The 72,089-nt window shown below is 35.5% G+C and overlaps 2 protein-coding genes across 5 annotated transcripts; one reads left to right on the top strand and one right to left on the bottom strand.

Moving 5' to 3' along the window:
- The first annotated feature begins 12,495 nt into the window (after window positions 1-12,495).
- On the top strand, window positions 12,496-19,712 carry LOC112732316 (xylose isomerase). 4 transcript variants are annotated; one of them, XM_025780986.3, is made up of 21 exons: window positions 12,496-12,722; window positions 13,698-13,780; window positions 13,878-13,979; window positions 14,563-14,637; window positions 14,738-14,867; window positions 14,956-15,047; window positions 15,314-15,370; window positions 15,814-15,887; window positions 15,963-16,017; window positions 16,095-16,196; window positions 16,463-16,514; window positions 16,591-16,636; window positions 16,713-16,768; window positions 17,489-17,540; window positions 17,670-17,749; window positions 17,852-17,922; window positions 18,016-18,056; window positions 18,749-18,848; window positions 18,979-19,050; window positions 19,143-19,220; window positions 19,319-19,712. In XM_025780986.3, exons 2-21 carry the CDS (start codon window positions 13,721-13,723, stop codon window positions 19,352-19,354), a joined length of 1,431 nt encoding a protein of 476 aa, XP_025636771.1. In that variant the 5' UTR covers window positions 12,496-12,722; window positions 13,698-13,720; the 3' UTR covers window positions 19,355-19,712. The 4 variants fall into 4 exon arrangements, with proteins under 4 accessions (XP_025636771.1, XP_025636772.1, XP_025636773.1 ...); XM_025780987.3 differs by having other exon boundaries at window positions 12,500-12,722; window positions 13,695-13,780; XM_025780988.1 differs by lacking the exon at window positions 12,496-12,722 and adding an exon at window positions 12,912-12,965.
- A 4,354-nt stretch (window positions 19,713-24,066) lies between these two features.
- Window positions 24,067-26,396, bottom strand: LOC112732314 (peptidyl-prolyl cis-trans isomerase CYP28, chloroplastic). Its single transcript, XM_025780985.3, has 2 exons — window positions 25,548-26,396; window positions 24,067-24,379 (listed from the first exon to the last, which is right to left on the bottom strand). The coding sequence occupies exons 1-2, from the start codon at window positions 26,227-26,229 to the stop codon at window positions 24,171-24,173; spliced, it is 891 nt and encodes a 296-aa protein (XP_025636770.1). The 5' UTR covers window positions 26,230-26,396; the 3' UTR covers window positions 24,067-24,170.
- Between the last annotated feature and the right edge of the window lie 45,693 nt (window positions 26,397-72,089).

Below are 72,089 nucleotides of genomic sequence, written 5' to 3'. Positions count from 1 at the left end.
ACAGACTCTGGTGGTTTTTATGTAAGACCCCAAATTTTTAGAAAATAAATAACGAATTATTTATGTTTATATATAAGATTTTATTTTTAGAAAAGTTATGAGACTTCGAGTTTTAAATTAATTCGGTTTTATATAAATTTCAATTATAATTAGATATTTTTGATTTACTGAAATTAATGGTTCTTGCTTAATTAAAATTCAAAGTTTTAGTAATTGGAGATAAAAGAGAGTTTTGTATATAATTTAAATTGAAATAATTTAAAGTTTTGATTAATATTGTGAAATAAAAAAAATTTATTTATCTATATTTTTAAATTAAAGTGTTTAATTACAAATAATTTGTAATTTGAAAAATAAAATAGTATTCTCAAAATTAATTATATTAATTAAATTTGGTTTTAAATTAAAACTCTACTCAAATCCTGAATTCCCAAATCTAAACCCTAATCCCTAATTCACTAATCCTAACCCCAATCTCTACAATATACACGCGTATACCCCCTAACCTGTCAACTCTGAATTCTCAAATCTAAACCCTAATCCCTAATTCACTAATCCTAACCCCAATCTCTACAATATACACGCGTATACCCCCTAACCTGTCAACTCCTCGGTGAGCCAGGCTTACCCTCCTTTCATTACTCACTCACCCACCGCCAGCCCCTCTCCCCCATATACACACAACACAACTTCAGCAAACCAAAAAAAAAAGAAAAGAAAAGAAAATGAGGAAAAAGGGAGAAAGAGAGATCCGAGTGAGGGAGCCAGAGTCGTGGAAGGAGAAAGAAGGGAGGGGGAGGCTCCGCCGCGATGCTAGCTTGCCGCGCACCGCCGTCGCTCGTGAAGCCGAAGGGGTTGTCACCGTCGCAGAGGACAGAAAGAGAGAAAGAGTAGCACGCGAAAGAGCGAAGACGCAAGAGAGAAGGAGAATGTAGCGGCCAGAGAGGGAGGCAGCGCTGCTGCTGTCGCGCAACACCACCTTTGCCGTCGCTAGGGTTACCGCCGCCGCTAAACCCTAGCCATCACTATTGCCACTGCACGCAAGAAGAAGGGGATGGCACTGCTGCTGTTGTCGAGTTGGAGCTGTCACAAACACGGTAGTTTCTATGTCTAGTCTTCCTTTTTTCGATTGTTCGAGTTATTGTGAATTGGAGCCACTAACGGGGTGTTGCTGCTGCTGGAACCACCGCAGAGAATTGTTAGGAATCGTTGCTGCCCTGTTCCCGTTCCAATTAGGTTCAACATCCCCTATGCTGGGTTAGCTTTTTCCCTTATTTTTGCTCCAGTTACACGCCCTATTCTGCCGATATCTTATTAATCTGCTTGTTCTTATTTTAATTCAACTTTGGTCTGTGCTCTATTTTAAAATTTTCAAAGCCGTTTCTGCTTTTGATTCTATTGAATTCGAAATCTTCGTTTCAAAACAACCACGATCACTGTTGTGGGAGCCAACGCCACTGCTAAAGGATTTTATTTTAAAATTAATCGTTTTAATCTATGAATGCCATTGAAGTTTAGTGACTAAGTGAAAATAATTCATAAATGTCCCGTGTGACTAGTTTTGTTGTTGGGAGTGGCTAATTGATGAAATTGAATTACGACTGGTTGAATTGAGGTTGTGACTGATGTTGGTTTTCTGATTTTGATGGAATTGTTTAAGATTCTGATTTATGTGATTATACTGAATTGGTTGGTTGTAGCTGTATTCTAATTATTGAGAATAAGTGTTTGATGTTGATTTTAGTTATTTGATGTATCGGAGTGGCCGTGGAACTGACTTGCGACTTGTTGGATTTAGTTTTAGTGGTTGTTAATGTTGATTCAAGAATAATTAGAATTAAGTCTGAGAACTGTTAAAAGATTGAAGTTTAATTATTGAATTATTTTCTTGAAATCTGACTTTTAAAACAAAATAGTAACTTTGCTAAAGAGTAAATGACTTTAAAATAACTAGAACTACGAAAGGCTTATTTTTGGGATTACTAGTTGATTGAGTTGAACTTTGGAAAGGATTCTATGATATTCGAAAAGTAATTATGAATTGATGAGATTGGAGTTGGATTGATGGATTACATAGAAATTGTGGAGTATGATTGATTTGTTAAATTGTGAATGTCTGATTGATTGGGAAATGTCTGTTTGATAATTGTTGAGAAAGAGAGAATCCGTAAGGGTGGCTAAGCCCAAATTTTAGGCGAAGTGCTGCCGAAATTTTTATAAGATTTGGGACTTTATTTGAAATGCTATTTTAAAAGATTTGGTTTTGGAAAGTTAATCTATTTGAGATTTATTTAGTTAAGAGAAGATTTATTCTATTTTGAATTCGATTTATTAAGAAAAGTATAATGATTTAAATCCAATCTTTTAAGGAGAGATTTTGTTTTAAGTTACAATATGATTTCGGTTTGTTGAGAAAAAGAAAGAAAGAGAAAAGACAACACGGCATGTGTGATTATGACATGATTAAAGGGTCACAAAAGGGTGACGAAAAGTAAATGGTTAAGGTGCTGATGTAAAAATGTTAAGCTGTGGACTTTATGTGTGAATGATTGTATGTGGATGCCCGTGTGAATGAAATGGCTTCCAGGAGAAAGGGGCACATGCTTCAGCTGGAGAATCAACGCCTGCAAGTACTTGCAGAGGTCATGTTCTGCATACTTTACCTGGAGAATCTGCACCTGCAAGAAGTAGAAACTTGCAGAGGTTATGCCACTGGAATGCCTTATCTGACTTGCGAGTCAGATTGCGTCGGGTGCGGGTCGAAACCGACAAATGAGCTCATTACCTGTGATAGGACTAGACATGCATTATTCTTGTTTCCGTATTTGCATTTGATTATGTTTGCTTATCTTGTTTTTCTGTTATTGTGCTGTTTGTCTTATTGCTATTTGTTTGTGTGTTGATTTGTTTCTAGTGCTATTAGTTTGTGTATTGAGGTGACTAAGAAATGAGGTTGTGATTAAAATTTGTTTTAAGTTCGGAAATTTGAAGAGGGTAATTAGTTATATAAAGTAAAATTAAAAAGTATTTCCAAAGGTTTAATAAAATAATTTTATTGAGTAAGTTAATTATTTGCATTATATTCATTACTTTTATGGCATTCTCATTCCCTACTAAGAATGTATGGTTTGTTCTCACCCCAAAATCTTCCACCCTTTCAGTGACACAGGTTCAAAGACTCAGTATGAAACTGCAGACGATTAGTAGATTTACTTATGATTCTTGTCACTTTTATAGAGTTCCCTCACTCTTGTTGCTTTAGTTTCTTTTTTATCCAGAGGGATAGGTATTGTATTCGAGTTTTATATTGAATTTATTTGTATAGCACTTATTATTATTAGTAATTATGTGATTATTATTATTTGAAGATCTTTTTATGTGATTTTAATTAATAAAAACAAGATTTTCTGGTATTTTTCTTAAACTGAAACGCGATATCGAATTAAAGACTCAATATTAAATAGTTAATAAAGGAAATCCAGTCAATAACGCCTTACCTTTGGTTCGATCATGACGTACTAGAAGTCGGGTCGTTACATTTTACTTCGTTTATGGGCATAGTGGGTGTGGTAAGACATTTATTTGGAATGAACTTTCTTCTGCTATTCGGTCTAGAGGAAAAATTGTTTTAAATGTCGCATACAGTGAAATTGCGTCTTTACTCCTACCTGGTGGCAGAACAGCTCATTCTAGATTTTCAGTACCCATTACAATCTTTTCGGGAATGGAAAAAGAGTATTTGAGTTCTGACACAACATGTCAAGCTGATGAGAATGAAGATGTACAACAAGAGTGGTTCACACCAGAGTTCCTAAATGACATCAAATGTTTGAGACTACCCAATTACAAGTTGACTTTAAAGCCATAAGTCGCTGTAATGCTACTGCGAAACATAGACCAGACTTCAGGTTTATGCAACGGGACAAGATTAATAGTTAACGAACTTGGCAGCAACATAATTGGAGTGACGGTAGTGACCGCTAGAAATATTGGAGATAAAGTTACATTCCAAGAATGAACTTGATCCCTTTAGATTCAAGATTGCCATTTAAGTTTGAACGGAGACAATTTTCATTAACAGTATACTTTGCAATGACCATTAACAAGAGTCCGGGTCAATCGTTATCACATGTAGGACTTTACTTGCCAAAATCAATGTTCACCCATGGACAACTTTATGTTGCTTTGTCAAGAGTTAAGAGTCGCAGTGGCCTCAGGGTTTTAATTCTAAACGAAGACGACAATCCAAAGTCATAAACAACAAATGTTGTGTTCAAAGATGTTTTTAATAATATTTAGGTAAGAATAATATTATTTTCATTTTAATATCATGTTATGATTTACACTTTTGTATAAATATTTACTGTAGATATAACTAATTTATCTACAACTCTGTTTTCAGATTTGAGATAAAATGTGTAACTAGGAGCACAACATCATATGCCAATTGCTTTTCTAATGAAGTTAGTAAGATACTAGGTTGTCGATAAATTTTTATTAACCTTTTGATATAAAATTTATTGTAAAATTGACATGCTATTATTACAGTTATATATGTTCTTATTTTTTTCATGTCTCCCTCCTTATGGTTCAAGAATATTATAGACTTCAAACTCTTCTATTTGTTTTTACTTTGAATAAAGATAAAACAACATATTCAATACATTTATTATATAATGATGATGATCGTGTTATACTAAACTCAAAAAATTTATGATTATAAAATATTATTTTTAATTTAACATGTCAAATTTAAATATAAACCCCTGCATCGTACGGGTTTAACACTAGTGGCCACGATTTTCTCAAGATCGTCATCATCTTTAAAGATGATATTTTGCTCTCCATGCAAATGAAAGGTTAATCTCATCACCAAAGGCCACCTCTGATGAATATCATAAGTTAAAGTTCTATACACAGCGTCACATGCAGACTTATCTGCAATCATAAAATTATTTTATCTCATCAATAACCTGAGCATCCTCTTCATTGGAAGCTTCCTTTGTCACTCCAACTGCTACCCTGTCTGGACCTTTATCACGTACTTGAACAAATATTTGATAGCATTTGACTTGTTGCAATATTCTACATTAACATGCGTTTGATAAGATATCAGCAGATATGCATTGTATGAAACCACATTCCTATTATCCATATGGACTCCCTTTTTCTCAGTAACCACTCTTGTGTCTAGTCTTCTATATGATGGGTATTCACTATCATCGATAATTGTGGTGCTATTGATGAAAATTTATAAATGTGACAAATAAAAAAATTTAAATTTAAAAATTAAAACGGTTAAGAAGTCACTTAATTAGGAATTAGTATTAGAATTTCAAATTTCAAATTTTTAAATAGAGTTTCCTAATTAGCTAGTGCAAATTTTAAATTTTTAAATAAAATTTTCTAATTAAACATTGGTTGCTCATTAGGAATATAGGAATTTGTTAAGTTCAAATTTTTTTTAGTTTCGTCATAAATAGTATCAATCCTATTATTTGTCGAGAAAAATAAATAAAATTAAATGCAATCTAAAAATTAATAACCTTATAAATTACGTAAATTTAAAAAAAACATATTTAAAAAGACCGAAAAAGATGAAAGTACTTCTATTATTATGCAGAGATAATCTAAAAGATAACAATGTAAATTGAATAAAGAAAAAAAATTATAAATGTGGCAAGTAAAAAAATTTAAATTTAAAAATTAAAATGGTTAAGAAGTCACTTAATTAAGAATTAGTATTAGAATTTCAAATTTCAAATTTTTAAATAGAATTTCCTAATTACAAATTTTAAATTTTTAAATAAATTTTTTTAATTGAACGTTGGTTGTCCATTAGAAATATATGACTTTAGTTTCATCATAAATAGCATCAATCTTATTATTTGCTGATAAAAATAAATAAAATTAAATACAATATAAAAATTAATAACCTTATAAATTACGTAAATTTAGAAAAAAATATTTAATTTTTTAAAATACTAAATTAATTCAATTTTGTCGAAACAACATTAGAAACAGAATTAAGTATAGAGGAATGTCAAATTAAAATTTTATTTTAAATAGTATAAATAACCTCACATTTTAATAAGATTGGTAATTCTATTTACTTTAATATAATCTTTTGTAATTAGCATATTTGTTTATAAATTATATAAATTTTTAAAAAATATTCTCAAACCCAATTGCTTACTTAAAAATTAAAAAAAAATATTTGAATTTAAATTAAAAATTTTAAACATAATACTTTAATTAAAAATTAGAATTAGATTTCTTTTAAAATAAGTACACATTAAAAATTAATAACTAACTTAATTGTATCAACAGTAATTCATATGAGAAATTTATAACTTTATGACATTAAATACTAAAATAGAAATTAACAAAATATCAACGGTGTGAATCGAATTGAAAATAAAACTACAAGTAATAACCAAATAACTTCAATTTATATATAAAAAAATTCTAAATTTCAAACATAAAAATCGAAAAGAACCAAAAGAAAAATAACAATTCAAGAAAAGACAACTCCCAAATAAACTCCTAAATTTAATAATTTATTTTTTGAATAACTACCTTTGTACCTTCTATTTTCTCTTCTTCAATGATTGAGGATATCTTTGAAGTTAGAAGCAAACTACCGGTGTAGTCAACCTCCTGAAATTATAATTAATTATTAATTATTTCATATAAATTAGATACTACCAATAACCAAAGAATTAAAAAGTTAATTGATTTTTAATAAAAATTATAATTATAACTGCACTTCGAATTTGAATAGGGTGAACCTCTCTAAATTTATTTATGAGATCTACATCATCAGTCATCTTCTTAACTTTATAAGAAGGTAAAAAATGTGGATTATCCTATATTTGGACTTCAACGATAAAAAAAAAAGAGAAAAATCTTGTCAATTAGGTTGAACAAAAGTGTAGGTGTATTCGATAAATCTCCTTTCTATAAGGTATCATTTAACATATTAATAATGAAAAAAATATAAAAATTGTCATTAAAAATGCCTCCAGTAATGTTTCTAGAAATAAATATATATTGGTTAAAACCTAGTCACCTACCAAAAGAAGTAGATCAAGTATCTCAACAAAGTTCTTTTTCAATACTTGTTTTGCTTTCTTATCAAAGACTACAAAATATGCACTGATAATGCACAATCATAGTAATCAACAACACCAATATTGATTCGGTACTTGCTTGATAAAACAAATTAAATATGAATATATTCAATATTTAATCCACTATTATTAAACTTTAACTTAAAAAAATAAATAAAAAATTTTGGAGTTACCGATAAAAGAAGATGGCCACAACTTGAACACTTGAAAGTTTTTGTAAGAGCATAAGTAGATTTATTGCATTCACATTACCCGTATGACTAGTTCGGAGTATCCATAATATAATCTATGATAGCCAAGATAACACAAATAGCACTGTAAAAAAAATTATTAATTTAAAATATGGATAGAAAGAATAAATACGTGAAAAGATAAAATATAATATGATAGTAAAAATAAAATTTAAGTATAATTTGAATTAAAAAAATAAAGTTTGATTTGAATATAAAAAACAAACAAAATTTCTAATTCAATGGATTTATAAATCTAAAAAATAAACTGAAATAATTAAGGTGAATAAATAAAAATAATCTATGTGTAATGAATTGAATTTTTTTATGTTTTTTTTTTCAGCTAAAAAAATTATCGTATCTAATTCTTTTAACTGCTCAATGATTTTGTCTTGATATATTTTTAAAAATGTAGCCTCATTTAAAATTCTGTCGATATTGCCTCTAGGTCCTTCAGATCTTACAAAGCTAAATAAATAAAAGAAAAAAAATTACATTAGATAACACACAAATAGTCTTAAGCTAAAGAATAAAAAAAATATACACATCTATTTTTAAATTGAATTACACTTTCATCTTCTAGATTGAAGAACATCTTTGTGCCATAAATAAAATTTTGTAAAACAATTTTTCCTAAAAAATTTAATTTATTACACAAAGAGTAAAAATTCATAAAAAAGAACATATTTTGAGAAAGTTGTGAATGAATATTACCGTTAAATAACTTTACTTTAGCAAATTTTAGGATGACGACAACTCCATCCTTATTGCCAGAACCCAAAAAAACATTTAACTCTTGTTCATAGTTACCAAAAAGTGCACACTCAATTATTTTTTTTTATGTCAAATACAATGTTAAATATTAAAACTTAGTTTGGTAAAATTTTTACTTTTCAAAAGTAGCTTATAAAAAAAGGATATGTCTAAAATCAGCTCAACTATTTTGTGTGCATTAGATGCACCATTAGATTTTATTAAATAAAAATTAAAGGATGTTATGAAAGGGAAATATTGATAGACTTTATAAATATAGAATATATTAGTACATACATACATAAATACATTTTAATACAGATTATTTTAAAAATGCAAGTATAATTTTTTACTTTAAAATAAATATAAAATATATAAATACATATAAAAATATTTTTTATTTATTAAAATTAATTATTATACAGTACTATTTTTAATTACATAATATAAAAAATAAATTATTTTATATTACTTGAAAATAATTAAATTATTTTATATTATTAAAAAATAATTAAATTATTTATTAAAAAATATTTATTAATAGTTAACTTTATTAAAAATATATTATTATATAATATAAATTTTTATTCAAATATTTGTAACCATACATTTTATTTAAAATAGTATATATAATATTATTTTAACAAAATTAATTATTATATAATATTTAAAAAAACGTGTAATATTTTCATGTGCAATGAAAGGTAGCTGCTTGAAGGAGTAACCTTTAAAGCTAAGTTATTTTGTTGGGTTAGCCATTTTTTATATGCATGCAAGGAAATTTTTTTTAGTGATCATGAAATACATAAAAAGAATTTTATTTATGGTAATTTAATAGGAATATCATTTTTCACTCTCTCAGTGTTTATATAATGTCGTAATTGGCAAATTTTGTCATAATATAAATAAATAAAAAATATTTAAAAAAAATATGACAATTTTATTAATAAAAAAATTATTTATCTTTTTATAAGAAGAAAAGTCAAATAAGACCAGTACAAATTTGATTTTAATTTGGATTAGACTCTATTTATACAATTTTTTTTTATTTTTATTGTTTCTAAAATATATATTTAAATAATATATATTAGTAGTAATTTTCTTATAATGTCATATATGAATTTTTCTATTATATGTTAGCATAATTTGTAAAAAATAAGAAAATAGAAGTGACAATATACTTTTTAATTTAATTTTTAATAATTTAACACGTAAAAATTTATTAAAAAATAATTTAATAATTGTCCTTTAAAAAAAAATATCATCAATCATAATTATTTAAAAATTTTTATCCAGATTATATGTATCAATTTTTCTTGATCCTTCCGTCTTCTATCTTTTTTTATTATTATTTTAATCTTAATATTTAGGCTAAATTTTAATTTAATCTCTAATATTTTAAATATTTTATTTTAGTTCAAAAAAATTTTAAACGAGTTTAATATTATTTCACTCTTAAATTTGATACAAATTCAGCGTATTAAAAAAGCATAATAACTAAAATTTTTTTGTAATACTTTTTTTTTCTGTACAAAATCTCTCAAACAACTAACAATTAATCATCAATACTCTAAAATAAACTAAATTATGAATACAAAATTTGTCAGATATAAAAGTATACTTCAAAAAATATTTTTTATTTATTTGTACAATTATTATATTTAAAAAATAGATAAGTGTACTTTTTTTTCAATATTTTTATTTAGTCACAAATTATTCTAATATTATTTTGTGTTAAATTTGTATTTAGCCGTTTAATTATATTTCAATGGGTTAATTACGTTAATACACTTGTACAATGATGGACACTTTCGTCATTTCATAATTCACTATAAGACAAAAGCACTCTGAACAATTTGATAGTATCATAGAATATCATGTTCTACTTTTTGTCAGAAAATACATACTTGATAATTTTTCAAATATATAATGTGATAGACATGTATTTAAAATTATATTATTTATTCTATTTTTTTAAAAAGAATTAAAAAAAAATGAAAAAGTAAATATTTTTATGTATTATATATAATATTTTAAATAAATTATATTTTTAAAATATTTTAATAAAAAATTATATTATATAATAATATCTTTAACAAAAGTAGTTAATTAATAAATTTTGAATATAATAATCTAATTATTTGTCAAATAATATAAAATAAAATTTTAATTATTTTATATTTTTATATTACAGTTTAAAATATTATTTTAATATAATTTTTGATATTATAAAAATTTTTTGTATAATAATTAATCATAATGAATAAAAAATACTCATATATTTTATATTTATGTATTTAAAAATAAAAGATTGTGTTGCTATTTAAAATATTGTGTATTAAAGTTTTGTCATTTAAAGCATTTAATTATGTACTAGAATATTCTGCATTTATTAGAGTCTATCAATGCTCTTCTTTTATATTAACCTTTGATTTCTATCTAACATAATCTAATGGTCTATATAAATGTGGCATATCCAATAAGCACATAATTGTTGTGCTCATTTTAGACATATTCAAGTTATATTAGATTTTTAAATTTTAAAAAGCACAAACCAACTTTGAAAAGCTCTACTTAGGTGCTTTCAAAAGTACCCAAATCTTTTAAAAGCTGCAAGCATAAGCACATAGTGTTTTTGATTTACCAAATACAAAATAAAGAACTTGGGCTTTTAAAAAGTACAAGCACCTCTTCAAAAAGGTTTACCAAACTAAGCCTAAGTATACTTTCTTAATTAGCAATTATATAAGATATAAAACAAATATTTGTTTTAAAATATAAAACTCATTTAATCTAATCACAAAATAGAAGAAATATTAATAATATAAATTTAATATTGTTTAAAAAATGGTAGAAAACTCACATTTTTATCTAGCCAAACTATCTCAATTGGGTATGAAAATGGAGAATTTTTGTAACTTGGTAGTATTCATAACCTTATCACTCGTATACGTACACACAAATTATCAACTGTAGGATTAATCTTAACAATTTTGTGAATACGAACCTCCATTAAAAAAAATACAAAAATTTTAAAAGGAGTAATTAATTGTACTAAGTAAGAGAAATGTAATACTATGCATCTCTAATTTATACTTTTATAATTCAATCATAGCTAGAATTTTCTTAAACCTAATTAATTTTTATTTGAATTTAAAATATAAATCTTAACAACTAACTAAAAGATAATATAATACAAACTAAATTATTATTGTTACACGAAAACTAATTGACTAATTATTATTATTATTATTATTATTATTATTATTATTATTATTATTATTATTATTATTATTATTATTATTATTATTATTATTATTATTATTATTATTATTATTATTATTACTACGTTAAAACTAATTCGCACTTAGTTACAAATCCTAAGTGATAAAACTAATTCTTTCTTAGTTAAAAAAAATGATAAAAGTATTTTTTTATTTAGTTATTTAAATAGAATTATTATTATTATTACGTGAACGGACTCTCTTATCTTTCTATCTAGTTTATTTAAATAGAACTTAGTTTTTTCAAAAATCACAATAATTAGTAAACTTATTAATTTAGGAATAAATTTAAATTAAAGTAAATTTAGATTAGTTTTTTCAAAATTTTAATTTATTAGCTTAGAAATATGAGGTAACTATAATAATCAATAATTACATGAACTTATTTAAGATAATTTAAACAAATAACTTAAATTTTTAAAAAATAACAATCTAAGCAAAACAACCTTCCAAAGCAAATAACTTAAAATTAAAAAACTAACAACTTAATTAAATAATAATTTATAATTTATAAATAAAATTTTAAAAAATTCTAATAAACAAACCTAAGCAAATAATAATTTATAATTTTTAAAAATTTATTGTAACGACATCTAAATAAATAATTAATTCAACAATATTAAAAATTAAATACCTAACAATCTAAGAAAGCGTATTTAAAAATTTAAAATGTAACAACCTAAGTAAATAATAAGTTATAATTTATAAATAAAAATTTAAAAGTTTATATTAACAACGTCTAAGCAAATAAACTCCCAAATTTAATATATGAGTACCATGTCAGCAAAAAGTCTTTCCATTTGTATTGCTATAAATAAATAAATAAACAATAAGTTATAATTTATAAATAAAAATTAAAAAATTTATAATAACAACACATAAGTAAATAAACTTTTAAACTTAATCTATGAGTGTCATGTCAGTCAAAAATCTTTTTATTTGTATTACTTTAAAGATTAAAGATAAAGATGAGCGATATCACAGCAAAAAGTCTTTCCATTTGTATTACTATAAAAATGAAGATAAAAATAAAAATAAAAATAAAAATTTATAATTTTATTTAGTTTAATATAATATTTTGTAGTTAGCTTATTTGTTTATTTGTTTATAAATTATATAAATTTTTAGGATTTGGTTTGGCTTGTGTATCGGTACTCGAGAACCCTAACGTGTTTCCAATCTCCCATCTCCTTTTGCCAATTTGCCTCCTCGCAGTTCAGTTCTCTCTTGCTCCCTTTCGCAGCTGAGTCCTCACTCGCTTTCTCTCCCGCTCAGAGGCCTCCTTGCTTGCTGCATCATCCTGTTCGCTGTCTTCCTGCAAGGTAAGCCATGTGTTTCTTTTATTTTTGATTCTAAATAGAATATATTAATATATGATATATACTCTGGTGATATTTGTATTCGAATAAAATCAAATAAGGACTGACTATCATAATTTTAATGCATCTTTTAGACAATGACCTCTTTCTGTGCATATATATTCTGATGGAGATGGTTATTATTATTATTCAAAAGACGCATAGCTTAATGCAATAGATATGTTGGTTACTGCCTACTAGTGTTCAGTAATGTTTAATTATTTGTGCAGTTTATGCTTATGCATTTAAAATATTGTTCTTTATTGTTCTTTAAAATCCCGAGTTAATTGAAACTGCTTATATCATTGATACTCTGTTCCGCCTTGGGAACAAAGAATGAAATCTGCTCACGAACAAGGCACACATGTGCTACTTGAAAATTTGGATCCATCTTTAACATCAGAGCAGGAACCATTCCAGCTTTCTATATTTTTTTAAGATATAGCTTGATACAGGATGAATTGACGATGATGATTTACTTGCATTTATGCAAATTTTTTTTTGGATTTGGGAGTTTCTGAATAAATTTGAACATATGAATTCATGTTTCAAGATTTTTTTTCATTCCAGTATGAATGATGTAGGATTATTTTCTATTTTTTGGAAATTTCTCCTTTCTCTCTCTCTCTCATATTTGTTGCATGTTTTTATTTATATAGCCTACATACATCCTTTGGATGCGGCCTTTTTCCGAACTCTACGTTAACGCGGATGTTTATGCACCAGGCTGTCTTTGTTATATAAATATAAAAATTCAATATATTATTTTATTATAATCCGCCTAATCCAGTTGAACCCCAGCCTTTCATGTCTGGTCCATTTTTAAGAACCCTGTTTTTGTCAAAATCTTGCTCAGTTGCTCCTTTTTCACCTTTTTTTTGGAACAATATTTTGTTACTCTGATATCTTCTTGGTGTTAAATTGACATCCTTGTAGCAGGTATTTGCTTGAAATCCATCAAAATGAAAGCGTGGGGAATATTTCTGCTCCTTCTTTGCTTACAAGCCATCACTTATGCAGTGGTAAAAGCAGTTAATTTCTTGTTTTAAATAATCTTAAATCGGTTTTTGTATGAGACGTGACATATGGAAATTGATTCTGTTGTTTGACTGGAATTAGATTGGTGAATCTCAAACTTGCCCTGCTGAAAATGTCGGTAAATGTGACGATTCAGATTGGGAGGGTGAATTCTTTCCTGGCATTAACAAAATCAAATATGAGGTAGACGTATTATTTATTCCTGGTTTCTGTTTCTTGTTTCTTTTTTTTTATTTTCTGAACAAAAGTAGCTTTTTTTTCGTATTTATCATAGAGGTGAAATATTATTTATGAAAAAATGTCACTTGACTGATGAGTTTTGTTTCCTATGAAGCATGGGCACAAATATGAAATACGGATATGATATGATACTGAAACGTGGATACAACAATTTTAAAAATTGTAATATAGCAATATACAATATGGCTAGAGTATAAAAAGAGTGAAATATTGCTTTTATATTCGTATTAAGTAGTATAAATGCACTAAAATCCACTTTTCATATTGTTAATTGATTATTAATTATGATTATTATGGACTTTCTGTTTTTATGTATATATAAGTTAGAAAAACTTAAACAAAATTTTATAAAATTTAATTAAAAGTATCTAAAGGAATCTGCAAAGCATCTTGTAGGATGCGTATCGAATATGGATGCGGCAGCTACTTTGAGTCTCATGCTGCACAGCTTGTTTCTTTATGTTAGTTTGGTTTGTCATAATTAATTAGCATGTGTTATTTGTTGATGCATATATTGATCTTTCAGGGTCCCTCTAGCAAGAATCCGCTTTCATTTAAATGGTATAACGCAGAAGAAGAAATTCTTGGGAAGAAAATGAAGGTTGGTTTATTATTTTTATTTATTCCAAGACTTGTGCAACATTTGTTTATATTTTTATCATTCGATTTGCATATGGGTGTGATTCATTCTGTAAATGCAGGATTGGTTCAGATTTAGTGTTGCATTTTGGCATACATTCCGTGGAACAGGTGCAGACCCGTTTGGTGCACCTACCAAGTACTGGCCGTGGGAAGATGGTACCAATTCTTTGAAAATGGCTAAAAGAAGAAGTATGATAATCAATGACTCTTTCCAATTTGATACGTATAATGGTAGATTTGTATTTGGCATGAGATAATCTTCTGTTCGGTGATACAGTGCGAGCAAACTTTGAGTTTATAAACAAACTTGGAGTTGATTGGTGGTGCTTCCACGACCGTGATATAGCCCCTGATGGAGAAACTCTGGAGGTGAGTTTAAGTTTTAGACAGCAGTTATGTGTAATTAGTAGATTAATAGTGGCAATGAATTATGGGAGGCTATGTAATATAATGTCCTCATCCATAGCATTCGGAATTTCTCTTCTAGATTATGAAAAATTCTTCTCATATATTTAATTCAGAATTTCCTTTCTCATTTATACCTCCATGTCAAACTGAGCCTTAAAGGTCTGCTATCTGTATTATGAATTGCATGTGCTTTTTGAGCTATAGGATTACACTTTTGTTTATCACAGGAAGCTAATGCAAACTTGGATGAAGTAGTTGCCCTTGCCAAAGAGCTTCAGATGCAGGTAATTTTAGATGAATAGACAGGTCGTTATTTATTAAATTTGATATACATTATACATTATTTCAAGCATTATAGCAGAATGAGCAAGGATTAATTTTTCATTCCATTTCTAATATCTATCTGTATAATTTGGAGCTAGGCAGAAATTAATTAATTGCTAATTATATCTTATGCTTTATGGTGCATATTCTGTTTTCATTGTGTTATCTTAGAATGAAAATTGATAATTCATTAAATTATGTGTCATTGTTGTTTGAAATTAAGATGATTTTAGAAGGATATCATTAAAAGACAAAACACAAACATGTTTTTTCTTATTATGTTCCTAGTTCTAGTCAAATATGCAAAGTTTTTGTCACTGAATTAGTCCAAATAGGCCTACATTTTACAGTTTGGGTAAAGAACTACTGGCATGTAATAACTTCTTATTTTGTTTGACTTCAGAGTAAAAAAAAGGTTCTATGGGGAACTGCTCAATTGTTTATGCATCCTCGTTACATGCATGGTGCTGCTACTAGGTATGCCATCAGACCCGTACATGATTTTCTCATTCTGATTGGATTCATGTCTCACAAAATCAACTGGTTTTACAGCTCTGAATTAGGTGTATATGCATATGCTGCTGCCCAAGTGAAGAAAGCCTTGGAGGTATATTTCCTATGTACACGTCAACAAAGCTCATCAAATTTGAATTCTTGCCATTTCTTAATTCAAATGTGTTGCAGGTCACACATTATTTGGAGGGAGAAAATTATGTTTTCTGGGGTGGCCGTGAGGGTTATCAATCCCTATTGAACACGGATATGGAACGAGAACTTAATCATTTGGTTCGTAATCGTTTTATCTTTGATTTGAATGTTTGTTTAGTCTTTCCTGTATAAGTAAACGATTTGTAAGAAATGACCTTTAAAATGAAGAAGTGTAAAGATAGTTGGGTAAAAAAGGTACCCTGGAGCATGAAGCCTTGTAGGAAACTTGATTATTTTTGCTTTACAATGGTGTTTGTTGCATATTTGCACCAAGAGCGTCACCAGTTTTGGTAAATAATATATCAATGGTGTTTGGCTTTTAGCTATTTTCATCTGATATGCAGGCTAGGTTCTTTGAAGCTGCTGTTGCATACAAGAAGAAGATTGGATTCAATGGTAAGATGCTGAAATTCCTCGCAAACACGATTTTCTGATTGTATTATGCAATTCATTTTTGGTAATTTGATTTCAGGGACACTGCTGATTGAACCCAAGCCACAAGAACCTACAAAACACCAGTGCGCTTCTTACTTGTCTATTCAGTCTGTAAACTTTGCACATACATTACTCTTTATTCAAACTTCTTTTGTCCAGGTATGACTGGGATGCTGCAACCACCGCTAATTTCTTGCGCAAGTATGGACTTATAGGTAATATTTATATCTGGCTTCCAAAAGAACCCGTGAACCACATGAAACTGGTGTCTTTCAACCACAAATTTGATCTTGACAAACAATACTAGTTTTTCAAAATGTGTATTCTCATTAAAATAAGGAGCTTCAATGTTATTTCACTGTTTACTAATTTATTGATTGCCTTTGCTCTAAATACTTCCCTGCAAGTACTCCACTTTCTCTTTGAAGCTGGAAAGCATTTTGATATCCTTGTGAGAAGCACACCCCGAAGGCCCTTTAAACTTTGGCACTAGAATTACCTAATTCCAATGTTGGGATCAAGTTCCACACCTTGCTATTAGATACCGAATCCCACCATGCTCTGCAGCCTGCAGTCACACCTAGCTGTGTTGGCTGTGACCTTTCTCTAGCATGATTTCAGTTAATGCTTGAGTGCCAATTTTAATAACTCTGGAAAAGTTCAGAAAAAACTATTCATACGCCAAACATTCTTGACACCTGTACTAATTAATTGTGTATTTAAATTATTTTTTAATTAACAAAATAAAGAGAACACGTGTTTGGTTGTTAAGAAAATACTGGTGTCAAAACAGTGTTTATTATAAATAGAGTGTAGATGTAGCTGGATTGAAAGTTCATTAATCATTATAAAACTTTAAAGTATTGTCAGTAATATCTTTCATTCTAAACTTTTTATAATACATCATAACATATTTTCACAACTTTGCTCTTTAGGGGAATTCAAACTCAACATTGAGTGCAACCATGCCACCTTATCGGGACATAGGTGAGCCTTACTTTATATTGTGATTATGTTAGAGTTTGTTGTCTGTATTCTGACTTTTAAATTTATTAATTATTTTTATAAATGAAATTATGGGGTTGTTCCTCGTTTTTTATTGCCTATATGTGGTAGTTGTCACCATGAACTTGAAACTGCAAGGATTAATGGACTATTGGGTAATATTGATGCAAACACTGGTGATCCTCAAGTTGGTATGTGTGAATTCATTTCTTTTATTTAAGAACAGCATATAAATATAAAAAGTTGTGTCTGCTGATAAAAAGCTGGAATGGACTCAAACCTTGTTACTGCAGGTTGGGACACAGATCAGTTTCTTGTGGATATTCAAGAAGCAACAATGATTATGCTCAGTGTGATTAGAAATGTATGCTAGTGCCTGCTCCTTAGCTTACATCATGAAATGTTGCTTTGTTGTAGAATTGTAATATCATTTGATTTATTTATTTTCATTTGTCAGGGTGGAATTGCACCAGGCGGATTCAACTTTGACGCCAAATTGTGAGTATTACACCATATTTTCTGTTTCATATTATACTATACCATCGTCAAGTAACTTTTTATGCGCGATGAATTTCGTCAATCTAACCGATGAATTCCAACATCTCATTATAGATCAATCTGATAAAATTTGGAATTATTTTGAACTGTCCTCTTAATATTTTATTTTTATGTATATTTTAATTTTAAAAATATACGACTATTAGTTTACATATCTATTATTGTCCGAATTTTCTACGATAATCTGATTTGATTCAACAATTATTCGATGGTGCAAGTCAATAAGACTAACTCCTGTAGTAAATGGATCCTTTCTCTCTTGCTCTCTCTCTCTCTCTCTCTATATATATATATATATATATATATAAGGCATACTTTGCCCTTTGCACATTAGCTTACACTCAGAAATTTTTTTCTTTCACAAAAGCATTCAAGGGAATATGAGCAACTGGTCAACAATTGTATGCTAAAATCAATTGTGCATGTTCCACATTTCAATTTCGAAGTGCTATTTTGCCCGAGAGGGCACAATAAGTGATTTAAAGCGATTCTTAGGTCATCAACTGCTTAAGCATTTAGCATAATTGATCTTTTGCATCTGTTAAATTAACTTGTTATAGACTAATTTTCTATAAATCTGATACTGTTATCATGTAACATTTTCTCTTCTCAACTTTCCCACAATGTGATAGGCGGAGAGAGAGCACAGATGTTGAAGACTTATTCATTGCCCACATCATCGGTATGGATACAATGGCCCGCGGCCTCAGGAATGCTGCTACGCTAATTGAGGTGATTCCTTTTAACTTCCTTCTATATTTGGTTCTCTTATAATGCACAAAGTTGGAAAATCTATTTAAAAGCTTCCTTTTAATATCTCCTAAAAATCAAACGAAATACTTTTCGATATGGTGTCCTGAAGGACGGTACTCTAGCTGAGCTTGTTCGGAAGAGATACCAGAGTTTTGACACTGAAATCGGTGCTCAAATAGAGGTAATGCAATATAATATTCTTCCTCAATTTGGTCATATACTCTCTACTCAATGCTTTTGGTGGTGAACTAATTAACTGAATCCTTATTAAAGGCTGGTAAAGCTGATTTTGACTTTTTGGAGAAGAAAGCTAAGGAATGGGGAGAACCCAAGGTTGCTTCAGCCAAACAGGTAACTCCAAATCTACTCGTTGTATTACTTGCTAGCAAGTGTATCCGGCACGAGTAACAATGTTAGTTTTATCATCGTCTTCTTTTTTTTATTTGCAGGAGCTAGCTGAGATGATTCTCCAGTCTGCGTTGTGAGAAAGTAGAAAGCATCGTGTGTGAATAAAATCAGTTAATTATGGAAAATAAAATCGTTAGCATCCTCCTCGGTTGGCAAGACCTGCTAGTTTCCGCAGGAGACGACTGACGAGACGTTGAGTTAACGAATTTATGTGAATCCTAGTCGGCTTGTCTTAGACTCCTAGTAATAATTAAGTCAACTAGGTAGCTGTTTTATTTTATATCTTTTAAATATTATCTATTGTGCATATATAAGGAGGACAACCCTTTCTGTGTCCAATTCTCACAGCTCTCTTCCTTCCGCAACTGTCATCTTATATTTTTTTGGTGTCTAACTGTCATTTTATATAATAAATTAAATTAAATTATTATGATATATTATGTTTTGTTATTAAGACTTAATCCTAATATCCGTATTTATTATATTGAACAATTTTTTCATTTGTTACGTATTGTTTACGCATCGAATGCAAAAGAGACGATCAAGGTGACTATTAGTCCATTCTAAAATGCATTATCAATATTAGAGATTAACTATTAAACCAAAGTATGTGTTTTTTATACGAGGTTTATATACACATTTTTTTAATTGAAATTTAATTACTAAAATAATCAGATTTTTTAAAAGCAGAATAATCAAAAGTCTTGAATATAAAAATTGGCAACAACAACAACAAAGTCTTGTCCCACTAGGTGGGGTTGGCTACATGAATCAAATAATGCCATTGTATTCTGTCATGTATCATGTCTATAGAGAGGCCGTTTATATGTAGATTTCCCTTGGTGACTCAATGTTTTATTCTATTTTTGTTAACTCTATAGATTAAATTATGATGAGTGATGGTTAAAAAATATAAATATAAATATAATTTAATTCTATCTAAAATATATATTGTTTCGAGGGTTATCTGAAACAGATGAATTTGGGTTTAAACCAAAGTTGTGAGAACCGGACCGGTCAATGAACCGGTGAGGCGACTGGTTCACTGATTCAGTGGTTCGACCGGAGTTCAACCGGGGTTCAATCGGTTTAATTAAATATTAAATAAAATTATTAAAAATTTAAAATATAATTTTATATATTTAAATTCATTAAAATTCATGAATTTTTAAGTAAAAAAATTTTAAAAGAATTTAAGATATAAAAAAAATTAAAAATGAAAAGTTCATTGATAATATTCAGATTGAGTTAAATTTATTGATAACTTTAAAACAACTAACTGAGGCAGAATTTCCACTCAAGCTGCAAAAAATTAAAGATCTTGCAGGCAACATTGTCAAGCCAAGGCTAATTATTCAACATCAATTCTCTTATACAATTCAATTATCTCTTTTTGGGCTGGCAATATACAATTCAATTGAATAACACATTGATGAAATTTCTTATTGTGCAACAAGCCTCTTATAACTAACCAAACCCTAACTAGATTCAACAAATTCAATGCTTTTCAACAAAAAAAACTCAGAATACAGAGTTACAGACAACTCAACCTCCAAATCCAGAAACAGAAAAACTAAGTGAAACAATTCAAATTAAATTCAGACTCACATTAAGGAACAACCCAACTCAAAACACAATCCCAATTCAGAATCTTAGAAATCAAAACTAAAGAAGCAGCGGCTTACTGGAGACACGGCGAGGGAGGAATGACGGTGGTGACAGTGAGCTCAGAAGAGGATCATCAGTTTCTTTTTTTTATTTTAATTAAAGTTTCAAAACCAGATCAATTTCAGTACTGCACCATTCAAACAAAACAAATCAAATTCAAAACAACACAATTTACACAAAAATGTATACATATACACAAAGTTGAATCAGAGAAAACAGATCTAGAGAGAAAAACAGAGAAACCGAATGAAGCCATTATGGACGAGGAAGTTGAAGGTGTGGTTGTCGCAGTTGTAGGTGAACTTGTTGGAGGAAAAAATATTCATCATGATCATGATACTGTTTGTATATGCATGAATATATTGATGACACAGAAGATTATGTCAACATACAGGTATATATGAGCTTCATTTGGTCATGTATATGAAAGATAAATTTTGCTGCCTAGATAATTGACACTGTTCATAATATATGTAATTTGTTCATGCAGCTTGACAGTCACAGAAATCAACTGATTCAGGTAAAATAAAAATTTAAAATTATTTCCATTCAGAAGCAACAAAAATATTCATGAAGCAGCAAACCGAAACAGCAAACAGAACAGGCAGCATAGAAAATCAAAAACAAAAATCAAGATCAGAACATATTCATGAAGCAGCAAAAACAGATTGAAGATTCATGAAGCAGCAAAAAAAGAGAATCAAAAACAGATTCATGCAGCAGCAAACAGAAGCAACAAAACTGGATTGAAAAACTGGTTCGAGACTCAACACGACTTGAAAAACAGATTGAACCTGAAGCATATTTAACTGGATTCATATGTTATTTTTTTTTAACTCAGATGCCCTATTATTTTTTTTTTCAAACAGAACAGGCGAGCTCACAATCAGTGGGAAGCATGTTCAAAATCAAGAAGACAAGAAAATCAGTCTTACCGGCGAATGAGAGGCGGGCTCAACGCGGTGGTGGTCGCGGCTGCTGTGCAGTGGTTTGGGTGGCGAATGAGGAGCGCTTCTGGGTGGCGAATGAGGAGCGCTGCTGGGTGGCGACTGGCGAATGAGGAGCGCTCTGGAATCTGGAGCTTGGTGGGCGACTGGGCGGTGGCAATGGTGGCCTTGGTGAATGGTGGGTGAGGGGGGAAGAAAGGGGAGGCTGGGAGCTTGGGTGATTGGTGGCTGATTAGTGATTAGGGTTAGGTTAACGCGTACGCTAGTTTCTTTCTTTATTTTTTTTTTAATAGCCAAAACGACGTCGTTTGGCTTCTGAATTTCCAAACCACTGAACCGCCAAAAAATCGGACGGTTCTTTCGGTTCGCCGGTTAACTGTCGGTTCGACCGATTTTTTCACCGGTTCTTTGTCATTTGGTTTTTTAGATTATCTGAACCGGTTAGGTAACCGGTTCCCAATTTTTTCGATTGAACCGGCCGGTCCGGTCCGGTTTTCAAAACCATGGTTTAAACATGAGATCCAAACTTTTTTGGGGTAGCATCCGACGTCTTCTGGTATCGAGGTGCTGCTGTTCGAGTTCCTTTTGAGGAGGTGAGAGGTGGTACCTACAAGTGACTCTGATACTTAAGTTAGCAAGGGTTTTAGGCAAATTTTTAGTAGATTGGATTCAAATTATACCGAAAGGTGTCAAGGTATTTATAAGTATAGATGTAGAGTCGATAATCGTCTTTTAAAGTCGTTCTACCTTTGATGGTGGGTAGTCGTTCCCTTTTGTTTAGGGAGGTTGTTAAGATCTCTTTCTTAGATGAGAGAGATTGTAGGGATTGGTTACTTTTTCGGATAAATAATGCCGAATTTGACGTCGATACAACTGACTAGCATATTGTCTGTAGATTGGGTTTATTCACTTTGGGCCTGATTATGTATTGGACCAGGGGTATATACACACTTACTGATTTAGAAATTGAAGTTTTATGTTTATAGGTACTTTTACAAAGTGATTTGAATTTAGTGTCAAATTATAAATTCTTTTGAGTATTAGATTTTGGATGTTCATTTGGATGGTTTAGAAACTTTTGGATGTCTATTAGGTTGCATTTGTTTTTTTGGACCGAGAGATTGAAATTGAGTATTGTGTTTGATGACTAGAGAATTAAATTAAAATTTTAGTCTTGAAAAACAAAATTTCAGTTTATTTAGTACCTCTAAAAGAAGAAAACACAAGAAATTGAAATTTTTGAGAACATAGTGAATTTTTAATAATTTTTTCTCAAAAAACTGAGACTAAGTTCTAAGGAGTAAAGGGTGTCGTTTGTGACTGTGGGAAGAGAGGTGAAGCTGAGTTCTCAAAACGTGAGTCTGACTCTAATGATAGTGATGACGATGAAGAGAAATTAGAGTTTATTTTGTTTTTTTTTTTCTAATTAACAAAGGTATTTAAATAATTTTATTTGTTTTAATTTCTATATTTATCTTAAACCAAATAAGATATATACATTTCATATAAAACATAATACAAAAATTTAATTTCTATTTTTCAATTTGTCTCCGTTTCTGTAATTCTCTCTTCCAAATGTAGTCTTAGATTTTAAATTTTTTAATTGGAATGTTTAATCTAATTTTAGTTTGTTAAATTTTTTGGCAAGTGACCACTAAAGTGTGGCTGCTAGCAAGATGGCACCAGAGAGTGCTCGGCAAAGGTGGCCGACGAAGGACAGCTGATGGGGAGAGGTAAGGTTGTGATGCTGGTGGTGATGAGTGATGTGAGGAAGAAGAGGGGTAAAAAGAGAGCGTCAATGTAAGGATAAAAAAGAAACTAAAAAAAAGGTTGAAATTAGTGTATGCAGAGCCCAATCTAGTGTATGCAAGGACAATGTGGTAACAACAAAATAGTCAAGTGGCGTATAAATGTTGCCAATTGCGTTTTGACAATTAGGCAAGTGATCTAAATAAAGAAAATATAGATTTCACAACACACTTCAACAAAGCCAGGGAATAAATCTGTGGAAATCAGAATAAAATTTATGCTTAAAGTTAAGAAAGTCTCATCAGTAAACCCGCATGAGATTCTCTTCTAAAGAACACAAACCCTCCTCAGACACATCAGGTAATGTTAAAAACAAGAAAATGGAGAGAATATAATTTTTAAAATTAAAAATAAAAAAGAGAATCTTTTAAATAAAAAATAGTGTTATTACCTTGAAAAGAATTCGAGTATGATTTTACATGCAACAGTTCTATGAAGTCATCTGAAATTATATATACATGAAAAGAAATTATGGAAGAGATGGTGAGAGGGGAGGATGTGTAACTTTTAGCTCTCCACAGTCACTAATGTAGACAGTTGTAAGTGGCCTGTTCCATGTGGCACGAGCATTCTGAGCCCTTTCATCTCCAAAAAACTCAGCCAAGTCATTAAACTGGCGAATTCGTTCAGATGGTTGGTAAGTCGGAATGGAAGCTATCGCTGTGACAACGTCCAAACCTGCGATTAGATTCAAACACAAACTGAGCACTTGGTAAGGGCGACCGAAAATGGTACTCATGTAACTTAGCATCCAGACTATATAACGATCAAATACTACAAGACTTCAATTCATATCGTGACATCAGATTAATACATTCATTCACTGTATAGAACTATGGACAACAAAAGGTCAAATCTTAATTTTTTTAAAGCTAAAGAACAAGGATTTTGTGAAGCAGAAAGAATTCACAGTTTCTTAAAGTAAACACAACCAACCAATTTAGAGTTGTTCAATTCGACTCGTCAGTAAAAATTAACCACAACCAGTAAACCCAACGTAATAGTATTGAGTCCAGGACTATAAACAATTTCTTTTTCCATGTACAAGTACACAAATTATAAGGAAAAACCACGGGAAAGTTGAATGTGTTATGCCAAAACCCCCATTCTGATAATTCCTCTTTCTCATTTATTCTTCTCTATCCTTACACTTCCTAAATATCTTTCAGGCTGACATATGAAACATTGTAACCGGTGTAGTCGACTTCACATATTTAGATTGTATACCATTTAATTTCCTTCTGGTAGGCATGCTTTTATTTTGCTATACCAAATTAACATCCTATAGCATACTCAACTGCTGATAACTATAGTTATAGCATTTTTTTATTAGAACCAGAGAAAAGCAATCCTGTTCAAGCATTTAACACACTACACAGTCTACACTTAGCATACTGAAATACTTATTTACTAACACTTAGCATTTGACTACCTAAGAAGAACCATTAAAGTAGGGATTTGATTTCACTCATTATGAGTCAAAAAGATATATGAAGCAAGTTTCACTCTGTATCAAAGTTAGGATACCAGGGAATACATGAGTTTCATAAATGATGTGTACACCGAATATTTGTATACAAATATATTTGTTGTTTAATTTATTTTTAATATATCTTTTGTATTTCAATATGTATTTTATATTAGTTACTGATTTTAAAATACATCTTAGTATAATTGAGGAGGTTTTATTGAACTTCTTACCAGTACTACTAATCAGCCTTATCATTTTCATTTTCATTTTTTGTAATTGTATTTCCTTCTCCCCCCTCCCTTTTCTCTCTGTTCAATTTGATACTATAACAAACTAACATTCCAACAAATTCCATAGCATGGAAAATTGATTTACCTTCTAGCACGGTTCCAAAGACAATGTTCTTATAATCAAGGTCAGGACAAGGGCCAGGTCCAGTGGTGATCAGGAACTCAACGTTGCGGTAACCAGGGTCAAGCTTGATCTCGTCATCGTCGTCGTTCTCGGAAAGCGAGAGCGAAACGACGCCGGGCCGTGAGTGCATCAGGGAGAAGGCCTTAGAGTCGACAGTCTCGGTATTACGGGCGAGGTCATGGGGTGGGCGGACCTCGCCCTTGTCAGGCCTGCCCTGCCGGCCGGCAAGGAAGTAGCGTCCAGGAAAGATCTTGTGGACGAGAGTGTTCTTGTAGGAGGAAGCGGTGGAGTTGGAGCCGAGGCACATGGACTTGAAATTTGAGACGGTTAGGGGGAGGAGGTTGCCGTAGAGGCCCAGGACGATGCGCCCCAGTGGGGTGGAGTCGGAGCAGAGGGTGGAGAGGTTGTCACCGAGGGTGCGGTTGGGGAGGAAGTAGTTGGGACAGAGGCTGAAGTCCATGAAGATGCGGTCGGTGATGGTGGGGTTGGGAGGCTGGGGTGGTGTGGTGGTGGTGGCGGAGAGGGTAGGGGCGAGAGGGACGGAGAGGGTGGTGGTAGTGGTGGCGAGGAAGAGGAGGGAGCGGCGGGTGAGGTTGGGGTGGTGGAGGAGACAGGTAGGGGTTGGTGTTAGAGAGAAGCCCATGGACGCAACCAAGTGAACATGGTTCGGGTTCGGACGTTCAGTTATGCGGCGGAGAAAACTAGAGGATGACAGTGGGGTCTACCTCTGAGACTCAGTTATACTGTGCTTCATAAAATTATCCGTTCTTGAAATTGGATTTGTTTATAAATAATAGAGTAATCATGTTATCCATTTTCACAAAGAGGCAGATGTTTTTTATTTAAAAAAAAAAAATTCCCCGTTGTTAATATTTTTATTTTAGAATAATACGAAGAAATCTATTAAATAGTAATAAAAATTAATTTTGTGGGAGTTTTATTTATAAGTTGTGGGAGTTTTAAATTCTTACAAATTTTTTTTAACAATATAATTATGGCAACTAACTATGACAACTAGTACTACCACTTTTTTCATCCTCATCATTATCATTTTTATTTTTACTATTTTTATTGTGTAACTATACTTTATCACCATCGTTATCTCCTCTATTGTAATTATCACTAATACAAATATCATCAACATTAATGTTATCTTATTTCATTTTTTATTCGATATTATTTTTTTTTAAAAGTTTTTTGTACTGCAATTATTTTTTTTTCTGTGACATTATTTTTAGCAATGGTCTTTCTCTATTTTATCACCACCGGTGAAAGAATTTTTTAAAAATAAACTTATTAATAGTTTGTGGGAGTTTAAAATCCTTACAAATTACAAAAAAAATCTCCACAAAACTAATTATTATTATTATTTAACAGATTTTTTAACAGAAGAATCATATTATCCTAAAATAAAAATATTGAGGGCAGAAATGCCCCATTTTTTTAATCAAGGAGTGCCTTATCTTTCGTGAAAATGAACAAGAGCTGGATTGATTCTTTAAATAATAATTCTGGGTTAATGCTCAAATTAATCCATAAAAAATGATTATTTTTAAATTTGTTTTCTAAAAAATTTATCAATTCAATTAGTCCGTTAAAAATTATAAATTAATTACATTGTCTTTATGTCACTCAACTAATAGTTTTCTTTAATAATTGATGTGAAACATTAACTAGCAGCATCCATAAAACTTGGCGTGTTCAATTAAATGCTAATTTTATGAAAATCTATCAATTTAGTCATAAGTTATATTGAGATTAGAGTTTATGTAATTGATAAAAAAACTAAATTGATAGATTTTTATACATACATTTAGGACTTGTTTGTGTGAGCTTCTAAGAAAAGATCTTTTTTCGAGTTATCTTTTTTAAAAGATCTTATAGAAAAGTAAAAGTAATTTTATGTTTGGATATCTCATGCAAAAAGATCTTTTTATCTATCAATTATGTTTGGATATAACAATATAAAAGTACTTTTTTGTTTATTTATTACATGAAAAACATCTTTTTTAAGGAAAAAGATCTTTTAAAAAAGATGTAAATTACAGCTTCTCAAAAAAGATGTTTTTCTGATTTTTTCAGTGCTTTTACTTTTATTACTCGAAATTTGCCAAACACATTAAAAAATAAAAAAGATCTTTTTTCATTGAAAAATATCTTTTTTTATCAAAATAATGGCGCCCAAACAAGCACTTAGTTAGCATCTAAAACTCTAAATATATCAGGTATCATATTTGCTGTCAATTAACATTTCAAATTATCCATGTTTAATGAAAATTATTAATGTAGTGACAGAAGGACAAATATAATTAATTTATAATATTTGAAGAATTAATTTGATTGATAAAAATTTGTAAAGATAAATTTGAAGAACGATCCATCCTAAAAGAATTAATTTGATAATTAATCTTAATAATTATTAGTTTTAAAAAATATTTCAGTTGTATTATACATACAAGTATTTTTGGCAACCATGCCAACCAAGTTGGTCTAGGCCCAACAAAAAATATCTTCATTAAATAGAGTGTGTAAACACGTGCTCCACTCACTCCATTCACGTAAACGAAACGTTTCACTTTGCACTCTCTAATATGAAAAATGCTTGCTATCTTTTTCTCAAATATGCAACACAATTATTTCAAACTACTGTTAAAAGCTCTTAAAAATTTGTCAAAATCTCTGCGAAAACTAAGGGAAATCTCGGTGAGATTCTAATAAATCCATATTTTACGATTATTTTTTGCTTAAAAAGAGTGGATTCTATTAACATACCTTGCATTTATTTCTTGAAATTGCATGTTTTTGTGAATCTCTTTCTAATTCTGCTTAATTGTGAAAAACATGTTTTTTATACTTAGAATTGCCAATTTTAATTTACTTTTCTCCCATTCGATGCCTTGATATGTCTGTTTGAGCGATTTAAGTTTTGAAGGCAAGAATGACTTGAAGAAATAGATAAAAAGCATGCAAAGTGGAAGAATTCATGAAGAAATTAAGGATTTGCAAAGCTGTCAATCCTGACCTCTTCATGCTAAATTGATCATAACTTGAGATATAGAGGTCCAAATGAAGTGGTTTCAATGGTATTGGAAAGCTAACATTCGGGGCTTCAAAATGATGTGCATATGTCTAAAGTGGATGTAACACCCTATTTACCCTAAGCCTTACCTCATGCCATAAAGCAAAGGTTAATTAAATGTTATGACAATTTCTAAGCTTATACATTAATATATATAGAAGGAAACAATAATTCTAGAAGTCCGATGAAAAAATAAGCTCAAAAACAGAGTTTCAAAAGCGCAAAACGTTCACACAAAGTTACAAACTTAAGGCACAAGATAAAGATACAAGATAACAATAGTCATAAGGAACTAGCCTCAGCCTGCGGAGTTTAGGCTGACTAGTTATATTCAGACATACAGGGTTTTGAAAGTTAAAACAGAATATACAGAATATCTCTCTCAAAGTAAGCCTCTAAGGCAAATATAAATACAAAAGTGAGAGAATTCAAAACAAAAGTAATCAAAAGACTCCAAAATGGGATAAAGGTCCTTCGCTCTGTCACCATCACGTAACTCACTGAGGTAGGTTACGACTTGCATCTGAAAAACAACAACAAAGTATGGAATGAGAACCGGAGGTTCTTAGTATGGTAATAGTGCCCAATAATATAAGATATAAGACTCCGGGATGCTAGAGGCAATCCTAGAGCTTCATATCCATCATGAGATTCAAGCTTAAAACATAAGTAAAATTAAAATCGTAATGAAATGGAAAATTCTATCTTAAGGGATTTCTAAACTAACAGATATACCGCTGTCCCACAGTCTTCGCCAGCCTAACTGCTATGCGATCCCATTGCCACCACCTTCCAAACCTCCTCAATCCCAGTAGGAAACACAAGTAATAACAATGCAAGTAAAGCACAAGTATAAACATGTATATCAAGAAATTCAAGAAGCAAATAATCATGTTATACAATTAACCAAACAATTCAGGACAGCAAAGTAAGCAAACAGGTAGAAGATGCAGATGATGAATGCTTGTCCTATTTGGCTGTGATATCACATTGTCGGTTCAACTTCCAACCCGACACACCCTAACTACCAAAGTTAACGCTTCCGGCTGCGCGACTCTGATAGTTCGGACATTACGACGACTTTTATACTATTTAATACTAAAATATGAGTCTGTTTAAAACTTTAAACCGCAATACCGCTCCCAAAAATACATCCGTTCGATAACATACATCCATAAATACCATACAACTTACAACAACTCATAAAGAGTACATCCATATATATACATACATACATACATACATACATACATACATACATATATATATATATATATATATATATATATATATATATATATATATATATATATATATATATATATATATATATATATATATATATAATATTACAAACATAATCCAATACAATTCCTATCCCTCTTACAGATTATATCAAGATAATGGCGAGGGTCCAATAAACCATAACTAAAACAATATAGAGCATCACAACAACAATAAAATAAGCTCTTCGTAACTTCTGTGCCCACATCCTGAAAGGGAAAAAATGTAGGGGGGGGTGAGAACATCATCCTCGAAAGGATTCTCAGTAGAGGGTTTTTGGGAATTACTGTAATAGGATACGTGAAGATAAACCGTACTAGTGATTAATAACCGTATTATGCCTCCTTTTCAAAAACAACGGTTTACAGTAAAAATAAAGTCTAAGAATCTTTTTTGAAGGAAGAACCGTTCAATTCTCAAAAACTCAAAAGCCTTTCAAAACAGTTTATCTATGCTGAACCAAAACAGCCTTTCATATTTTATTCCAAACCAGAAACACAAAACCGAAATCAACCATCGATTCATCTCATTTCAACCACGGCCCTAGGCCCAAGCAATCCAACTATCAACCAATCACCACAGTCCAACAGAGTCCCAGTAGCAAACACAAATAGGAAGTTGCAAGTACAAACAAACAGTTATTGCAAGTAGAACAATTAGCAATTAATCACATAGGCACACCAAGTATAATATGCACACCCAAACAATGTCACATAGATGCATATGATGCATGCCTGTCCCTAGTGGCTGATGATATCATCTGTCGGTTATAGAGCCAACCCGACAAGTCCTGGTAGCTAACCATTGGACTGTCCCTCTGTCGCGCATCCCCAACTTGAGTTATACTCAATATAAACTTGATCATAATCATGATCCATATCCAACACCCTCACTGGTGTATATTCATGGGGGCGAGCTCATCCGGGCCTTTCACAGTGCCCGGCCACACTTACGACATATGGTCACAAGAGCTTCGAGTCTCAACCTGGAGCACGTGGTGGCTAGCCACTGCTTCCTCCCAGGGAAACCCTCATCTCCGATGGTGGAAGTGTAACATTCACATTTATCAATGATTCAGCATAAACATGCGTTCAATCTCATCCATGGATCAACATCCATCTCAGCCATCCCGCACACGGTTCAGTCCAGAACCAGCCAATATTCATATCATACACAGCCATTCTGGCTCACGGTTCAATCCAGAACCAATCAATATGTATAATCATACACAGCCATTCCGGCTCTCAACAAAACAGCACTTCCACATTCAAAATCACCAAATTCATGAAATCGGCATTTAAGCCATAAATCATTTTCTCAATTCATTTCACTTTGAAATCAAGTTTCAACTCTTTTCAGCCTTGGCTTTAAAGATCTCATTTCTCAAATCATCTTAGGCTCATAAGCCACTTTTACTCAAGGTAAATTCCCCTTTTAAAACCATGCCACTCTCGGCATCCTCTTTTCAAAACCTCCATAACCATGGAAAGTTAAAGATTCATTTTGAAACATTCAAAATCATTCATCCAACAATGGGATTTTATAACAAAGTTTCTCAGCAGAGTCCCAAGTCTTTAGGGGAGAATAACATAACTCACTTCACCAAATTCATTTAAAATCATTAAAACATTGGCTTTCCGATTTGAGTAGGAAAATAGGATCTAAGCCAAACCGAGTCATGTAATCATTTACTTCTTTCAAAGCCGTTTCCTTTACTTAGGCAAAAACCAACTTCAACCCCCATGATAAATTCTAGAACGTTTCAACTGTTCAAAATTGTTTTAGTCTTGCAAGAATTCAGAATTCAAAGAGGACTTAAAACCTTTCTCAAAACATTTCAAAATGAAACTTATCAATAGACATTCAGGTCCTTTCAAAATCATTGAAAATCCTCTAATTGAAACCCTCAAGTCAAATTCAAAGACATTGCCCTTGTCACATTTAAAACAGCTTTAAAACATAAGTTTTATCTAAATAACTTTCTCCTGAAAGAGATACAACCTTTCTTAAGAAGCAAGACTAAATCACAATTTCCTCTTTAATAATTCATTTCAAAAGCATGAATCATCCTTTTCTTGATAATTCAAATAAAATAGTAGAAGTCTTTAACTCTTCATTTTTCCAAACAACATTTTAATAAAGACTCAGATTTTATAGAAATTCCGGTAGCATCTCCCCTAAAACTTGGACTTTGCCACCCGGTTCGGGTCCCAACAAAACCATTCCACAATCCTTTTCCAACAGCCCGAATTCCAAAATCAGTTCAAGGCAAGCCAAATCCAACAGTCATCTCAATTCCATATTTCAAGGAAACCTTTTCAAGAATCAAATCTTTATCAGCCGAATAAACTCATTTCTAAAATTTCAAAGAAACAGTTTAGCAACAATCGTTTATCAAAAACCAGATCATTTAAAGCTAGCCAGGCTGAAATCAAGAGTGGATTCTATTTTTCACATTCTCAATAAAAATTAACTCAAATCAATTCTCAACGGGTTAAACTCGATCTCAAAGCTTTAAAAGAATCAATTTGAAAAGCATTTCGTTTCACAAAACCACACAACAATTCAACCAACAGACGTTCATAACCAACCAAGGCAAATCAAGCCATACATAAGGCCGATACAATCACCAAATACAGATTCACTCACATCAGTATCCATATGTAATAATTTCAATATATAAAATATAGTTTTTGGAAAGCGCCCCTACCTCAAAACGCAATTCCATAACCCAAACGCCTCATCAAGTCCTTTCCGCCTCAACCCGAACTGACGGCAACCAAAACCTCAGCTCCCAGTCACGTTCGCAATAACCATAGCAACACTAATCGCAACATACAATAATCAGGGCTTGACTCCACGTTATCAAAACTCATATTCATTAACCAAACACAACCGAAAACTAACGCGAAGCTTCTTGAAACATAATTTCTTACCGGAATAACAACACGAAGCAGCTGCGACTTTGAACCGGCCCCGACAACAGCTCCAGCGGTAGCCAGAATCTCCGATGGATTAACTATAAAAACTACGCAGTATTAAAAACCTTCTTCAAATCTAAAATGGCAGAAACCTCAATAAAACCTTTACCGGCAATTTCTCCGGCGACGACAGAAGTAGCCAAAAGCTCCGGCGGTGGTTCCGACGGGCACAACAACTTCTCCGGCAGCCATACACGACAGGAGACAACTTTTGCAGCCGCTGGTTAGGCGACGGCAGCTTTCGACGGCAGTGCTCCTCACGTGAGGCAGTCCGGCGGCGCCAAGACCTTTCTCAGCGGACCGAAGCAGCAGACACGGAGGGGGTTTCATCTCACTTCTTCCTCGCTATTGGTAAGGACGACTACCCAGCTCCGGCGACGGCGAACTCGCAGAAGCAACGGCGGTATTCAGGTGTGACGGCGGTGCGCAAGACAGTCTCGAGCAGCGCGGCGGGGATGCGACGGTGGCAGTGCGGCCTCTCTCTTCCTTCAACTCGGACCTGACGGCAGACTCCAAGGCGGCGCGACGCGGTGAGCTCGCAGCAGTCACGATGGATTGTGGCGGCGGCACGCTCTTCTCCTTCTTCGGTTAGACGACGACATGGTGGTGGTGCAACCCAGTACACCGGCGCGACTTCTTCCCCTTCCCTTCCCCTTCTCCGCGACCAACAGTGCTTCGTGGGTGTGTGTGTTGTGTTTTTCTGATTTCCCCCTTCCTGATTCCCGTTCTTCTTTTCCCTCTGGTTCAAAGAACCTTGCGTGTGTGCTTAGTTAGGGTAGGGCTGCGCAGCAAAGACAGTGAAGAAGATGGTTTGAGGCTGCGCAGCATGAAGAGAGAATAGAGGGAAGGGTATGCCAAATTAGAGTAAGGGGCAATATAGTAATTTTGCATAAAATTGGGGATAATATAGTAATTGAAACCCAAATTAAATCCAACACTAATTGTATATAGAAAATACAATTTGTTCATCAATTTTACAAATTATTTTCAATAAAATGCTCAAGTCAAATAATTAGAAATAATATACTTAATTTCTTCATTTTCCAAAATAGCAGTATTAATATTTAAAATATTACTTATCTAATCTAAATCATATAAAATCCTTATTATTTTATAACTATCAACTTTATAATTCAAATATAGAAAATAATCCAATAATTGTAAAATTGGATAATAATCATAACTCGTCTCAAATTCAATAAATCAAAACTTGCTTTAATTTTCTTTAATAGAGAAATTTCCGAAATTAAAGCTACAGAAATACTGAATTTGAAATTAGCTAATGATAGCCATTTTTCAAAGGTTTTGGGTCTTACATTCTACCCACCTTATAAAAATTTTCGCTTTCGAAAATTGATGCAAAACGAAAGAAATTTCATAACAGTTCACCCTTGAACACATTTAAGGAAGAAGTAAAAATATCTCATCATATAAACATATATACGATTTTCAAATACTTTGATTGTCATATGCATAAGGGTGCAAAGGTAGGAGTGTGATTGCAAAGCAAACGTTACAAGGTAGGCTCAATGCAAAAGATAACATGGGTCAATCATGCGATAGTAGGGCAAAGCATCAAGGCTATAAAACAGGATGGGGTTAAAATGACGTGCTTAACATCCGCATACTAATCTCATATCAACCTCAAAGTTTCAACTTTCCAACTCCATCAAGCACTTTACAATCCCCATACTCGATCACAAGCCTGACAACCGCAAACCCATTCGCAAGGAACAAAACACCCACAACTCATACGTTGCACACCTACCGCTTCAACTTCCGTATACACATATCACGTCTTAAAGAACTAACGCATCGCGTTACTACGTCTACAAGTCGCACGTGATATCAAAATAATTCTCAAGTCTACTCAGAAGGATACAAGACTTTAGAAAGGAGAGTTAAATGTCAAGGATAGTACTCAAAGATTTGGGAGAATGTATCCAGATCCAGATAAACAAGGACACTCAAGCAATGAAGTTTGCTAGACTCAATTCAATTGACAACTTCAAAGATGACCCTTGGATCGAAGAAGTTCAATAGGATCAATAAGGAGAAAATCATTGCATCAGTTTGAACAAATTCAAGCTGAGTCGAAGAAGTATGAGGTTCACAAAAGAGAATATCTCAAACCCAAGGCAAAGCTCACAAAAATCAAGAGCATGATTAAAAATACTTCTGAATACATTGTTCTTAAAAGAATCGAAAACTTGCAAGAAAATCACCTCGCAGTCTAAAAGAAAAGTTAAGCAACAAATATCCTTCAAGAGAGTAACAAAAGCATAAATGTGGCTTTACTTCAATACAATTTCATGTTGAAGTAGATTTTGTAGAGTTCCAAAAACAAATGCACACAACTTTGGCTAAGAGCTAAATATTTCCTCAAATATTTTAGAAAGATAATTAGATGCACAACTTAACCAAAAGCAGTTCATAAAAACTCGGAAGTAATCAAATGCTTGTTCAAAATTCTCAAAATTTCATATTCAAACAAGCATGTATAACATTTATAGCAAGTACGAAAGAGGAAGTTAAACTCTTTTTAGAAAAGAAACTTCGAAGTAAAAATTTGCTTACAATTTGGTAAAGGAAATAAGTGGTGCGTTACAAACGAACCGGTTTCCACTAAACAAGGAAGCTTTTCAAAACTTCATTTAAAATAGTGTATGCCAACTTTAAATTAACTTCGCCAAAATTGAACAATGGTTTCAATCTCAATCAAACAACAGAAAATAAATTCCGTTTAAAACTTCTTACAAGAGAATTCAAAACTTCTTTAAAAAGTTCAAAACAAGACTCCAAAAGTGTTCTTGAAATCACCATCTCAGAAGAACATTCAAGAAGTTTAAGATGTACTAAATAGGAGTCAAGTCATACTAGAAAGGATCTTAAATCAAAGTAGTTCAAACAAGATTCACTAGGCATGAGTCATCAAACAAGCTTTCAATTGATCCAAAAGAATACAAAATTTATAGAAAAAGACAACTCAATCATTAGTAATCTCTCAAGGATAAGTCTTTGACTAAAAACTCTAGTAGAGACAATGAGAGGATAAATGATGCACTATTTTGAAATGAATCAAACTTACTCATATAAGAATGAGATTCACAAAAAGGAAAAACTAAGATCAATGGCAATATTCACAAGATGTAAAAGATCAGTTAAAAATAAGGTCAAGCATGACATTCATGGAGATGGAAGGCTTAAGGAAGACTTTAGTCCGTTCGTAAGAAGAAAGCTATGAGTCCAACATTTTCAAAAGAACAATAATGGCATAAACCATATAGCATGCTAAATCAAACTCAATTCAAAATAAGTTAAGTAAAGCTTATCAAACGAAACTCAACACGAGACAAAAGTGGTAAATCCTTTCTTTTCAAAATTTTGAAAAATATTCAAATACATAATCAAATGAAGATGTGCATTGGAACTATAGTAAAATTACTAGAAAGTCAAATTGTAGTTCAAAGTAAATGCAGTTCCGTAACCAGTAAAAATACAGGCGAGGTATTAGAAATAAATAGTTGTTAAGCTGTATAAGAAATCTCAAAGTTTTATATATACAGATAAGTATATATAATCAACAGCAATTTTTATAAAAATCTCGAAATTGGCTGTGATCACTGTCAAATAAGAGAAAAACTGAATCAACAATTTTCCAAAGAATGGACTCGGAATCCGGAGTTAAAAGCACAGCACATTAAGACAAGTGCAAAGCTATAGCAAGGAATACGTGAATCAAGAAGAACTCAAACAGAGGAAGATAGATGCAACAAGGATTCTAAACGAGCAGATGCATTTAAGATCAAACAAGAATACATATGAATAGAGGAATAGAGTTGAAAAATCAAACTACTTTTCAAGAGGAGTAGCAAACAAGAACTTCAACTTAGGCTATGAAAGAACAAGTCGACTCGAACAAAATTCAAGACACACAACTGAATAGTCTCGAGAAATAATTTTCAACGATCCCAAAACCCGCGACTTCACTTTACTCAAAACTCGTGGATCATCTATGATAACCCATTAGTGCTATCATATACATAATTCACTAGTATTAAGCCGGCCAAACTTAATACCAAGAATCATGCAATGCAAGACTAACAACGTTAATTAATAGACCGTCATGTGCATAAAGCTCTAATCCTCGTCATTCGACAAGACTTAGTACATGACAAACGCTCAGAGTATGCAACCAAAGCATAGTCGATCTATTCCTCAGGCTCTACAGGAAGGACTGCTCTGATACCATAATGTAACACCCTAACTACCAAAGTTAACGCTTCTGGCTGCGCGACTCTGATAGTTCGAACATTACGAGGACTTTTATACTATTTAATACTAAAATATGAGCCTGTTTAAAACTTTAAACCGCAATACCACTCACAAAAATACATCCGTTCGATAACGTACATCCATAAATACCATACAACTTACAACAACTCATAAAGAGTACATCCATATATATATATATATATATATATATATATATATATATATATATATATATATAATATTACAAACATAATCCAATACAATTCCTATCCCTCTTACAGATTATATCAAGATAATGGTGAGGGTCCAATAAACCATAACTAAAACAATATAGAGCATCACAACAACAATTAAATAAGCTCTTCGTAACTTCTGCGCCCATATCCTGAAAGGGGAAAAATGTAGGGGGGGTGAGAACATCATCCTCGAAAGGGTTCTCAGTAGAGGGTTTTTGGGAATTACTGTAATAGGATACATGAAGATAAACCGTACTAGTGATTAGTAACCGTCTTATGCCTCCTTTTCAAAAACAACGGTTTACAGTAAAAGTAAAGTCTAAAAATCTTTTCTGAAGGAAGAACCGTTCAATTCTCAAAAACTCAAAAGCCTTTCAAAACAGTTTATCTATGCTGAACCAAAACAGCCTTTCATATTTTATTCCAAACCAGAAACACAAAACCGAAATCAACCATCGATTCATCTCATTTCAACCACGGCCCTAGACCCAAACAATCCAACCATCAACCAATCATCACAGTCCAACAGAGTCACAGTAGCAAACACAAATAGGAAGATACAAGTACAAACAAACAGTTATTACAAGTAGAACAATTAGCAATTAATCACATAGGCACACCAAGTATAATATGCACACCCAAAAAATGTCACATAGATGCATATGATACATGCCTGTCCCTAGTGGCTGATGATATCATCTGTCGGTTATAGAGCCAACCCGACAAGTCCTGGTAGCTAACCAATGGACTGTCCCTTTGTCGCGCATCCCCAACTCGAGTTATACTCAATATAAACTTGATCATAATCATGATCCATATCCAACACCCTCACTGGTGTATATTCACGGGGGCGAGCTCATCCAGGCCTTTCACAGTGCCCGACCACACTTACGACATAGGGTCACAAGAGCTTCGAGTCTCAACCTGGAGCACGTGGTGGCTAGCCACTGCTTCCTCCCAGGGAAACCCTCATCTCCGATGGTGGAAGTACAACATTCACATTTATCAATGATTCAGCATAAACATGCGTTCAATCTCATCCATGGATCAACATCCATCTCAGCCATCCGGCTCACGGTTCAGTCCAAAACTAGCCAATATTCATATCATACACAGCCATTCCGGCTCACGGTTCAATCCAGAACCAATCAATATGTATAATCATACACAGCCATTCTGGCTCTCAACAAAACTGCACTTCCACATTCAAAATCATCAAATTCATGAAATCGGCATTTAAGCCATAAATCATTTTCTCAATTCATTTCACTTTGAAATCAAGTTTCAACTCTTTTCAGCCTTGGCTTTAAAGATCTCATTTCTCAAATCATCTCAGGCTCATAAGCCACTTTTACTCAAGGTAAATTCCCCTTTTAAAACCATGCCACTCTCGGCATCCTCTTTTCAAAACCTCCATAACCATTGAAAGTTAAAGATTCATTTTGAAACATTCAAAATCATCCATCCAACAATGGGATTTTATAACAAAGTTTCTCGGCAGAGTCCCAAGTCTTTAGGGGAGAATAACATAACTCACTTCACCAAATTCATTTAAAATCATTAAAACATTGGCTTTCCGATTTGAGTAGGAAAATAGGATCTAAGCCAAACCGAGTCATGTAATCATTTACTTCTTTCAAAGCCGTTTCCTTTACTTAGGCAAAAACCAACTTCAACCCCTATGATAAATTCTAGAACGTTTCAACTGTTCAAAATTGTTTTAGTCTTGCAAGAATTCAGAATTCAAAGAGTACTTAAAACCTTTCTCAAAACATTTTAAAATGAAACTTATCAATAGACATTCAAGTCCTTTCAAAATCATTGAAACTCCTCTAATTGAAACCCTCAAGTCAAATTCAAAGGCATTGCCCTTGTCACATTTAAAATAGCTTTAAAACATAAGTTTCATCTAAATAACTTTCTCCTAAAAGAGATACAACCTTTCTTAAGAAGCAAGACTAAATCACAATTTCCTCTTTAATAATTCATTTCAAAAGCATGAATCATCCTTTTCTTGATAATTCAAATATAATAGTAGAAGTCTTTAACTCATCATTTTTCCAAACAACATTTTAATAAAGACTCAGATTTTATAGAAATTCCGGCAGCATCTCCCCTAAAACTTGGACTTTGCCACCCGGTTCGGGTCCCAACAAAACCATTCCACAATCCTTTTCCAACAGCCCGAATTCCAAAATCAGTTCAAGGCAAGCCAAATCCAACAGTCATCTCAATTCCATATTTCAAGGAAACCTTTTCAAGAATCAAATCTTTATCAGCCAAATAAACTCATTTCTAAAATTTCAAAGAAACGGTTCAGCAACAATCGTTTATCAAAAACAGATCATTTAAAGCTAGCCAGGCTGAAATCAAGAGTGGATTCTATTTTTCACATTCTCAATAAAAATTAACTCAAATCAATTCTCAACGGGTTAAACTCGATCTCAAAGCTTTAAAAGAACCAACTTGAAAAGCATTTCGTTTCACAAAACCACACAACAATTCAACCAACAGACGTTCATAACCAACCAAGGCAAATCAAGCCATACATAAGGCCGATACAATCACCAAATACACATTCAATCACATCAGTATCCATATGTAATAATTCCAATATATAAAGTATAGTTTTTGGAAAGCGCCCCTACCTCAAAACGCAATTCCATAACCCAAACGCCTCATCAAGTCCTTTCCGCCTCAACCCGAACTGACGGCAACCAAAACCTCAGCTCCCAGTCACGTTCGCAATAACCATAGCAACACTAATCGCAACATACAATAATCAGGACTCGACCCCACGTTATCAAAACTCATATTCATTAACCAAACACAACTGAAAACTAACGCGAGGCTTCTTGAAACATAATTTCTTACCGAAATAACAACACGAAGCAGCTGCGACTTCGAACTGGCCCCGGCAACAGCTCCGGCGGCGGCCAGAATCTCCGATGGATCAACTAAAAAAACCACGCAGTATTAAAAACCTTCTTCAAATCCAAAATGGCAGAAACCTCAATAAAACCCTTACCGGCAATTTCTCCAGCGACGACAGAAGTAGCCAGAAGCTCCGGCGGTGGTTCCGGCAGCCACAACAACTTCTCTGGCAGCCATACACGACAGGAGACAACTTCTGCAGCCGTTGGTTAGGCGACGGCAGCTTTCGACGGCGGTGCTACTCACGTGAGGCAGTCCGGCGGCGCCAAGACCTTTCTCAGCGGACCGAAGCAGCAGACACAGAGGGGGGTTTCATCTCACTTCTTCCTCGCTGCTGGTATGGACGACTACCCAGCTCCGGCGACGGCGAACTCGCAGAAGCAACGACGGTATTCAGGTGCGACGGCGGCGCGCAAGACAGCGCCCCTCTCTGCGCGACGCCTCCCTCTAGGTCTCCCGCTCCCCTCTAGTCGCGATACGAACGGCGGCGGCACGGAGGGTTCGACGGTCCCGAGCAATGCGGCGGGGATGCGACGGTGGCAGTGCGGCCTCTCTCTTCCTTCGACTCGGACCTGACAGCAGACTCCAAGGCGGCACGACGCGGTGAGCTCGCAGCAGTCATGATGGATTGTGGCGGCGGCACGCTCTTCTCCCTCTTCGGTCAGACGGCGACATGGTGGTGGTGCAACCCAGTACACCGGCGCGACTTCTTCCCCTTCCCTTCCCCTTCTCCGCGACCAACAGTGCTTCGTGGGTGTGTGTGTTGTGTTTTTCTGATTTCCCCCTTCCTGATTCCCGTTCTTCTTTTCCCTCTGGTTCAAAGAACCTTGCGTGTGTGCTTAGTTAGGGTAGGGCTGCGCAGCAAAGACAGTGAAGAAGAGGGTTTGAGGCTGCGCAGCATGAAGAGAGAATAGAGGGAAGGGTATGCCAAATTAGGGTAAGGGGCAATATAGTAATTTCGCATAAAATTGGGGATAATATAGTAATTAAAACCCAAATTAAATCCAACACTAATTGTATATAGAAAATACAATTTGTTCATCAATTTTACAAATTATTTTCAATAAAATGCTCAAGTCAAATAATTAGAAATAATATACTTAATTTCTTCATTTTTCAAAATAGCAGTATTAATATTTAAAATATTACTTATCCAATCGAAATCATATAAAATCCTTATTATTTTATAACTATCAACTTTATAATTCAAATATAGAAAATAATCCAATAATTGTAAAATTGGATATTAATCATAACTCGTCTCAAATTCAATAAATCAAAACTTGCTTTAATTTTCTTTAATAGAGAAATTTCCGAAATTAAAGCTACAGAAATACTGAATTTGAAATTAGCTAATGATAGCCATTTTTCAAAGGTTTTGGGTCTTACACGACACATCTCCATAGAGATGTCGCCTTTCGTTCATGAATAAAAAGGGGTACCCTCCCCAAGGATATAGTGCTCGGCTCACTTTCCCAGAGATATAGTGCTCAGCCCACTCTTGTGACTCAAAAGGATTCGAGCGGGATACTTAGCCACAGACCTCACATCTCAACGTAAGCGTGATTAACCACCGTCCTCACCAGGAGCATAGCGTCTCAACAATATCAGTAATTTTTCATAATTCATTCTCAGTACTCATTAAAGTCATCATTTAATCCCGAGTCCTAGACTCGTCTCAAATGTCATCAAAGCGTAATTCCACAACTCATCACATTAATCATAATTACAATACCCCGCAATCTCACTCAACTAAACCATTTTTAGTACCCTAGAAACCTAAGTCTCCATCTTCTAAATTCATAAAGAAATTCATGGTTACTAACTCATCTCTAGAAATATTAGGACCTAAGTACTATGTAGTATTCTTAAACGACATTTAACGAATGTTTAAAAAGCATGAGAACCTTTAAAAATGAATAAAAGTAATTTTTCAGCAAAATTGGGGTCTCGCAAACGCAAGCCCCTGTCTCGTGTACCCAACCCCTACTCGCGTACGCGAGATGTTCAACTCGAATGGGTTGCTCGCGTACGCATACAGTGCCTCGCGTACGCGAGATGCCCAACCCGAATAGTTTGGTTACGTCGCGTGCACTGTTTCGCGTACGCATGCAGTACCTCGTGTACGCGAGATAACCCGAATGGGTTGGTCGCGTCGCGTGCACCATGTCGTGTACGCGACCCTTACCAGGCTAGGAGAATTTCAAAGTTGCAGAATTCAGTTTTTAGATACCACACTTTAAACAGTCATAACTTCCTCTATAAAAATCTATTTTTCTCAAACTTTATATCAATTTAAAGCTCTCAAAGCAACCTTTAATTCAAAACAAAGTTCATTCACTTTCACGCTTTGAGGCTCAAGTTATGATCCGTCAAAGTTCAGTAAAACAAGGTTTTTACAAAAATCAGCAAGGTTCTCAAATTTTCCAAACTCCTTAATCAAAACAATTTCAAAAACATTCTATTGCACATCAATTCTTACCATTCATGTCCATAATCACAACCATATATCTCCCAACTTACCAAATTGACTTCCTCCATCAATTCAACCCTATTTCATTCAATTTTTCCAACAAAATTCAACAAAAACTCTACAAGTTCTAAATCAAGATTTTAACCTACCCAATCTTACACAATTTAACTCTTCACCAACATAATTCATCATATCTCATCATATTTCACATAGTTATCATCATTCCTTATAACATCAACAATTATCATCATAATTCATCAAAATCATCTCAAGCATCAATAAACATAATCCACTATCAACCATTCAAACCTATCCTATGGTCCACTAGCCTAAGTGTCCAGAAATATTATATATTATATAGAGAAAACCTTAACCATACCTTGGCCAATTTCCAATATGTGCTATACACCAAATTTGAACCCAAACAAGCTTTCAACCACCAAAAAATCACCAACTCAAATCCAAATGCTCTCAATATCACAAAAATCAAGATATACACAATTCATTCATAAAATCAATACTTAGGTTTCTATATATACATAAAATCACAAGTAATTTGGGGATTTTTACCTTGCCTAATATGGATTGGGATAATACCCACTAATTACCCAGTGCTAGGTTGTACCTAAATAATCAAAATCACAAGAGCCACTCATTCACCATAGCCAAAATTCAAATCTGTTATAGAAGGAAGAAATGATCAGGAATTTTCAAGAAACTTACCACAATACCTAGCTTGAAGTGACAGACTTGGCGAGAGTTTCACGTAGCCGCTGACGGCACGCGAATCGGAGCACCGTTGCTCGAGTTATAAGTGAAAGAGTGAGGAAGTAAATAGTGTTTGTGGAACCCTTGCTCACTTCTCTCTTAATTCACGTTGCTTTAGCCTTCTAGTGCTGAAAGTGAGTGAATTTGTCACTTAAGTGACTTTTTATATGTTGGGTTCGGGCCCAACTTGGGTCCGGTCCAACCCGTTAGTGTTTTTGGCCCAACTTTGGGCCAAACCTTTAAAATTTGTGCCCGGTTTTCAATTCTAATTATTTTCTTAAGCTTTTATACTGTTTTTATCATTCTTGCACAGTACCGAACAGATTTAAGCCGGTACTACTGGTTAATTTACCGGTACGGGTTTTTATGCGGTTTTTCACAGAAAATTACATTTTTCAACTCAGAAAAATCTAATGAATCCAAAATTCATGTATAAATTTTCTAATTAACATTATAAATTTTTGGATCCTATTTTGGGCAATTTAATTATTTAATTAACCAGTTAATTTGTCGCAGTTCTTACTTTCTCCCCATCAAATAAGAAATTTTGTCTCCAAAATTTAGTGATTACCTGAGAATAGCTCGGGATAATCCTTCCGCATCTCGGACTCCAATTCCCAAGTATGCTCTTCCACTCCTGCTCTTTTCCAAGCAACTTTGACCAACTGAACTTCCTTTCCTCGCAGTTTCTTCACACTAGTATTGTCAATCCGCACCGGTGTTACTTGAAACGTCAAGTTCTCCTTTAGCTGAACCGACTCAGGCTCTAAGACATGAGCCACATCCGACGTGTACTTACGGAGTTGTGACACGTGGAATGCATGATGTAAGTTAGACAAATGCGGCGGCAATGCTACTTGATATGCCATCGGCACGAATCGTCTCAAAATCTGAAATGGTCCTATGAATCTCGGATTCAACTTCTTCGTCTTAATCTCTCTTCCAATCCTAGTTTTAGGAGTAACCTTTAGAAATACATGCTCGCCCACTTCAAATTCCAATAGTTTCCTTATCTGATTTGCATAGCTCTTCTGTCGGCTCTGTGCAGTCAAAATCCTAACTCGAATCCTTTTAATCTTCTCAGTGGTCTCTACTACCAAATCAGGACCCAACACACTTGATTCACCGGCTTCATACCAACAAAGTGGAAATTGGCACTTCCGTCCATACAAAGCCTCATATGGAGCCATCCCAATGCTCGCATGAAAGCTGTTGTTGTATGCAAACTCCACCAATTGCATGTAACGGTCCCAACTTCCCGGTTAATCCAAAACACACCCTTAGCATATCTTCTAATGTCTAAATAGTCCTTTCCGACTGTGACATAGTCTCCTTTCGAAAGCGCTTTGGAAAGCTCCCCAAAACCTTGAGGTGAATCGGGGATCACAGTCTGACACTATGATCGATGGTACACCGTGCAACCTCACAATCTCCTTGATGTATAACCTTGCCAATTCCTCCATTGAGTAGTTCATTTGAATAGGTAGAAAATGAGCAGATTTAGTTAAGCGATCCACGATCACCCAAACCGCATCAAATTCTGACCTAGTCCTCGGTAAACCGGTCACAAAATCCATTGCAATTCCTTCCTACTTCCACTGAGGAATCTCAAGTGGCTGTAACATTCCCGACGGTCGCTGATCTTTACCTTCTGACACGTCAAACACTTTAATACAACTATAGCTACATAATTCTTCATCCTGGGCCACCAGAATATCTTCTTTACATCATAGTACATCTTTATACTTCCTAGATGAATAGAAAACCCGCTGTTATGAGCTTCTGACAACAACTCTTGTCTCAGACTTCCAACATCCGGCACACAAATTCTCCCTTTATACCTCCACAACCCTTCATCATACTTAGTAAACCCTACATACCTCTTCTTGCCAATCGGTTAAAATAGTCGCTGAAGTTCTTGTTCGTCTTGCTGAGCCCTCAAAATTTCTAACTTAAATGTACTCAAAATGCACAATTGGTTCAAACAGGCTTGTCCGTCAACCTCACCAATATCCAGCTTGAGATCTGCAAACTTATCTACTAATTCCTCTTCTTTAATCCTCATCCAAGCAACAGTCAAAGATTTTCTACTCAAAGCCTCTGCTACCACATTAGCCTTCCCGGGGTGATAACTCAATTCAAAATCATAATCTTTCAGAAGCTCCATCCACCTCCTTTGATGCATATTGAGATCTTTCTGATCAAAGATGTACTTGAGACTCTTGTGATTAGAGAAGACTCTAAACCTCATTCCGTACAAGTGGTGTCTCCAAATCTTCAATGCAAACACAATCGCCACCAATTCCAAGTCATGAGTTAGATAATTCACCTCATGTGGTCTCAGCTAACGCGATGCGTAAGCCACTACGTTCCGGTGTTTCATTAACACGCAACCCAAACCCTTCAAAGAAGCATCAAAGTACACTTCGAATGGTTCATGTGGTTCAGGTAAAATTAAAACTGGCGCTGAAGTTAACTTTTGTTTCAAAGTCTGAAAACTCTCCTCACACTCCGACGTCCACACAAACAGTACCTCGTTTCGGGTTAACTTAGCCATCGGTAGTGCAATTTGAGAAAATCCCTCGATGAATCTTCAGTAATATCCGGCCAAACCCAAGAAACTCCTAACCTCTGTCACCATAGTCGGTCTCTCCCATTCCATCACTGCCTCCACTTTCGAAGGATCCACCGCAATTCCGTTCTTACTCACTACGTGACCTAAGAACGTCACTTCTTCTTTCCAAAACTCTCACCGCGACAACTTGGCATACAATTTCCGCTCCTTCAGGATTTGCAACACAATCCTTAGGTGCTCTTTATGTTCTTCTGCCGTCTTTGAGTAAACTAAAATGTCGCCTATGAATACCACCACAAATTTGTCTAAAAAGGAACAAAACACTCTATTCATGTAATCCATGAACACAGCAGGTGCATTTGTCAACCCAAAGGACATCACCGCAAACTCGTAGTGTCCATAGCGCGTCCTAAATGCAATTTTCGGAATGTCATCCTCCTTCACTCTTATTTGATGGTAACCGGATCGCAGATCAATCTTGGAAAACACCCCAGGTCCTTGCAACTGATCCATCAAGTCATCTATTCTTGATAACGGATACTTATTCTTCACAGTCACTTTATTTAGCTGTCGGTAATCCACACAAAGTCGTATTCCTCCATCCTTCTTCATTACCAATAAAAATGGAACTCCCCATGGAGAGACACTCGGTCGAATGAACCTCTTGTTCAGAAGCTCTTCCAACTGATTCTTTAATTCTGCCAGCTTTATCGGAGCCATTCGATACAGTACAATCGACACTGGTTCGGCTCCCGGCGCCAAGTCAATAGCAAACTCAATTTCCGTTTGAGGTAGAAATTTAGGAATATCTTCCAGGAACACTTCAGGAAACTCCCTAACTACCAGAATTTGATCTAATTTCTGTTCGTCACCTAAAGTATTCGTAGCCAACAATATATTGCCCTGGCACTCTTCTCCACTACAGTTCACCATCACAGAGTTCAGGTAATAACCCTCAGCTACCATTGCTCCTCCTTCTCCTTTCGACATAAACCGAATTGATCGCTCAAAGCAATCCAGTAGTACTCTATTCTTTGACAACCAATCATACCCCAAAATCATCTCCAACCCGACCATTGGCAAATAGATTAAGTCATGAATAAATACTCTATCCTCAAGCTTGAAAGATGCTTTCCTACAACCTAACTTTGTCACAACCGTTTGATATGGAGTATGCACATGCAAATCAAATGCCAATCCTGACACTTTCAATCCTAGTTCATCAACTTTATCTAAGGGAATAAATGACTGCGAAGCTCCAGTATCATACAATACAACCAATGTTTATTTTATCACCAATTAAACATATACCTCTCATCAACGGATCTAACTTCGCAGCATCCTGGGCTCACAGCAAACACTCGACCTTGTTGGTTCTGGCCTACATTCGGAGTCCTTTTACAAGGGAAATCCTTTGCCATGTGTCTAGGAAATCCACATGCAAAGCATCCACCTATACCCAACTTGCACGAGTCAATCGGATGAAAACATCCATAACGTTCACAAGTTAAATCCGAGGATGTCTTACTTCGATTACCTCTTCCTCTCGCCTAGTGGTTGATGAGCGGATAATTTATACCCTTTTTGGCATTGTTCTTACATAGTTTTTAGTAAGATTTAGTTACTTTTTATTATATTTTTATTAGTTTTTATTCAAAAATCACATTTCTGGCCTTTACTATGAGTTTCTGTGTTTTTTCTGTAATTTCAGATATTTTCTGGCTGAAATTGAGGGACCTGAGCAAAAATCTGATTCAGAGGCTGAAAAAGAACTGCAGATGCTGTTAGATTCTGACCCTCCTACACTCGAAATGAATTTTCTCGAGCTATAGAAGTTTAATTGGCGCGCTCTCAATTGCGTTGGAAAGTAGACATCTTGGGCTTTCCAGAAATATATAATAGTTCCTACTTTTCCCGAGATTTGATTGCCCAAACTGGCGTCTAAAGTCATCCTAAAACTTTCTGGCGTAAAACGCCAGAACTGGCACCTTTTTCGGCGTTAAACTTCCATTTTGGCACCCAGGGTGGTGTTTAACGCCAACTCTGGGCATATGAACGTGAAAGCTTGAAAGCTCAGCCCAGGCACACACAAAGTGGGTCCCAGAAGTGGAATTCTGCACTATCTGCACTTAGTTACTCATTTTCTGTAAACCTAGGTTACTAGTCTAGTATAAAAACTACTTTTAGAGATTCATTTTGTAACTTATGACATTTTTACACTTCATATTGTATTTCTGATGGCATGAGTCTCTAAACCTCATAGGTGGGGGTGAGGAGCTCTGCTGTGTTTAAATGGATTAATGCAACTACTACTGTTTTCTATTCAATCACGCTTGATTCTATTCTAAGATACTCACTCGTACTTCAATATGGAGAATATGATGATCCGTGACACTCATCATTGTCCTCAACCCTATGAACACGTGCCTAACAACCACTCCATTCTATCTGAGCTCAACGTAGTCATTGGGCGACAGCTTGAGTGCGTATCTCTTGGGTTTCTAATCCACGGACCGAGTCCAGAGGTTAGAACCTTCGTGGTATAGGCTAGAACCAATTGGCAGCGTTCCTGGGATCCGGAAAGTCTAAACCTTGTCTGTGGTATTCTGAGTAAGATCCAGGAAGGGATGACTGTGACGAGCTTCAAACCTGCGAATGTTGGGCATAGTGACAGTGTGCAAAAGGACAAGGGTCCTATTCCGACGCTAGCGGGAACCGACATATGATTAGCCGTGCGGTGACAGCGCATATGGATTTGTTTTCATCCGAGAGGATTATACAGCTTGCCATTGAAGGAAGCCATGCGTGTTTGGAGAAGAAGACAGTAGAAAAGCAGAGATTCAGATGACAGAGCATCTCCGGAACCTCAGTCTGTTTCGCATTACTGAATCACAAGTACTATTTATTTTATGTTATTTATTTTTCATAAATATTACCACTCTTATCATTAATCTCCTGACTAAGATTTACAAAATAACCATAGCTTTCTTCAAGCCAACAATCTCCGTGGGATCGACCCTTACTCACGTAAGGTATTACTTGGACGACCCAGTGCACTTGCTGGTTAGTTGTGCGGAGTTGTGAAAAGTGTAATCACAATTTCATGCACCAAGTTTTTAGCGCCGTTGCTGGGGATTGTTCGAGTTTGGAAAACTGACGGTTTATTTTGTTGCTGAGATTAGGAAAAATTTGTCGTTTTGGTTTAGAGTCATTAACATTGAGTCTTCTATTATTGTTTTTAGTTAAAATTTTAAAATCGTTATTTTATTTTTCTAAACTATTTTTGAAAATTTTTAAAAATCAATAACTTCATAATTTAGTCTTCTGTTTGAGTTTAGTTTCATATTTTAAGTTTGGTGTCCTTTGTGTTTCTTTTTTTTTTCTTAAAAATTTTTAAAATTTGTTCTTGGTGTTCATCCTGATATTCAAATTGTTCTTGGTGTTCATCTTGACATTCAAAGTTTTCCTGTTTGCTTTCTTAGTTTTGATCTGAAAATTCTAAGTTTGGTGTCATTTTATTATTTTTCTCTTTCCTCATTAAATTCAAAAATATCTTTTCTATTTATTTAATTGAATTTTTGAAAATTTCATTTAAAACTTCAGATTTCTATTTTAAATTTTTTTATTTTATCTTATCTTAGTTTTAAAATTTTAAAATTCAAAATCTTTTTCAAAAAAATCATATCAAAAATTTTTCAAATCTTTTTAATTCATCAGCCATTTTAGCATTCGAATTTTTTTATTTATTTTAATCTATTTTATTTTATTTTATTTAATTTTCGAAGCTTATTTTTCTAGTTCCCAATTATTTTATTTTCTTCTCTTTTGAATTCGGTTAGTATTAAATAAATAAAATAAAAACAAAAATATTTTGATTTTTCTTTTACTTTTTTTCTATTTTACAATCTACAACATCTCCCTTTCTCCATCATGAATCTAAGTGGAAATAAATAGTCCAGAAGGACTTTGGGGTCATATGCTAACCCCATTACTGCTGCATACGGGAGTAGTATCTGTATCCACCCATCAGAGCAAGCAGTTTTGAGCTAAATCCTCAGCTCATTATCACGGTGCAGCAAAATTGTCAGTATTTTGGTCTTCCACAGGAAGAACCTACTGAGTTTCTGGCACAGTTTTTACAAATTGCTGACACAGTACGTGATAAAGAAGTGGATCAGGATGTCTACAGACTATTACTATTTCCATTTGCTGTAAAAGATCAAGCTAAGAGGTGGTTAAATAACCAACCCACAGCAAGCATAAGAACATGGAAACAGTTATCAGATAAATTTCTGAATCAATATTTCCCTCCAAAAAGGATGACACAGCTAAGGCTGGACATCCAAGGCTTTAAACAAGAGGATCATGAATCTCTTTATAATGCCTGGGAGAGATATAAAGGGATGCTGAGGAAATGCCCCTCTGAAATGTTTTTAGAGTGGGTACAGTTAGACATCTTCTACTATGGGCTTACAGAAAAAGCTCAAATATCTCTAGATCACTCAGCTGGTGGATCTATACATATGAAAAAGACAATTGAAGAGGCTTAAGAGCTCATTGATACAATTGCTAGAAATCAGCATCTGTACTTAAGCAGTGAGTCCTCCCTGAAAGACGAGGCTAAAGCAGTATCCACTGAACTTAGTCCTCAAGAATAAGTTGTTGAACTCAATCAACAATTGCTTATTATAACAAAACAGTTTGCAGAATTTAAAGAGATGCTCCAAGACACTAAAAATGCTAACCAAAATATGGAAGCACAATTGGATCAGACAAGACAGTAGCTATCTAAACAGATAACAGAAGAATGCCAAGCTGTTCAATTAAGAAGTGGGAAAATACTGAATGTATCAATCCAAGGTAACAGAAAGCCAAGAAAGGAACAATTGACAAAGGATAACCAAACCACTACCTAAAATCCCTACGAGGATAGTAAGAGCCCAGAGAGGAATGATTCTGGCATTCAAACGCCAGAAAAGGGTGGAAAGGTGGCGTTAAACACCCAAGAGACAGCCAATTCTGGCGTCCAGATGCCACAAAGGGCTCAGACACTGGCAAGTGCTGATAACAACCTCCTTAAGCAGGCTTCTCCAACCACTTCTGTAGGAAATAAACCTGCAGCAACCAAGGTTGAAGAATACAAAGCCAAGATGCCTTATCCTCAGAAACTCCGCCAAGCGAAACAGGATAAACAATTTGCCCGCTTTGCAAACTATCTCAGGACTCTTGAAATAAAGATTCCGTTTGCAGAAGCACTTGAGCAAATACCCTCTTATGCTAAGTTCATTGGTGCACGAATTGTAAATCACACTTTTCACAACTCGTACCACTAACCAGCAAGTGCACTGGGTCGTCCAAGTAATACCTTACGTGAGTAAGGGTCGAATCCCACGGAGATTGTTGGCTTGAAGCAATCTATGGTTATTTTGTAATTCTTAGTCAGGATATCAATTATAATTATCAGTTTGGATTGCGAAAAATAAAAGAGCATGAATTAAATACTTGTTATGCAGTAATGGAGAAGATGTTGGAGTTTTGGAGATGCTTTGTCTTCTGAATCTCTGCTTTCTCCCTACCTTCTTCTTCACGCACGCAAGGTTCCTCCTATGGCAAGCTGTATGTTGGTGGATCACCGTTGTCAATGGCTACCATTCATCCTCTCAGTGAAAATGGTCCAGGTGCACTGTCACCGCACTGCTAATCATCTGTTGGTTCTCACTCATGTTGGAATAGGATCCATTGATCCTTTTGCATCTGTCACTACACCCAACCTTTGTGAGTTTGAATCTTGTCACAGTCATCCAATCCCTGAATCCTACTCGGAATACCACAGACAAGGTTTAGACTTTCCGGATTCTCAAGGATGCTGCCAATGGATTCTAGCTTATATCACGAAGACTCTGATTAAGGAATCCAAGAGATACTCATTCAATCGAAGGTAGAATGGAGGTGGTTGTCAGGCACATATTCATAGGTTGAGAATGGTGATGAGTGTCATGGATCATCACATCCATCATATTGAAGTGCGAACGAACATCTTAGATAGAAAGTTTAGAGACACAGCAGAGCTCCTCACCCCCAACAATGGAGTTTAGAGACTCATGCCGTCAAAGAGTACAAAGTTTTGATCTAAATTGTCATGAGGTACAAAATAAATCTCTAAAAGTTGTTTAAATACTAAACTAGTAACCTAGGTTTACAGAAAATGAGTAAACTAAGATAGATAGTGCAAAAATCCACTTCTGAGGCCCACTTGGTGTGTGCTGGGGCTGAGACTTGAGCTTTACACGTGCCTAGGCTGTTTCCAGAGTTAAACGCCAGGTTGTAACCTGTTTCTGGCGTTTAATTCCAACTTGTAACCTGTTTCTGGCGTTTAACGCCAGAATGCAACATGGAACTGGCGTTGAACGCCAGTTTACGTCATTTATTCTTGAGTAAAGTATGGACTATTATATATTGTTGGAAAGCCCTGGATGTCTACTTTCCAACGCAATTAAGAGCGTGCCATTTGGACTTTTGTAGCTCCAGAGAATCCATTTCGAGTGTAGGAAGGTCAGAATCCAACAGCATCTGCAGTCCTTTTTCAGCCTGAATCAGATTTTTGCTCAGCTCCCTCAATTTCAGTCAGAAAATACCTGAAATCACAGAAAAACACACAAACTCATAGTAAAGTCCAGAAATATGAATTTTGCCTAGAAACTAATAAAAATATTCTAAAAACTAACTAAAACATGCTAAAAACTACATGAAATTACCCCCAAAATGCGTATAAAATATCTGCTCATCACAACACCAAATTTAAACTGTTGCTTGCCCCCAAGCAACTAGAAAAATAAAATAGGATAAAAAGAAATCGAGAAGCAATAATATCTCAGAGTTTTAAGTGAAGCTCAGATTCTAATTAGATGAGCGGGACTAGTAGCTTTTTGTTTCCGAACAGTTTTGGCATCTCAATTTATCCTTTGAAATTCAGAATGATTGGCGTCCATAGGAACTCAGAATTCAGATAGTATTATTGATTCTCCTAGTTTAGTATCTTGATTCTTGAACACAGCTACTTTATGAGTCTTGGCCATGGCCCTAAGCACTTTGTTTTCCAGTATTACCACCGGATATATAAATGCCATAGACACATAACTGGGTGAACCTTTTTAGATTGTGACTTAGCTTTGCTAAAGTCCCCAATTAGAGGTGTCCAGAGTTCTTAAGCACACTCTGTTTTTGCTTTGGACCTCGACTTTAACCGCTCAGTCTCAAGTTTTCACTTGACACCTTCACGCCACAAGCACATGGTTAGGGACAACTTAGTTTAGCCACTTAGGCCAGGATTTTATTCCTTTTAGACCCTCATATCCATTAATGCTCAAAGCCTTGGATCCTTTTTACCCTTGCCTTTTGGTTTTAAGGGCTACTGGCTTTTTCTACTTCTCTTTTTTTTTTTGCTGCTTTTTCTTGCTTCAAGAATCAATTTCATGATTTTTCAGATCATCAATAACATTTCTCTTGTTCATCATTCTTTCAAGAGCCAACAATTTTAACATTCATAAAATTCAATATAAAAAACATGCACTGTTCAGGCATTCTTTCAGAAGACAAAAAGCATTGCCACCACATATAAATAATTAGAATTTCCCTTATTAAGAACTCGAAAAAATATTGCCTCCTTATTCTAAAAATCTGCTATTTTATTCATGTTTGATGATGATGAGAAAAATAAATTATAGCTTAATTGGAGATAAAATCAAAATAGAGATACTAATTACTACTACTCATATATAACTTCTAAGGTAAATTTCTAATAAGAACAATTATCACAGAGTTAAGGCTAAGATTAGAACTCAACAACCTTGAATTTGGGAGGTGGATGCCTCTTTAGTTTGTGGAGTGCTTGGCCCTTCAAGAGATACCTTCTGGCGCTTCAATTCCTTCAGTTCACGCCCTTGTTCTTCTTGTTCTCTAAGCAGTTTGCAGAGCATGCTGTTTTGATTTTGCTGTTCTTCCTTCAGTTGATCCACAGCTTCTTGCAACTTGGTGACAGATGCTTCTAGGCGCTCCCAGTATTCAATTTGTGGGATTTCTGGGAGGAACTCCTGTGCTCTCCTCTTGATGGGTTCGTCCTGCACTTGTTGTCCTTCCATAGACTTTTTGGTGATTGGTAGCTCAACTGGGATGTACTCATCTACTCCCATTTTTATCCCGGCATCTTTACATAACAGAGAGACCAAGCTTGGATAAGCCAATCTGGCATCTTTGGAGTTCTTGTTTGCAATCTTGTAAAGCTCACAAGCAATCAGCTGATGAACTTCCACTTCTTTCTCCAGCATAATGCAATGAATCATCACTGCTCTTCTGATGGTGACCTCAGAGCAGTTGCTAGTGGGCAATATAGAGTGCCCAATGAAGTCCAGTCAGCCTCTGGCGACTGGTTTGAGATCTCTTTTTTCGAGTTGGTTCGGGGCACCCTTTGTGTTGGTTGTCCATTTAGCTCCAGGGAGACATATGTCCTCTAGGATCTTGTCCAAGTTCAGGTTTGATCTCATCATTCTCCTATTAAAGGAGTCTGGGTCATCTTGCAGTTGAGGCAGCTTGAAGATCTCCCTTATTTTGTCAGGGTGGGTGTGAACAATCTTTCCTCTGACCAGAGTTCTATAGTCATAGAATGCGGTTCCCGCTATTCTCTGCCTGTCCGTCTGCCACAGATTTCCGTAGAATTCCTGAACCATGTTTTTTCCCACCTTTGTTTTAGGATTAGCTAGGACTTCCCAGCTCCTGTTTCGTATTTGCTCTTGGATCTCCGGATATTCGTCTTCTTTCAGATTGAATTTAACTTCCGGGATCACTGACCTTAGACCCATTATTTTGTAGTAATGGTCTAAATGTTCTTTGGTTAAGAACTTCCCTTGATTCTAAAGTGGTTTTAGAATATTCTCTTTCTTGCCTCTTGAGTTGGTTTGTTTTCCCTTAGGAGCCATGATCTTAGTGGGTATTGGCTTAGTGATCACGGATAAACACACCAAACTTAGAGGTTTGCTTGTCCTCAAGCAAAAGAAAAGAAAGGAGAGGGATATGAGGAGAGCCAAGTCCGAATTGTGGAGGTGGGGGGAGGCCGAACTAGGATTTAAAGGGAAGGGGGGTGGGTTTTCAAAAATTTTGAAGAAGATATGATAAAAGATATGATTTGTAAAAGATAAGTATGATAGGAAAGGGATGCACTTTAAAATTTAAAAGATATGAATAATATGGAAGATATTTGAAAAAGATAGCTTTGTTTTGAAAAAGATGTTGTGAAGATTTGAAAAAGATATTGATGAGTTGAAAAGATTGTAGAAGGAAAAGAGATAGATTTGTTTTGAAAAGGATTTGAAAATAATTTGAAGAGGATAAAAAAAGGGTTTATGAATTAAGAAACATTTGATATCTTTTGAAAAAGGATTTGAAAAATTAGGATTTGTAACATGTTTGTGCAAGAAATCATGAATTGAAACATAAAAAATGGAAAAAATTTGAATTGAAAGCGAAATTGCCTACTCCCCACAATTCTGGCGTTAAACGCCCAACTGCTACATGTTTTGGGCGTTTAACGCCCAATTGGTGCTTGGTCTGGGCGTTTAACGCCCAGCTGTTGCTTCCAGCTGGCGTTAAACGCCAGAAACTCCTTTGTCACTGGGCGTTTTTCTGAATGCCCAGGATGCTGTAAATCTGGCGTTAAACGCACAGAAGCTGCTTCTTTCTGGCGTTTAATGCCTGATGAGCGGATAACTTATACGCTTTTTGGCATTATTTTTAGTATGTTTTTAGTAGGATCTAGTTACTTTTAGGGATATTTTTATTAGTTTTTATGTTAAATTCACATTTCTGGACTTTACTATGAGTTTGTGTGTTTTTCTGTGATTTCAGGTATTTTCTGGCTGAAATTGAGGGACTTGAGCAAAAATCAAAATCAGAGGTTGAAGAAGGACTACTGATGCTGTTGGATTCTGACCTCCCTGCACTCAAAGTGGATTTTCTAGAGCTACAAAACTCAAAATGGCGCGCTTCTAATTGCGTTGGAAAGTAGACATCCAGGGCTTTCCAGAAATATATAATAGTTCATTCTTTGGCCGAGTTTAGATGATGCAAAAGGGCGTTGAACGCGAGTTCTATGCTGCAGTCTGGAGTTAAACGCCAGAAACTCGTCACGAACCAGAGTTGAATGCCAAAAACACGTTAAAACTTGGCGTTCAACTCCAGAAGAAGCCTCTGCACGTATAAACTTCAAGCTCAGCCCAAGCACACACCAAGTGGGCCCCGGAAGTGGATTTATGCATCAATTACTTACTTCTATAAACCCTAGTAACTAGTTTAGTATAAATAGGACTTTTTACTATTGTATTAGACATCTTATGATTTTTAGTTCATCTTTGAATCATATTGATCACGTTTGGGGGCTGGCCTCTCGGCCATGCCTGAACCTTCATCACTTATGTATTTTCAACGGTAGAGTTTCTACACTCCATAGATTAAGGTGTGGAGCTCTGCTGTTCCTCATGAATTAATGCAAAGTACTACTGATTTTTATTCAATTCAACTTATTCCGCTTCTAAGATATTCATTCGTACTCCAACATGAATGTGATGAATGTGACAATCATCATCACTCCCCCACGAACGCATGCCTGACAACCACTTCCGTTCCACCTTAGATTGAATGAATATCTCTTGGATCTCTTAATCAGAATCTTCGTGGTATAAGCTGGATTGATGGCAGCATTCATGAGAGTCCGAAAAGTCTAAACCTTGTCTGTGGTATTCCGAGTAGGATTCAGGGATTGAATGACTGTGACGAACTTCAAACTCGCGAGTGCTTGGCGTAGTGACAGACGCAAAAGGAGGGTGAATCCTATTCCAGTATGATCGAGAACCTCAGATGATTAGCCGTGCTGTGATAGAGCATTTGGACCTTTTTCACAAGAGGATGGGATGTAACCATTGACAACGGTGATGCCCTTACATAAAGCTTGCCATGGAAAGGAGTAGGACTGATTGGATGAAGACAGCAGGAAAGCAGAAGTTCAGAAGAACGAAAGTATCTCTATACGCTTATCTGAAATTCCCACCAATGAATTACACAAGTGTTTCTATCTTTATTTTCTATTTATTTATTATTTATTTTCGAAAACTCTATAACCATTTGATATCCGCCTGACTGAGATTTACAAGGTGACCATAGCTTGCTTCATACCGACAATCTCCATGGGATCGACCCTTACTCACGTAAGGTTTTATTACTTGGACGACCCAGTGCACTTGCTGGTTAGTTGTGCGAAGTTGTGAAGTTATGTTTGGACCATGGTATTGTGCACCAGTTATTGGCGCCATTGCCAGGGAGAGAACGAACAACAAATTTTTCAACCTCAGAGTAACAATTTCGCATACCAATGCCCAGATGGCTATCTCTACTGGCGTTAAACGCCCAGTAGATGCTCCTTTTGGGCGTTTAACGCCCAATTGTGCCTCTTACTGGCGTTTTCTTGCCAGTGAGCTCCTTTTCCCTATTTTGTGCTCTGAATCCTTCTGTAGCCCTGTAAACTTATGCATTGATTCTTTACCTTGTTAATATTGAACTTATATGCTTTAAAAATAAATAAAATGAAGAATAGAATAAAATAAAATAACAGAAAGAGTTTTACTAATGGCTGGGTTGCCTCCCAGCAAGCGCTTCTTTATTGTCTTTAGCTGGACCTTGCTGAGCTTTTTAATCTAGCCTCAGCCTTGAGCATTCTTGCTCAATATTGCCTTCAAGATAATGTTTGATTCTTTGTCCATTAATAATGAACTTCTTATTAGAATCAATGTCTTGAAGCTCCACATAGCCATATGGTGACACACTTGTAATCACATATGGTCCCCTCCACCGGGATTTCAGTTTCCCAGGGAATAGCCTGAGCCTAGAGTTAAATAACAGAACCTTCTATCCTGGTTCAAAGACTCTAGATGACAGCTTTCTGTCATGCCACCTTTTTGCTTTCTCTTTGTAAAGCTTGGCATTTTCGAAAGCAGTGAGTCTGAATTCCTCTAGCTCATTCAGCTGGAGCAATCTTTTTTCTCCAGCTAATTTCGCATCAAAGTTTAGGAATCTGGTTGCCCAGTAGGCTTTGTATTCCAGTTCCATGGGCAGATGACAGGCCTTACCATACACAAGCTGGTATGGAGAGGTCCCTATAGGAGTCTTGAATGCTGTTCTGTAAGCCCACAGAGCATCATCCAAGCTTCTTGCCCATTCCTTTCTACGGGTACTTACAGTCCATTCCAGGATTCTTTTTAGTTCTCTGTTAGAGACTTCAGCTTGCCCATTTGTCTGTGGATGATATGGAGTTGCCACTTTGTGGCTAATTCCATACTGGACCATGGCAGAGTAAAGCTGTTTGTTGCAGAAGTGAGTGCCCCATCACTGATTAGTACTCTAGGGACACCAAACCTGCTGAAGATATGTTTTTGGAGGAACTTCATCACTGTCTTAGTATCATTAGTGAGTGTGGAAATGGCCTCTACCCATTTAGATACATAGTCGACTGCAACCAGAATATAAGTGTTTGAGTATGATGGTGGGAAAGGCCCCATGAAGTCAATACCCCATACATCAAACAACTCTATCTCCAAGATTCGTTGTTGAGGCATGGCATATCCATGAGGCAGATTACCAGCTCTCTGGCAACTGTCACAGTTACGTACAAACTCTCGGGAGTCTCTATAGAGGGTAGGCCAGTAGAAGCCACATTGGAGGACCTTGGTGGCTGTTCGCTCACCTCCGAAATATCCTCCATATTGTGACCCATGGCAATGCCATAAGATCTTTTGTGCTTCTTCTCTAGGCACACACCTTCTAATTATTCTGTCTGCATACCTCTTAAAGAGATAGGGTTCATCCCACAAATAATACTTTACATCAGTAATTAATTTTTTCTTTTGTTGCCTGCTGTACTCCTTGGGTATGAACCTTGCAGCTTTATAGTTTGCAATGTCTGTAAACCATGGTGTTTCCTGAATGGCAAACATATGCTCATCCGGAAAGGTTTCAGAGATTTCAATAGAGGGAAAGGACGCCCCTTCTACTGGCTCTATCCGGGACAGATGATCAGCCACTTGGTTTTCCGTCCCTTTTCTGTCTCTTATTTCTATATCAAACTCTTGCAGAAGCAACACCCATCTAATGAGCCTAGGTTTTGAATCTTGCTTTATAAGTAGATATTTAAGAGCAGCATGGTCAGTGTACACAATCACTTTTGATCCAACTAAGTATGATCTAAACTTGTCAATGGCATAAACTACTGCAAGCAATTCCTTTTCTGTGGTTGTGTAATTTTTCTGGGCATCATTTAAAACATGGCTAGCATAATAAATGACATGCATGAGCTTGTCGTGCCTCTGCCTCAATACTGCACCAATGGCTTGGTCAATTGCATCACACATTAATTCGAATGGTAATGTCCAGTCTGGTGCAGAAATAACTGGTGTTGTGACCAGCTTAGCTTTCAGGGTTTCAAACGCCTGCAGACACTCTGTGTCAAACACAAATGGCGTGTCAGCAGCTAGCAGATTGCTCAGAGGTTTTGCGATTTTTGAAAAATCCTTTATAAACCTCCTATAGAATCCTGCATGCCCCAGAAAGCTTCTGATTGCCTTAACATTGGCAGGTGGTGGTAATTTTTCAATTACTTCCACTTTAGCTTGATCCACCTCTATTCCCTTGTTTGAAATTTTATGCCCAAGGACAGTCCCTTCAGTCACCATAAAGTGACATTTTTCCCAGTTTAAAACCAGGTTAGTCTCTTGGCATCTTTTCAGAACTAGTGTCAGGTGATCAAGACAGGAGCTGAATGAGTCTCCATATATTGAGAAGTCATCCATGAAGACTTCCAGAAATTTTTCCACCATATCAGAGAAAATAGAGAGCATGCATCTCTGAAAGGTTGCAGGTGCATTACACAGCCCAAATGGCATCCTTCTGTAGGCAAATACTCTAGATGGACATGTAAATGCAGTTTTCTCTTGATCCTGGGGATCTACTGCAATTTGGTTGTAACCTGAATAGCCATCCAAAAGGTAGTAAAAATCATGACCTGCTAGTCTCTCTAGCATTTGGTCTATGAATGGTAAAGGAAAATAATTCTTTCTGGTGGCTGTATTGAGCCTTCTATAGTCAATATACATGCGCCACCCTGTAACTGTTCTTGTAGGAACCAGTTCATTTTTTTCATTATGAACCACTGTCATGCCTCCCTTTTTGGGGACAACTTGAACAGGGCTCACCCAGGGGCTATCAGAAATAGGATACATAATCCCAGCCTCTAGTAACTTGGTGACCTCTTTCTGCACTACTTCCTTCATGGCTGGATTTAACCGCCTCTGTGGTTGAACCACTGGCTTAGCATCATCCTCCAATAGGATCTTGTGCATGCATCTAGCTGGGCTTATGCCTTTAAGGTCACTTATGGACCACCCAAGAGCTGTCTTGTGTGTCCTTAGCACTTGAAGTAGTGCTTCCTCTTCCTGTGAATTCAAAGCAGAGCTTATGATCACTGGAAAAGTGTCACCTTCTCCCAGAAATGTCCTCTTCCTAAACCCAAGCTTAAACCACTACCACCATCCCTAAAATATGTATTTCTGGGAGAAGGTGACACTTTTCCGGAGATCATAAGCTCTGCTTTAAATCCACAGGAAGAGAAAGTACTAATTCAGGTGCTAAGGACACACAAGACAGCTCTTGGGTGGTCCATAAGTGATCTTAAGGGTATTAGCCCATCAAGATGCATGCACAAGATCCTATTGGAGGATGATGCTAAGCCAGTGGTTCAACCACAGAGGCGGTTAAATCCAGACATGAAGGAGATGGTGCAGAAAGAGGTCACTAAGTTACTAGAGGTTGGGATTATTTATTCTATTTCTGATAGCCCCTGGGTGAGCCCTGTCCATGTTGTCCCCAAGAAGGGAGGAATGACAGTGGTTCATAATGAAAAGAATGAACTGGTTCCTACAAGAACAGTTACAGGGTGGTGTATGTGTATTGACTACAGAAGGCTCAATACAGCCACAAGGAAGGATCATTTTCCTTTACCATTCATAGACCAGATGCTAGAGAGACTAGCAGGCCATGAATACTACTGCTTTTTGGATGGCTATTCAGGTTACAACTAAATTGTAGTAGATCCTCAGGACCAAGAGAAAACAGCATTCACAAGTCCATCTAGAGTGTTTGCCTACAGAAGGATGCCATTTGGTCTGTGCAATGCACCTACAACCTTTCAGAGGTGCATGTTCTCTATCTTCTCTGATATGGTAGAGAAATTTTTGGAAGTCTTCATGGATGACTTCTTAGTATTTGGAGACTCATTCAGCTCCTGTCTTGACCATGTAGCACTTGTTCTGAAAAGGTGCCAAGAGACTAACCTGGTTTTAAACTGGGAAAAATGTCACTTTTTGGTGACTGAAGGAATTGTCCTTGGGCACAAAATTTCAAACATGGGAATAGAGGTGGATCAAGCTAAGGTAGAGGTAATTGAAAAATTACCACCACCTACCAATGTTAAAGCAATCAGAAGCTTTCTGGGGCATACAGGATTCTATAGGGGGTTTATAAAGGATTTTTCAAAAATTGAAAAACCTCTGAGCAATCTGCTAGCTGCTGACATGCCATTTGTCTTTGACACAGAGTGTCTGCAGGCGTTTGAGACTCTGAAAGCTAAGCTGGTCACAGCACCAGTCATTTCTGCACCAGACTGGACATTACAATTCGAACTAATGTGTGATGCCAGTGACCATGCCATTGGTGCCGTATTGGGATAGAGGCATAACAAGCTTCTGCACGTTATTTACTATGCTAGCCGTGTTTTGAATGACGCATAGAAGAATTACACAACCACAGAAAAGGAGTTGCTTGCAGTGGTTTATGCCATTGACAAGTTTATATCTTATTTAGTGGGGTCAAAAGTGATTGTGTACACTAACCATGCTGCTCTAAAATATCTCCTCACAAAGCAGGATTCAAAACCCAGACTCATAAGTTGGGTGTTGCTTCTGCAAGAGTTTGATATAGAAATAAGAGACAGAAAAGGGACAGAGAACCAAGTAGCAGATCACCTGTCCCGGATAGAACTAGTAGCAAGAGCGTCCCTCCCTCCTACTAAGATCTCTGAAACCTTCCCGATGAGCAACTCTTTGCCATTCAAGAAGTACCATGGTTTGCAGACATTGCAAACTATAAAGCTGTGAGATTCATACCCAAAGAGTACAGCAAGGTGCAAACAAAAAAATTGATTTTTGATGCAAAATACTACTTGTGGGATGAACCATACCTCTTTAAGAGGTGCACAGACAGAATGATCCGTAGATGTGTGCCTAGAAAAGAGGCACAGAAGATTCTATGGTATTGCCATGGATCACAATATGGAGGACATTTTGGAGGTGAGCGAACAACCACTAATGTTCTCCAGTGTGGCTTCTACTGGCCTACTCTCTATAGAGACTCCCGAGAGTTTGTACGTAACTGTGACAGTTGCCAGAGAGCTGGTAATCTGCCTCACGGTTATGCCATGCCTCAACAAGGAATCTTAGAGATTGAGTTATTTGATGTATGGGGTATTGACTTCATGGGGCCTTTCCCACCTTCTTACTCAAACACTTATATTCTGGTGGCAGTAGACTATGTATCTAAATGGGTAGAGGCAATTGCAACACCCACTAATGATACTAAGACAGTGATGAAGTTCCTCCAGAAGCATATCTTCAGTAGGTTCGGTGTCCCTAGGATACTGATCAGCGATGGAGGAACTCACTTCTGCAATAAACAGCTTGACTCTGCTCTGGTACGATATGGAATCAACCATAAAGTGGCAACTCCATATCATCCCCAGACAAATGGGCAGGCTAAAGTCTCAAATAGAGAACTAAAGCAAATCCTGGAGCGGACTGTAAATGCCCATAAAAAGGATTGGGCAAGAGGTCTCGATGATGCTCTGTGGGTATACAGAATAGCATTCAAGACTCCTATAGGGACCTCTCCATACCAGCTTGTGTATGGAAAAGCCTGTCATCTGCCAGTGGAACTGGAACACAAGGTCTACTGGGCAACCAGGTTCCTAAACCTTGATACTAAGGTAGCTAGAGAGAGGAGATTACTCCAGTTGAATGAGCTGGAAGAATTCAGACTCAATGCTTTCGAAAATGCCAAAATTTATAAGGAGAAAGCAAAAATATAGCATGACAAAAGGCTATCATCTAGAGTCTTTGAGACAGGACAGAAGGTCCTGTTGTTTAACTCTAGGCTCAGATTGTCCCCCGGGAAATTGAAATTCCGGTGGAGGGGCCCATATGTGATTATAAGTGTGTCACCATATGGCTATGTAGAACTTCAAGATATTGATTCTAACAAAAAGTTCATTGTTAATGGACAAAGAATCAAACATTATCTTGAGGGCAATGTTGAGCAAGAATGCTCAAAGCTGAGACTAAGAAAGCTCAGTAAAGTCCAGCTAAAGACAGTAAAGAAGCGCTTGCTGGGAGGCAACCCAGCCATTATCAATAATTAGATGTTTGTAACAGTTAGATAAGTCTTTTTAATTTTGTTATCCTTGTTAATTAATATATTTTCAGTAAAAAAGTCAGGAAAATAGAGGTTCAAGACATAAAACAGAGGAATCACAGAGGAAAGGAGCTCACTGGTGTCAAAACGCCAGTAAAGAGGCAATCTGGGCGTTAAACGCCAGAATTGGCAGCATTCTGGGCGTTCAGAAAAATGCCCAGTGAAGAAGGATTTCTGGCGTTTAACGCCAGCCAGGATACCTGGTTTGGCGTTAAACGCCCAAAATGGCCACCAGATGGGCGTTAAACGCCAGAATTTATATCATTCTGGGCGTTTAACGCCAGAACAGACAGGGGAGAGGTAATTTCATTTTCAATCCAAATTTTTTTTGAATTTTCTTGTTTTAATTCAAAATTTTCTGCATCTAAACATTACAAACAATCAATTTCTAACTTCCATTAACAAAAATTCATAATCTTATAAATTCCTTTTAATTATTCTCTAAATTCTTTTCAAATCTTTTTCAAAAACTCCTTTAACTTCCCAATTTCTTTTCAAATCTTTTCAATTCATTCATATTATCTTTTATTTCTTAGAAACATAAACAAATTTCAGATTTAACTTCCTCAAATTTTCTCCATATCTCTTAAATTTTGAAAACAATCTTCTCTTCTGCATATCATGTTTATCTTTTATCAATCATATCTTTCAATCAAATATTTTTCCTTTTAATTTTCGAAACCATACCCTCCCTCCCCTCTATTTATACATTCGGCCATTACTCCTCCTCCATCATTCGAATCTTTCTCTCCATCTTCTCATCTTCTTTCTTTGCTTTTGCTTGAGGACAAGCAAACCTCTAAGTTTGGTGTGATTTTTCGTGATCACTGACCAAGATCATGGCCCCTAAAGGAAAACAAACCACTCCAAGAGGCAAGAAAGAAAATAATCCAAAATCACAATGGATGCATGAGAGGTTCTGCACCAAAGAACATGCAGATCATTACTTAAAAATAGTGTGTAGAAGATCAGTGATCCCGGAAGTCAAGTTCAATCTGAAAGAAGACGAATATCCAGAGATCTAAGAGCAGATTCGAAACAGAGGCAGGGAAATCCTAGCTAATCCTGAGGTGCATGTGGGAAGAAACATGATCCAGGAATTCTATGCAAATCTGTGGCTAACAGATAAGCAAAGAATGGAGGGAACTTCCTTCCACACTTTTCGAACCATGGTCAGAGGGAGGATTATCTACTTCCATCTTGACAAAGTGAGAGAAGTCCTTAAACTTCCTCAACTGCAGGATGATCCAGAATCCTTTAACAGGAGAATGGCTAAAGATAAAAAGTTGGATCAAGTTCTAGAGGACATATGCCTCCCTGGAACCAAGTGGATAACCAATTCAAAAGGTATCCCAAACCAACTGAAGAGAGGAGACCTCAAGCCAGTTGCTAGAGGCTGGCTGGATTTCATTGGGCGATCCATTCTTCCCACCAGTAACCGCTCTGAAGTCACTGTCAAAAGAGTAGTGATGATGCACTGTATTATGGTAGGAAAAGAAGTGAAAGTCCATCAATTAATTCCTTGTGAAGTTTACACAATTGCAAACAAGGAATCTACTGAGGCCAAATTGGCCTACCCAAGCTTGATCAGTCTGTTATGTAAAGATGCGGGAGTACAAATAGGTGTTGATGAGTATATCCCAGTCGAACACCCAATCACCAAAAGGGTGATGGATGGACCTCAAGTTCAAGACAACCTCATCAAAAGGAGGGCGCATGAGCTCCTCCCAAAAATTCCCCAATTTGACTATTGGGCCCGCTTAGAAGCATCTGTCAACAAGTTGCAAGAATCTATGGGTCAACTCAAAGAAGAGCAGCAGAATCAGAACAGCATGCTCTGTAAACTGCTCAGAGAACAAGAGAAGTAAGGGCGTGAGCTACAGGAACTAAAGCACCAGAAGCTGTCCTTTGAAGAACCAGGTGTCCTACAAATTGAAGGAGCACTTGCCTCTCCCAATGCAGGTTGTTGAGTCCTAACTCTGTGATAACTTTTGTTATCAGAGATCTATTTTAAGAGTCATTTATTTTTATATTTTTAATTTCCTTTCTTTTATTATTATTGGTCTGCTTTTATGTTTATTTTATTTTATATTATTATTTCATGATTAATAAAATTTAGAGTCTATGTCTTAAAGCTATGAACGTCCTATGAATCTGGTGCGCAGAAATTGTGATTACACTTTGATTATGTAAAATTCATCGCTCTTTCTTTCCCTGGTAATGGCGCCAAAAACATGATGCCAATACCATGGTTCACAACTTCGCACAACTAACCAGCAAGTGCACTGGGTCGTCCAAGTAATACCTTACGTGAGTAAGGGTCGAATCCTACGGAGATTGTTGGTATGAAGCAAGCTATGGTCACCTTGTAAATCTCAGTCAGGCGGATGTAAAATAGTAATGAGGTTTTCGAAAACAATTAATAAAATAGGGATAGAAATACTTATGTAAATCATTGGTGAGAATTTCAGATAAGCGAATAGAGATGCTTTCGTTCCTCTGAACCTCTGCTTTCCTGCTATCTTCATCCAATTAGTCTTACTCCTTTCCATGGCTGGCTTTACGTGATACATCACCATTGTCAATGGCTACTTTCGGTCTTCTCTCGGGAAAATGATCCAAATGCCCTGTCACGGCACGGCTAATCGTCTGGAGGCATCACCCTTGTCAATGGTTTCATCTTATCCTCTCAGTGAAAATGGTCAACGCACCCTGTCACGGAACGACTATTCATCTGTCGGTTCTCGATCCTGCTGGAATAGGATTTACTATCCTTTTGCGTCTGTCACTACGCCCAGCAATCGCGAGTTTGAAGCTCGTCACAGTCATTCAATCATTGAATCCTACTCGGAATACCACAGACAAGGTTTAGACCTTCCGGATTCTCTTGAATGCCGCCATCATTCTAGCTTATACCACGAAGATTTCGATTAAGAGATCTAAGAGATATTCATTCAATCTAATGTAGAACGGAAGTGGTTGTCAGGCACGCGTTCATAGGGAATGACGATGATTGTCATGTTCATCATATTCAGGTTGAAGTGCGAATGAATATCTTAGAAGCGGAACAAGTGAATTGAATAGAAAACAGTAGTACTTTGCATTAATCCTTGAGGAACAGCAGAGCTCCACACCTTAATCTATGGAGTGTAGAAACTCTACCGTTGAAAATACATAAGTGAAAGGTCCAGGCATGGCCGAGATGGCCAGCCCCCAAAATGTGATCACAGATCAAAATACAATCCAGGATCAAAAGATGATCAAAAGATATCTAATACAATAGTAAAAGGTCCTATTTATAATAAACTAGCTACTAAGGTTTACAGAAGTAAGTAATTGATGCATAAATCCACTTCCGGGGCCCACTTGGTGTGTGCTTGGGCTGAGCTTTAACTTTCCACGTGCAGAGGCCATTTGTGGAGTTGAACGCCAGGTTTTGATCCATTTCTGGCGTTCAACTCTGGTTTTTGATCCCTTTCTGGCGCTGAACTCCAGAATTGGGCAGAGAGCTGGCGTTGAACACCAGTTTGCATCGTCTAAAATTGGGCAAAGTATAGACTATTATACATTGTTGGAAAGCCCTGGATGTCTACTTTCCAACGCAATTGGAAGCGCGCCATTTTGAGTTCTGTAGTTCCAGAAAATCCACTTTGAGTGCAGGGAGGTCAGAATCCAACAGCATCAGCAGTCCTTCTTCAACCTCTGAATCTGATTTTTGCTCAAGTCCCTCAATTTCAGCCAGAAAATACCTGAAATCACAGAAAAACACACAAACTCATAGTAAAGTCCAGAAATGTGAATTTAACATAAAAACTAATGAAAACATCCCTAAAAGTAACTAGATCCTGCTAAAAACATACTAAAAACAATGCCAAAAAGCGTATAAATTATCCGCTCATCAGAATCCTTCACCTTTCTTAATTGAAAAATGTTTTTAATTAAAAAAGAACAAGAAGTACATGGTTTCGAATTCTATCTTGAAATTAGTTTAATTATTCTGATGTGGTGACAATACCTTTTGTTTTCTGAATGAATGCTTGAACAGTACATATTTTTTAAATTTCTTGTTTATGAATGTTAAAATTTTTGGCTCTTGAAAGAATAATGAAAAAGGAGAAATGTTGTTGGTAATCTGAAAAATCATAAAATTGATTCTTGAAGCAAGAAAAAGCAGTGAATAGACAAGGCTTGCGAAAAAAAAGAAGAAAGAAAAAGAAAAAGCAAGCAGAAAAAGCCAATAGCCCTTTAAACCAAAAGGCAAGGGTAAAAAGGATCCAAGGCTTTGAGCATTAATAGATAGGAGGGCCCATAGGAATAAAATCCTAGCCTAAGTAGCTAAACCAAGCTATCCCTAACCATGTGCTTGTGGCATGAAGGTCCAAGTGAAGAGCTTGAGACTGAGTGGTTAAAGTCGTGGTCCAAAGCAAAAAGAGTGTGCTTAAGAGCTCTGGGTACCTCTAACTGGGGACTCTAGCAAAGCTGAGTCACAATCTGAAAAGGTTCACCCAGTTATGTGTCTGTGGCATTTATGTATCCGGTGGTAATACTGGAAAACAAAATGCTTAGGGTCACGGCCAAGACTCATAAAGTAGCTGTGTTCAAGAATCAACATACTGAACTAAGAGAATCAATAATACTATCTGAATTCTGAGTTCCTATAGATGCCAATCATTCTGAACTTCAAAGGATAAAGTGAGATGCCAAAACTATTCAGAAGCAAAAAGGCTACAAGTCCCGCTCATCTAATTGAAGCTAATCTTCATTGATAAGTTTGGAATTCATTGTATATTCTCTTCTTTTTATCCTATTTTGTTTTCAGTTGCTTGGGGACAAGCAACAATTTAAGTTTGGTGTTGTGATGAGCGGATAATTTATACCCTTTTTGGCATTGTTTTTACATAGTTTTTAGTAAGATTTAGTTACTTTTTATTATATTTTTATTAGTTTTTATTCAAAAATCACATTTCTGGAATTTACTATGAGTTTGTGTGTTTTTCTATAATTTCAGGTATTTTCTGGCTGAAATTGAGGGATCTGAGCAAAAATCTGATTCAGAGGCTGAAAAAGGACTGCAGATGCTGTTGGATTCTGACCCTTCTGCACTCGAAATGGATTTTCTCAAGCTATAGAAGTATAATTGGCGCGCTCTCAAATGCGTTAGAAAGTAGACATCTTGGGCTTTCCAGCAATATATAATAGTTCATACGTTTCCCAAGATTTGATGGCCCAAACCGGCGTCCAAATTCAGCCTAAAACTTTCTGGCGTAAAACGCCAGAACTGGCACCTTTTTCGGTGTTAAACGCCCATTCTGGCACCCAGGGTGGCGTTTAACGCCAACTCTGGGCATATGAACGTGAAAGCTTGAAATCTCAGCTCAGGCACACACAAAGTGGGTCCTAGAAGTGGAATTCTGTACTATCTGCACTTAGTTACTCATTTTCTGTAAACCTAGGTTACTAGTCTAGTATAAAAACTACTTTTAGAGATTCATTTTGTAACTTATGACATTTTTACACTTCATATTGTATTTCTGATGGCATGAGTCTCTAAACCCCATAGGTGGGGGTGAGGAGCTCTGCTGTGTTTCAATGGATTAATGCAATTACTACTGTTTTCTATTCAATCACGCTTGATTCTATTCTAAGATACTCACTCGTACTTCAATATGGAGAATATAATGATCCGTGACACTCATCATTGTTCTCAACCCTATGAATGCGTGCCTGAAAACCACTTCGTTCTATTTGAGCTCAATGTAGTCATTGGGCGACAGCTTGAGTGCGTATCTCTTGGGTTTCTAATCCACGGACTAAGTCCGGAGGTTAGAACCTTCGTAGTATAGGCTAGAACCAATTGGCAGCATTCCTGGTATCCAAAAAGTCTAAACCTTGTCTGTGGTATTCCGAGTAGGATCTGGGAAGGGATGACTGTGACGAGCTTCAAAATTGCGAATGTTAGGCGCAGTGACAGTGTGCAAAAGGATAAGGGTCCTATTCCGACGCTAGCGGGAACCGACAGATGATTAGCCGTGCGGTGACAGCGCATATGAATTTTTTTTCATCCGAGAAGATCATACAGCTTGCCATTGAAGGAAGCCATGCGTGTTTGGAGAAGAAGACAGTAGAAAAGCAGAGATTCAGATGACAGAGCATCTCTGGAACCTCAGCCTGTTTCGCATTACTGAATCACAAGTACTATTTATTTTATGTTATTTATTTTTCATAAATATTACCACTCTTATCATTAATCTTCTGACTAATATTTACAAAATAACCATAGCTTGCTTCAAGCCAACAATCTCTGTGGGATCGACCCTTACTCATGTAAGGTATTACTTGGACGACCCAGTGCACTTGCTGGTTAGTTGTGTGGAGTTGTGAAAAGTGTAATCATAATTTCGTGCACCAGTGGTATTGATCAAAAGTGGGTCTCCTAATATTGCCTTGACCTTGAGGGGCATGTCGTCCTCTCTTGAAGTCGGCTGAAAGTACTTGCCATGTCCACGGTTAGTGTTTCTTCCATGAGTATCTCTTAACGATGCTACTTTCTTTGTACACTCCTTAACTACCGTCGCCTTGTTCACAAGCTCGGAAAAGATCTGAATCTCTAAAGGAGCTACAACAGTAATAATGTTGTCCTTCAAGCCCCTTTGGTACTTAATACATTTCCAGCTCTCATAGGACTCCGGGGAACCCTGACATACCCTAGAGAACCTACAAAGCTCCTCAAACCGACTAGTATAATCGGCCACAGACAGTGAGCCTTGCTTCAGCTGCATAAGCTCTAACTCCCTCGCTTCCCTTACGAATTCAGGAAAGTATTTCTTGTAGAAAGCTGTCTGGAATACATCCTAAGAAATGTTGGCATTCGGAAGCTACAGTAAGCAGCATTCTCCTTGCCACCAGTGCTGAGCTTTTCCTAAAAGTTGATACACTGCAAACTCCACAAATTGGTTAGTCGGGACATGCTGAGCTTGTAACGCATGCTCCATAGCTTGGAACCAATTATCCACTTTCGTAGGGTTAGTCGATCCTCTGAAAGTTGGTGGATGAACCTTGAGAAACGAAGCCAAGGTCATCGGAGCACCTCCCAAGTCATTACCGTTTCCGTCTCCATTTCCATTTCCATCCCCATTACAGTTTCCATTCCCCACCGGTTGACCCAACCTCTGTACAGCTTGCAAAGTTGCAACAGCATTCGCTTCCATGGTATTAGCCAAGTTGGCCATCGCTGGCATAAACTCGACATGATTGTCGACCGGTCGGTCATTGTCAGTTCCTCCCAATGTACGAGTACGACCTCGTCCGCGAGTAGCCATTAGGGTTTCTGTCTACACCAAATAATCGATATCAAGGTGATCAGTCTTAAAATCAAAAGCCTAGTGCTTCAATTATCCTAAAAAGGAACTCACAAACAAGCATGCTATGCATATATCAAATAGATAACCTAAATAGCATGAAAGAAAAAGACACAGAGTATGCAATGAAGCAAAATCGGTCCATCCCTCAGGCTCATGAGGATGAACAATTCTAATACCACTAAATGTAACACCCTAATTATCCTAAACGTTACCTCATGCCGTAAAGCAAAGGTTAATCAAAGGTTACAATAATTCCTAAGCTTATACATTAATATATATAGAAGGAAATAATAATTCTAGAAGCTCGATGAAGAAATAAGCTCAAAAACAGAGTTTCAAAAGTGGAAAACGTTCACACAAAGTTAAAAACTTAAGGCACAAGATAAAGATACAAGATAACAAGATATACGTATATAAGAGAGTATAATAGTCATAAGGAACTAGCCTCAGCTAGCGGAGTTTAGGCCGACTAGTTATATACAGACATACAGGGTTTTGAAAGTTAAAACAGCATATACAGAATATCTCTCTCAAGGTAAGCCTCTAAGGCAAATATAAATACAAAAGTGAGAGAATTCAAAACAAAAGTGATCAAAAGACTCCAAAATGGGATAAAGGTCCTCCGCTCTGTCACCATCAGATAACTCACCGAGCTGGGTTATGACCTGCATCTGAAAAATAACAACAAAATATGGAATGAGAATCGAAGGTTCTCAGTATGGTAACAGTGCCTATTAATGTAAGATATAAGACTCTGGGATGCCAGAGGCAGTCCTAAAGCTTTATATCCATCATGAGATTCAAGCTTAAAACATAAGTAAAATTAAAACCATAATGAAATGGGGCTTTCTATTTTAAGGGATTTCTAAACTAACAGATACACAGTTGTCCCATAGCCTTCGCCAGCCTAACCGCCAAGCT

Source organism: Arachis hypogaea, chromosome 13 (genome assembly GCF_003086295.3).
Source record: "Arachis hypogaea cultivar Tifrunner chromosome 13, arahy.Tifrunner.gnm2.J5K5, whole genome shotgun sequence".
In the NCBI taxonomy this organism is placed as follows: domain Eukaryota; kingdom Viridiplantae; phylum Streptophyta; class Magnoliopsida; order Fabales; family Fabaceae; genus Arachis; species Arachis hypogaea.
This window is presented reverse-complemented; position numbering and strand designations above follow the sequence as displayed.

What these genes read in the sequence shown, in the direction of transcription:
- LOC112732316 (XM_025780986.3), top strand. Translation starts at nt 13,721, where the DNA reads ATGAAAGCGTGGGGAATATTTCTGCTCCTTCTTTGCTTACAAGCCATC. An exon ending in AACGAGAACTTAATCATTTG is followed by an intron (nt 16,197 to 16,462) that starts GTTCGTAATCGT and finishes TCTGATATGCAG; the next exon opens with GCTAGGTTCTTTGAAGCTGC. An exon ending in CAAGAACCTACAAAACACCA is followed by an intron (nt 16,637 to 16,712) that starts GTGCGCTTCTTA and finishes TCTTTTGTCCAG; the next exon opens with GTATGACTGGGATGCTGCAA.
- LOC112732314 (XM_025780985.3), bottom strand. Translation starts at nt 26,229, where the DNA reads ATGGGCTTCTCTCTAACACCAACCCCTACCTGTCTCCTCCACCACCCC. An exon ending in CTTTGGAACCGTGCTAGAAG is followed by an intron (nt 24,380 to 25,547) that starts GTAAATCAATTT and finishes ATCTAATCGCAG; the next exon opens with GTTTGGACGTTGTCACAGCG.